This window comes from Saccoglossus kowalevskii, chromosome 8 (genome assembly GCF_978046115.1).
Source record: "Saccoglossus kowalevskii chromosome 8, keSacKowa6.1, whole genome shotgun sequence".
NCBI classification, from domain to species: Eukaryota; Metazoa; Hemichordata; class Enteropneusta; family Harrimaniidae; genus Saccoglossus; species Saccoglossus kowalevskii.
This window is the reverse complement of record NC_140648.1, coordinates 35,901,940-35,974,028: the sequence shown is the minus strand read 5'-3', so window position 1 is coordinate 35,974,028 and position 72,089 is coordinate 35,901,940. Positions and strand designations below refer to the sequence as shown.

At 35.8% G+C, this 72,089-nt stretch overlaps 4 protein-coding genes across 4 annotated transcripts in view; 1 reads left to right on the top strand and 3 right to left on the bottom strand.

Moving 5' to 3' along the window:
* LOC100377924 (small ribosomal subunit protein mS34-like) overlaps window positions 1-2,876 on the bottom strand; it is a 3,198-nt gene extending 322 nt beyond the window's left edge. The window contains exons 1-2 of the mRNA XM_002735218.4: window positions 2,556-2,876; window positions 642-684 (exon numbers count right to left, since the gene is read on the bottom strand). Of these exons, the coding sequence (XP_002735264.1) occupies window positions 642-684; window positions 2,556-2,789 (277 nt within the window). The 5' untranslated portion in view covers window positions 2,790-2,876. The remainder of the gene's footprint in view (window positions 1-641; window positions 685-2,555) is intronic.
* Window positions 2,877-22,498: 19,622 nt separating this feature from the next.
* On the bottom strand, window positions 22,499-24,598 carry LOC100366846 (ADP-ribosylation factor-like protein 4C). Its single transcript, XM_006811925.3, has one exon. The coding sequence runs from the start codon at window positions 24,141-24,143 to the stop codon at window positions 23,535-23,537; it is 609 nt and encodes a 202-aa protein (XP_006811988.1). The 5' UTR covers window positions 24,144-24,598; the 3' UTR covers window positions 22,499-23,534.
* Window positions 24,599-42,099: 17,501 nt separating this feature from the next.
* On the bottom strand, window positions 42,100-58,302 carry LOC102803727 (meiosis-specific with OB domain-containing protein-like). Its single transcript, XM_085503010.1, has 14 exons — window positions 58,218-58,302; window positions 56,429-56,624; window positions 56,204-56,261; window positions 54,802-54,933; window positions 54,285-54,360; window positions 53,757-53,949; window positions 53,513-53,613; window positions 51,103-51,155; window positions 50,542-50,637; window positions 49,275-49,373; window positions 48,521-48,677; window positions 47,835-48,024; window positions 46,442-46,528; window positions 42,100-42,325 (listed from the first exon to the last, which is right to left on the bottom strand). The coding sequence occupies exons 2-14, from the start codon at window positions 56,579-56,581 to the stop codon at window positions 42,230-42,232; spliced, it is 1,491 nt and encodes a 496-aa protein (XP_085359136.1). The 5' UTR covers window positions 56,582-56,624; window positions 58,218-58,302; the 3' UTR covers window positions 42,100-42,229.
* Window positions 58,303-58,578: 276 nt separating this feature from the next.
* Window positions 58,579-71,774, top strand: LOC102803853 (protein Njmu-R1-like). The gene is made up of 10 exons (XM_085503009.1): window positions 58,579-58,784; window positions 59,369-59,467; window positions 64,267-64,392; window positions 65,160-65,335; window positions 65,577-65,629; window positions 65,729-65,845; window positions 66,489-66,553; window positions 67,242-67,426; window positions 67,521-67,692; window positions 70,358-71,774. Exons 1-10 carry the CDS (start codon window positions 58,627-58,629, stop codon window positions 70,518-70,520), a joined length of 1,314 nt encoding a protein of 437 aa, XP_085359135.1. The 5' UTR covers window positions 58,579-58,626; the 3' UTR covers window positions 70,521-71,774.
* The last annotated feature ends 315 nt before the right edge of the window (window positions 71,775-72,089 follow it).

Sequence of the window (72,089 nt, the reverse complement as noted above, 5' to 3'; positions counted from 1 at the left end):
AAACTAAAAATAACATACAAATTAGTATGTAATTGCCAATGAATTATGAACGACACTGATGTGTGATATATTTAGCAGTTGCACATTAATGTAGTTTAGTATTTTATCAGATACAAAACCAACATTTTAATATGCAATAATCATAATCCCTACTATATTATTCATATTTCCTCTAAGATTACTCAAAATTAAATCATGTAGTCATTTTTTTTTATTTTGACATGTTTGATGCATATTGTATCATATTACAAGAATGAAAAAATGGATTAAAAATATGGGTTACCTTTGCTCAGTTCAATAAAATTGATCAATACAATATAGTGAAAATAGCATGTTTTGTCTGTTTTAGGGTATTCTACCATTCATTGCTATGGCGAGGATCCATCTCAAAATTTTGCTTGGTGACATATGGTTTTAAAAAAAAGATATACTGTCTTACAAGGTACTTTTCCATGTTCAAAATTATTGGAAAATAGACAATATTTTAGTGGGATTTTATTTTGTTCTATGAAAATGCTGCTAAATTGAAAATAGAACGATTCAGAAATATTTCCCGTAATAAGCACAAACTCAGACCATCAAATATTTCATTTGGACTGAAGATACCAATAAAGGTTTACAAATAATTTCAGCATGCATACCTCTCCAGGTCTTCACACCCCATATTTTTCCTCCATCAAGATCCTGAAAACAAAGAGATCAACATGTAATTCTGATTACTAAATACATTATCAACCTATACTAAGTGTGCAATGATATAGTTGATCTCAGTATATGTGCTACATTGAGTTGGTAATTTAGGTTAAGAAAATACTACCATCATATTTAGCACATTTCATACAATTCTTAATTGAGTTTTCAATAGTGGCATTCTCTTGGAACCCAGATATAATACACCCATTTTGAGGATGCAAAAACGCTATAGTGTGCCACAGTAATAGAAACCAGTTACTGAATGCAAACGCTCAAACATCGCTACATGTTGGCTGATATGATAAATCGCCGTACTGACCCCATGCACATTTTGCGATATCCCCATATTAACCTCATAAAACTCAGAATTTACAAGATTACATAAAAATAAGTAAAATCTTATCAGAAATCTCCCCAAACTCAAAGAAGTGCATTGGTGGGATGCCGTATTGATGCATTCGACAGAAATGTTATGTGGTTATACTGGTAAATGCAATTTGTTAAAAATTAGTATGACAATGTCTGACTTGATCTGTCTTGAAAAAGATTGAAAGAAAGCGGAAATTCAAATGCAAAATATATGTCAATTTATGAACATCCTTTAAGAAATTGTGAAACTTTAAATTATGGACTACTGTACATATCTGACATTGAACAATGGGTTTTGCATAATCCAAAGCATTTTGGGAATTCTACCAAATCAAAATACAAGAGTGCATCAGTTGCCAATAATATTGACTTTGTGCATGGCGAGAAGGTGACTGAGGACTCTTAATTATGAATATTGTGGTAATCTGATGTATTTGTACAGTGTCACAATTCAGTTTATTTTATATATTTAATCACAGTCCCTCTATCAGGGGAGAAACTGCGATTTAATTTTATGTATTGTTTTTTGTTACATACATATGATTTTATATTTATTTTAACTATCACCATTGTCGATGCTTTTCATGATCGCTTTACATCTGTGTTAACTGATTCTGATGTACAAGAATTACCCGTTGTGGTAGCCTGACAAGTTGGCATAGGCACCCTGGACTGCTGCGATCCCCATCCCCATCTGGTGCGGACAATCTTCCTGTCACAAGATTACTGTGCTATTTTCAATTTCAGAAGCGTATCAATTCAAATTAATTTATGTAAAGAGTGGATGCACAGAGTTGATTAGTGTGTAGCCTTGAGTACAGTCCTGTAGGTTGGCCTCCTTCCGCTGATCATTCAGCCCCTACAGTCCTGAGAAGTGGCATAGACCGAGGATTCGACACCCACCTACAAATTTATGGCGGAGAACCGTACTGCAGTTTTCATGATTGTAACCAGCTAAAACATTTATCGACCAATCTAGCGATCACAAATACCTTTTTTGTGGCCGAAAAATGAACCTACAGTACTGGAACGTTGGCGAAAGCAAGTTTTACGCAACGAAACAACGTTTTGTTTATGAATGCGTCAAGAACAAGATGGCGGCGTATATTTTCGGTTGATGTTGTAAAATGTCGATTTGATCGACCCTAGTGGGTAATCTAATGTAATTTCGCTTCCAGTTAAGGTATTTACAATAGTTAGATTTGACGACTTGCTTATTTTTTAACTGCAAAGCTGAATGCCTCTTAAACCATCTGATACATTCCTTCACAATAGTGTCGAATCCCCGCTCTATGCGACTTCTCAGGACTGTGGGGGCCAAATGATCAGCGGAAGGAGGCCAACCTACAGGACTGTACTCAGGGCTAATGAGTGTGAAACCCAACTCGAGATAATCCAACTCAGGACCAAAAATGACGCAAAACCACGGCTGCACACATTCATGTACACTAAAGTGTAGTAACATACAAATCTGCATCTTGCACGTCACTCACCTTTCTTGATGGGTCTATTTTAACGCGTGTAATCTGGAAGTAAGACGGTTCGTTCGGATACAGTAACGTCCACCTTTGTCGTGTTGCAATGCGGCCGATTCCAAACTTTGGACATTTCATGCAAACGTTGAATAAATTGTTGCCAGTAAAAAAGAATTTCTGGAAAATTTCATTCCTAGAAAACGGAGAAAAGTTTCCTACCAGGTGGTGTATGTTGGTAATTTTTCTGGGCATGATGGTATGTTTAAACGGCTAAAATGTTTGACGAATTTCACACGCTCGTGTTTCTAATGGGCGCCGCCATTTGTAATATTCCCAGTAGTTTGCGCCCCCAAACGTCGTGGACTATAAACTTTCGTGATGCAGGCTGCCGCCATCAGTGTTCAAACACAGTATAAAACCACAGTCCCTCTGTGATAAAAATGTACATTCCTGACAAACTAAATAAGCTGGCCGGGTAGATTTCACAGTCACGCTAAATGATGAAAAATAACGAAAAAGAAGGATCAACTTGGCCATTCTAGGAAGAGGGGTTCCAGTTTCCTGAGTGTTTTACATCGAAATTGTCAAGGTTAGACGCGTGAATACAATCAATGATAATGATGTCACACATAGTAGTCTTGTAGAACACATAGTCTCAGTAACTCAGAGACTCGACAGTCTCAGTAACTCAGAGACTCGACAGTCTCAGTAACTCAGACTCGACAGTCTCAGTAACTCAGAAACTCGACAGTCTCAGTAACTCAGAGACTCGACAGTCTCAGTAACTCAGACTCGACAGTCTCAGTAACTCAGAGACTCGATAGTCTCAGTAACTCAGAGATTCGACAGTTTCAGTAACTCAGAGACCCGGCAGTCTCAGTAACTCAGAGATTCTACAGTCTCAGTAACTCAGAGATTCGACAGTTTCAGTAACTCAGAGATTCGACAGTTTCAGTAACTCAGAGATTCGACAGTTTCAGTAACTCAGAGACTCGACAGTTTCAGTAACTCAGAGACTCGACAGTCTCAGTAACTCAGAAATTCGACAGTTTCAGTAACTCAGAGATTCGACAGTTTCAGTAACTCAGAGATTCGACAGTCTCAGTAACTCAGAGATTCGACAGTTTCAGTAACTCAGAGATTCGACAGTTTCAGTAACTCAGAGATTCGACAACTAAGGCACTCATTATGCTCCAACCCTATGTATGGTAAACATAATATTTCAATTACGTATTTTAGCTAACTTGCTATTTTAACCACCCTTTCGCTTATCCAAGATGTATATAATTTTTAAAAAGTCTATTTTAAAATAGGATGCATCTAGCTATTTCAAAGTTTGACGTAGTTCGATGACCGTTCTTTTTCATCTGTGTTTTGTGAACATGGAATTACACTTCGTGGTGAAAGTCAAACAAAATATTCTAAGTTGATACAATCGTAAGTACATGATCTAGAGTATTTATCAATTGATAAAGAATGGTTATGACAATAAATCGTATTTTGTCTCAACACTTACACACATTTGTTTCTCGAAGTATTTTTTTCAGTCAATATCGTGTGGTGTTTCAGTATGTTTTGCCGCTAGGAGGCGTTGTGGTGTTTCAGCATGTTTTGCCGCTAGGAGGCGTTGTGCTAACTATGTGGTCCAAAGAAAAGCATGGCCGAATAAATGAAATATTGGCGAGCGAAGATGAATAAACGAAACGCATGTAGTGAGAATGTATATATTTTATTTATTTCAGAAGAACGAAAGGTATTCAATGCATAAACGAAACGCATGTAGTGAGAATGTATATATTTTATTTATTTCAGAAGAACTGTTCATTGAGATGTTTTGTTATTATTTACAGATAAAGATACAATTTTACTTTTTTTTTAAACGAGGCAGTGACACAGAAATAGGGACGTCAAAACGAGGCAGTGACACAGAAATAGGGACGTCGACAATTGTTTTTTGGCAGATTATAACAACATTTATAAAAACAGCCCAAATAGAATGGACTATCCCTAACTTTAAAATTGGTATTTGTGTCGTGCCATAACGGACGAAGTGAACCATTTACGAGTGACAGGCGGTCGGTTCGTGACCGGGCAGTTATCGCCAGGTTGTTTTAACGAGTACGTGACAACTGCTGTACTAGCGAATGTAACACAGCTGTATTTTAGTAGAAGACTTCCAATTTGAAAATGAAAGTTATAAACCAACTTATCGACTTGTATGTATGACATATCACAAGTTATATATTTTGGTTACTACTTACGGATATATTATTGATTTGAAAATACGGTCAAAACCCAGGGGCTCAAGACAAGTTATAAACCCGCAAAAGGCACGGTTTAATTAGTCTTCTTTATAGTGCATGTACTCAACAACTTTTATTCGATATGTCTTTCACTTTAACAGCAATAAATGGTGTCGGTGGTCAACCGGGAACGAGGTCAACGGTGTGAATACACATGCAGTCATGTGTGTTGTGGTAATACGTGTCATTCATTCTACTGAAACGTGATTTGAATACATACAGCAATACTTGAAAGGACGTACAAATCTTGCCCAAGGGTATTTCTATTGAAATCATGACGTACGTTCCAATAGTGGGATCCAATGAGTTACGAGTAAGTTACAACAAAACACCTCGTACGGTATTGTTCGTTGTAGGAAGTTAAAAGTTCAAGGTATATTCGGCACGTACGACGAGCACTTTTCTGATCCTCACCTCGAGGGTCGAATACTAGTAGTTGTACATGTATTTACTCCAATCCGATGAAAATAAGATCATAGTTTGGGCTTTTTTATAATTATTTAATATAATTAATCTTTTTTTCTGGTAATCGCGAAAGCCCACTAAAATATGAGAATAAAAAAAATAACTTAGTCAGAATGGTATCTACTTCTATTGTACTAAATGTGGAAACTTGCTATTTATTTATTTATTTATTTATTTATTTATTTATTTATTTATTTATTTATTTATTTATTTATTTATTTATTTATTTATTTATTTGTTTATTTATTTATTTATTTATTTATTTATTTATTTATTTATTTATTTATTTATTTATTTATTTATTTATTTATTTATTTAGTTATTTAGTTTAGTTTATTTATGTTTATTAGTGTATTAATAGTTAAGGGTCACTAATTTAGAAACCATGCAGCCTATATGTGTTCGTGATTACGATGACGTCATTGATCACTGACTTGCTCAATAATAATGAGACAGCTGGATATATTTGCTTGATATGTTTAGGCGGGAAAGTGATTAATAATGATTAGTCTGTTGCATTCGGCAGCGGATGTGATATCGCCGGCGGCCGCTCTAAGAGTACATAGGCTGCAGATACTAGTAATAGTCTGCTACTGTTTATTAAACACTATCACATTTCTGCCAATACGGTTTACATATATGAATCCCTCATGGAGGGTTCGAAACTCCGTAATAACTCTGTGCTTTTTCTACAAACAGAAGCAGGCTATCGTTTTACCAATTATATAAGGGTTATAATTGAAGCGGTCTGATAGAAGACATCACTACATGACTGCACACGGTGTACCAGATTCGTTTCACTTTACGGTTAATGGCAATGTATATACCGCACCAATTCTGCCCCAGGCGATAACAGACAGACATCTATATATATATATTTATATCCGTCAGTAATGGAAAGTCTTTCAAAACGTCTCCATATTACTTTACGTACTTTATAACAACGATACAAATTAATTCTTGTTTACAACTAATATAAATGTTTTAATTATATTCGGAAAAGAGGGCCAATAAACGTGCGTTGTTATACTTGAATATTACCACTACACTACACTACACTACACTACACTACACTACACTACACTACACTACACTACACTACACTACACTACACTACACTACACTACACTAAATATATATATATATATATATATATATATATATATATATATATATATATATATATATATATATATATATATATATATATATATATATATATATATATATATATATATATCGCGATGCATCATGGGTTAACATCATGATGTCATTCAGGTCAAAGTAATCAAGGCAACCTACACAAAAAAGATTAGCTGGGACCATATGTTGTATTCGCTTTTTAGGGTCAAGTGTTAGTCAATCACAAATGCGAGTTATAGCTACCATGCGGGCTACGCTGATCTTATGAAATAACGTGCATTCCAATTGAACAATGTTAAAGTGGTCTTTATCTCAAAACGTAAACACAAGTAGAAAGCCTTGTTGCTAGTGTACCAGTACCAACACGCGTAAGCGAAATTTCAAGTCCCGGATAATATATATCTACAAGATATTTTCACTGTAAATATTCACATATACATAATGGTGGGTGGTCCTTATACACACGTGTGGCCCGTTCCCAAATATTACGTAAAACCAACAGTGAGATACAAATAATTCAAAATTGAAAATGTTTAAGATCTGAAAATGTCGACCTTAACTAGTAAGCAACAAATCCACGATAGTTATGCATGGACTGCAACGGCAACGTACATGCTAGTGTACACTAGAAAGGTAACTTCATTATTAGAGGTTTTAAAATAGGGGTGAGGCGCTAGCATTTTGTTTTAGTTTGGGGTCTTTATTTGTACGAAAACTTGGGATTGCGTTTCCATATTTTGATCGCATGTTATCCCCGTGGTGTAGATTTTGAGGTAAATCATAGGATGAAGTAATCATATGCACTGAAAATATTGCTTGCGGGTACAAACCAGACAAGCTAAGAGAGAGGACGACGCAGCTGTCGAATACATAAGTTATTGTTGATTACAGTTTTTCTTATGTTAATAAGAGCACACAAGAATGTGAATTGGTATGTTTTGTTGCATTTATTGTACATATACTTTGGTATGAGACACATCTCTAAATTAAGGACTGCAGGTACATTTGAGGCACCTCACGTGGACCAAATACTGTGTTCAAGTTGCACTTCTCCTTATTCAGCGATTGACATCAGGCCGTACAATTTATTAGGATGCGCAATTATTTTTAATGTTTCTTTAAATTTTCAACGATTTGTGTGTGACAATTTATAATAGATTCATACAAAAAAAGCTGTTTTGAACCCAAAGGGGATACTAAATGACACGACTATGTTCTTGCAGGACTACCATCGTATACCGTTATATTGTACAATACAATGCCCGGATGTGAACTTTGACATCTATGTTATGTTACCATTCGTGTTTGCATTTCAACGACAATTTAAAAACCAATTTCCGGAAACTTCGCTGGTTAGAATTCTAATTGAATGTTGTCACTTGATTGATTTCCCAATTAAAGCCAGACATAATGAACACCAATGATAACATAGCTCTGAAAGAGCGGCAATAAAGCGTCGTCTGTAGTAACAGCCTGAGGTGTACAGTGTGTGGATACAGCCCGACTACTATACATAATGTACGAAACACAAGTTATTTAGTGCTACTAGAAGCATAATACGTCAACCGAGGATTCATGTAGTAGTTCCCTCGCGATTAATGACACCAAAAGGGTACTTTTTGGAAGCATTGCCTACCCTGAACTGCACAATTTCCAATGACAACTGCTCACATATCGGGTAGTTGAGAAATCACCAATGACGGTAAATGTGTACTCCAAGGATGTTCCAGGATGTGTAAAATTTAGGGAACATGCTAGAAGTACGTTGTGGACAGGGACCGGCGGGAGGGAGTGTGGTAATGTGATAATTATATGTGCCTGAAGTAGGATTGCTACCCTAAAATCTAGTCAGTCCCTGTCATCCCCAAATGTACAAGCAACATGCGTTTTTATTGTAAGACTGTACAATCGTCAATTGTAGTCAATACTACGTCAGAAATTTAAATTTATTCAGCAGACACAAATTGCAGATTAATATAAACCGTAACCGTTTGGGGGTTACTAGTATCTTGTTCGTGTCCTCAACGGTTGTACGTAATGCCTGTTTTTCGGTGACCGTAACCGTAAAGTGAATTATAGCATAACCTCTTCGATCATAGTACGGTGTATTCACTGGGGGTTACTAGTATCTTGTTCGTGTCCCCAACAGTTGTACGTAATGCCTGTCTTACGGTGTATTCACTGGGGGTTACTAGTATCTTGTTCGTGTCCCCAACGGTTATACGTAATGCCTGTCTTACGGTGTATTCACTGGGGTTACTAGTATCTTGTTCGTGTCCCCAACGGTTGTACGTAATGCCTGTCTTACGGTGTATTCACTGGGGGTTACTAGTATCTTGTTCGTGTCCCCAGCAGTTGTACGTAATGCCTGTCTTACGGTGTATTCACTGGGGGTTACTAGTATCTTGTTCGTGTCCCCAGCAGTTGTACGTAATGCCTGTCTAATGGTGTATTCACTGGGGGTTACTAGTATCTTGTTCGTGTCCCCAGCAGTTGTACGTAATGCCTGTCTTACGGTGTATTCACTGGGGGTTACTAGTATCTTGTTCGTGTCCCCAGCAGTTGTACGTAATGCCTGTCTAATGGTGTATTCACTGGGGGTTACTAGTATCTTGTTCGTGTCCCCAGCAGTTGTACGTAATGCCTGTCTTACGATGTATTCACTGGGGGTTACTAGTATCTTGTTCGTGTCCCCAGCAGTTGTACGTAATGCCTGTCTAATGGTGTATTCACTGGGGGTTACTAGTATCTTGTTCGTGTCCCCAACAGTTGTACGTAATGCCTGTCTTACGGTGTATTCACTGGGGTTACTAGTATCTTGTTCGTGTCCCCAACGGTTGTACGTAATGCCTGTCTTACGGTGTATTCACTGGGGGTTACTAGTATCTTGTTCGTGTCCCCAACGGTTGTACGTAATGCCTGTCTTACGGTGTATTCACTGGGGGTTACTAGTATCTTGTTCGTGTCCCCAGCAGTTGTACGTAATGCCTGTCTTACGGTGTATTCACTGGGGGTTACTAGTATCTTGTTCGTGTCCCCAGCAGTTGTACGTAATGCCTGTCTAATGGTGTATTCACTGGGGGTTACTAGTATCTTGTTCGTGTCCCCAGCAGTTGTACGTAATGCCTGTCTTACGGTGTATTCACTGGGGGTTACTAGTATCTTGTTCGTGTCCCCAGCAGTTGTACGTAATGCCTGTCTAATGGTGTATTCACTGGGGGTTACTAGTATCTTGTTCGTGTCCCCAGCAGTTGTACGTAATGCCTGTCTTACGGTGTATTCACTGGGGGTTACTAGTATCTTGTTCGTGTCCCCAGCAGTTGTACGTAATGCCTGTCTAATGGTGTATTCCTTGGGGGTTACTAGTGTCTTGTTCGTGTCCCCAACAGTTGTACGTAATGCCTGTCTTACGGTGTATTCACTGGGGGTTACTAGTATCTTGTTCGTGTCCCCAGCAGTTGTACGTAATGCCTGTCTAATGGTGTATTCACTGGGGGTTACTAGTATCTTGTTCGTGTCCCCAGCAGTTGTACGTAATGCCTGTCTTACGGTGTATTCACTGGGGGTTACTAGTATCTTGTTCGTGTTCTCAACGGTTGTACGTAATGCCTGTCTTTCGGTGTATTCACTGGGGGTTACTAGTATCTTGTTCGTGTCCTCAACGGTTGTATGTAATGCCTGTCTTACGGTGTATTCCTTGGGGGTTACTAGTATCTTGTTCGTGTCCCCAACGGTTGTACGTAATGCCTGTCTTACGGTGTATTCCCTGAGGGTTACTAGTGTCTTGTTCGTGTCCCCAACGGTTGTACGTAATGCCCGTCTTACGGTGTATTCCCTGGGGGTTACTAGTATCTTGTTCGTGTCCCCAACAGTTGTACGTAATGCCTGTCTTACGGTGTATTCACTGGGGGTTACTAGTATCTTGTTCGTGTCCCCAACAGTTGTACGTAATGCCTGTCTTACGGTGTATTCCCTGGGGGTTACTAGTATCTTGTTCGTGTCCTCAACGGTTGTACGTAATGCCTGTCTTTCGGTGTATTCACTGGGGGTTACTAGTATCTTGTTCGTGTCCTCAACGGTTGTACGTAATGCCTGTCTTACGGTGTATTCCCTGGGGGTCACTAGTATCTTGTTCGTGTCCTCAACGGTTGTACGTAATGCCTGTCTTACGGTGTATTCCCTGGGGGTTACTAGTATCTTGTTCGTGTCCTCAACGGTTGTACGTAATGCCTGTCTTACGGTGTATTCACTGGGGTTACTAGTATCTTGTTCGTGTCCTCAACGGTTGTACGTAATGCTTGTCTTACGGTGTATTCCCTGTGGGTTACTAGTATCTTGTTCGTGTCCTCAACGGTTGTACGTAATGCCTGTCTTACGGTGTATTCACTGGGGTTACTAGTATCTTGTTCGTGTCCTCAACGGTTGTGCGTAATGCCTGTCTTACGGTGTATTCACTGGGGGTTACTAGTATCTTGTTCGTGTCCCCAACGGTTGTACGTAATGCCTGTCTTACGGTGTATTCACTGGGGGTTACTAGTATCTTGTTCGTGTCCCCAACGGTTGTACGTAATGCCTGTCTTACGGTGTATTCACTGGGGGTTACTAGTATCTTGTTCGTGTCCTTAACGGTTGTACATAATGCCTGTCTTACGGTGTATTCCCTGGGAGTTACTAGTATCTTGTTCGTGTCCCCAACAGTTGTACGTAATGCCTGTCTTACGGTGTATTCACTGGGGGTTACTAGTATCTTGTTCGTGTCCTCAACGGTTGTACGTAATCCCTGTCTTACGGTGTATTCACTGGGGGTTACTAGTATCTTGTTCGTGTCCCCAACGGTTGTACGTAATGCCTGTCTTACGGTGTATTCCCTGGGGGTTACTAGTATCTTGTTCGTGTCCTCAACGGTTGTATGTAATGCCTGTCTTACGGTGTATTCACTGGGGGTTACTAGTATCTTGTTCGTGTCCCCAACGGTTGTACGTAATGCCTGTCTTACGGTGTATTCCCTGGGGGTTACTAGTATCTTGTTCGTGTCCTCAACGGTTGTACGTAATCCCTGTCTTACGGTGTATTCACTGGGGGTTACTAGTATCTTGTTCGTGTCCCCAACGGTTGTACGTAATGCCTGTCTTACGGTGTATTCTCTGGGAGTTACTAGTATCTTGTTCGTGTCCCCAACGGTTGTACGTAATGCCTGTCTTACAGTGTATTCCCTGGGGGTTACTAGTATCTTGTTCGTGTCCTCAACGGTTGTACATAATGCCTGTCTTACAGTGTATTCCCTGGGAGTTACTAGTATCTTGTTCGTGTCCCCAACAGTTGTACGTAATGCCTGTCTTACAGTGTATTCCTTGGGGGTTACTAGTGTCTTGTTCGTGTCCCCAACAGTTGTACGTAATGCCTGTCTTACGGTGTATTCACTGGGGGTTACTAGTATCTTGTTCGTGTCCCCAGCAGTTGTACGTAATGCCTGTCTAATGGTGTATTCACTGGGGGTTACTAGTATCTTGTTCGTGTCCCCAGCAGTTGTACGTAATGCCTGTCTTATGGTGTATTCACTGGGGGTTACTAGTATCTTGTTCGTGTCCCCAACAGTTGTACGTAATGCCTGTCTTACGGTGTATTCACTTGGGGTTACTAGTATCTTGTTCGTGTCCCCAACAGTTGTACGTAATGCCTGTCTTACGGTGTATTCACTGGGGGTTACTAGTATCTTGTTCGTGTCCCCAGCAGTTGTACGTAATGCCTGTCTAATGGTGTATTCACTGGGGGTTACTAGTATCTTGTTCGTGTCCCCAACAGTTGTACGTAATGCCTGTCTTACGGTGTATTCCTTAGGGGTTACTAGTGTCTTGTTCATGTCCCCAACGGTTGTACGTAATGCCTGTCTTACGGTGTATTCCCTGAGGGTTACTAGTGTCTTGTTCGTGTCCCCAATGGTTGTACGTAATGCCCGTCTTACGGTGTATTCCCTGGGGGTTACTAGTATCTTGTTCGTGTCCCCAACAGTTGTACGTAATGCCTGTCTTATGGTGTATTCACTGGGGGTTACTAGTATCTTGTTCGTGTCCCCAACAGTTGTACGTAATGCCTGTCTTACGGTGTATTCACTGGGGGTTACTAGTATCTTGTTCGTGTTCTCAACGGTTGTACGTAATGCCTGTCTTTCGGTGTATTCACTGGGGGTTACTAGTATCTTGTTCGTGTCCTCAACGGTTGTATGTAATGCCTGTCTTACGGTGTATTCCTGGGGGTTACTAGTATCTTGTTCGTGTCCCCAACGGTTGTACGTAATGCCTGTCTTACGGTGTATTCACTGGGGTTACTAGTATCTTGTTCGTGTCCCCAACGGTTGTACGTAATGCCTGTCTTACGGTGTATTCCCTGAGGGTTACTAGTGTCTTGTTCGTGTCCCCAACGGTTGTACGTAATGCCCGTCTTACGGTGTATTCCCTGGGGGTTACTAGTATCTTGTTCGTGTCCCCAACAGTTGTACGTAATGCCTGTCTTACGGTGTATTCACTGGGGGTTACTAGTATCTTGTTCGTGTCCCCAACAGTTGTACGTAATGCCTGTCTTACGGTGTATTCACTGGGGGTTACTAGTATCTTGTTCGTGTCCTCAACGGTTGTACGTAATGCCTGTCTTTCTGTGTATTCACTGGGGGTTACTAGTATCTTGTTCGTGTCCTCAACGGTTGTACGTAATGCCTGTCTTACGGTGTATTCCCTGGGGGTCACTAGTATCTTGTTCGTGTCCTCAACGGTTGTACGTAATGCCTGTCTTACGGTGTATTCCCTGGGGGTTACTAGTATCTTGTTGGTGTCCTCAACGGTTGTACGTAATGCCTGTCTTACGGTGTATTCACTGGGGTTACTAGTATCTTGTTCGTGTCCTCAACGGTTGTACGTAATGCTTGTCTTACGGTGTATTCCCTGTGGGTTACTAGTATCTTGTTCGTGTCCTCAACGGTTGTACGTAATGCCTGCCTTACGGTGTATTCACTGGGGTTACTAGTATCTTGTTCGTGTCCTCAACGGTTGTGCGTAATGCCTGTCTTACGGTGTATTCACTGGGGGTTACTAGTATCTTGTTCGTGTCCCCAACGGTTGTACGTAATGCCTGTCTTACGGTGTAATCACTGGCGGTTACTATTATCTTGTTCGTGTCCCCAACGGTTGTACGTAATGCCTGTCTTACGGTGTATTCACTGGGGGTTACTAGTATCTTGTTCGTGTCCTTAACGGTTGTACATAATGCCTGTCTTACGGTGTATTCCCTGGGAGTTACTAGTATCTTGTTCGTGTCCCCAACAGTTGTACGTAATGCCTGTCTTACGGTGTATTCACTGGGGGTTACTAGTATCTTGTTCGTGTCCTCAACGGTTGTACGTAATCCCTGTCTTACGGTGTATTCACTGGGGGTTACTAGTATCTTGTTCGTGTCCCCAACGGTTGTACGTAATGCCTGTCTTACGGTGTATTCCCTGGGGGTTACTAGTATCTTGTTCGTGTCCTCAACGGTTGTACGTAATGCCTGTCTTACGGTGTATTCACTGGGGGTTACTAGTATCTTGTTCGTGTCCCCAACGGTTGTACGTAATGCCTGTCTTACGGTGTATTCCCTGGGGGTTACTAGTATCTTGTTCGTGTCCTCAACGGTTGTACGTAATCCCTGTCTTACGGTGTATTCACTGGGGGTTACTAGTATCTTGTTCGTGTCCCCAACGGTTGTACGTAATGCCTGTCTTACAGTGTATTCCCTGGGGGTTACTAGTATCTTGTTCGTGTCCTCAACGGTTGTACATAATGCCTGTCTTACGGTGTATTCCCTGGGAGTTACTAGTATCTTGTTCGTGTCCCCAACAGTTGTACATAATGCCTGTCTTACGGTGTATTCACTGGGGGTTACTAGTATCTTGTTCGTGTCCCCAACGGTTGTACGTAATGCCTGTCTTACGGTGTATTCCCTGGGGGTTACTAGTATCTTGTTCGTGTCCTCAACGGTTGTACGTAATCCCTGTCTTACGGTGTATTCACTGGGGGTTACTAGTATCTTGTTCGTGTCCCCAACAGTTGTACGTAATGCCTGTCTTACGGTGTATTCACTGGGGGTTACTAGTATCTTGTTCGTGTCCCCAACGGTTGTACGTAATGCCTGTCTTACAGTGTATTCCCTGGGGGTTACTAGTATCTTGTTCGTGTCCTCAACGGTTGTACGTAATGCCTGTCTTACGGTGTATTCACTGGGGGTTACTAGTATCTTGTTCGTGTCCCCAACGGTTGTACATAATGCCTGTTTTACGGTGTATTCCTTGGGGGTTACTAGTATCTTGTTCGTGTCCCCAACGGTTGTACGTAATGCCTGTCTTACGGTGTATTCCCTGGGGGTTACTAGTATCTTGTTCGTGTCCTCAACGGTTGTACGTAATGCCTGTCTTACGGTGTATTCACTGGGGGTTACTAGTATCTTGTTCGTGTCCCCAGCAGTTGTACGTAATGCCTGTCTAACGGTGTATTCCCTGGGGGTTACTAGTATCTTGTTCGTGTCCCCAACAGTTGTACGTAATGCCTGTCTTACGGTGTATTCACTGGGGGTTACTAGTATCTTGTTCGTGTCCCCAACAGTTGTACGTAATGCCCGTCTTTCGGTGTATTCCCTGGGGGTTACTAGTATCTTGTTCGTGTCCCCAACAGTTGTATGTAATGCCTGTCTTATGGTGTATTCACTGGGGGTTACTAGTATCTTGTTCGTGTCCCCAACAGTTGTACGTAATGCCTGTCTTACGGTGTATTCACTGGGGGTTACTAGTATCTTGTTCGTGTCCTCAACGGTTGTACGTAATCCCTGTCTTACGGTGTATTCACTGGGGGTTACTAGTATCTTGTTCGTGTCCCCAACAGTTGTACGTAATGCCTGTATTACGGTGTATTCACTGGGGGTTACTAGTATCTTGTTCGTGTCCTCAACGGTTGTACGTAATCCCTGTCTTACGGTGTATTCACTGGGGTTACTAGTATCTTGTTCGTGTCCTCAACGGTTGTATGTAATCCCTCTCTTACGGTGTATTCACTGGGGGTTACTAGTATCTTGCTCGTGTCCCCAACGGTTGTACGTAATGCCTGTCTTATGGTGTATTCACTGGGGGGTTACTAGTATCTTGTTCGTGTCCCCAACAGTTGTACGTAATGCCTGTCTTACGGTGTATTCACTGGGGGTTACTAGTATCTTGTTCGTGTCCTCAACGGTTGTACGTAATCCCTGTCTTATGGTGTATTCACTGGGGGTTACTAGTATCTTGTTCGTGTCCCCAACAGTTGTACTTAATGCCTGTCTTACGGTGTATTCACTGGGGGTTACTAGTATCTTGTTCGTGTCCTCAACGGTTGTACGTAATCCCTGTCTTACGGTGTATTTACTGGGGTTACTAGTATCTTGTTCGTGTCCTCAACGGTTTTACGTAATCCCTGTCTTACGGTGTATACACTGGGGGTTACTAGTATCTTGTTCGTGTCCCCAACGGTTGTACGTAATGCCTGTCTTACGGTGTATTCACTGGGGGTTACTAGTATTTTGTTCGTGTCCCCAACGGTTGTACGTAATGCTTGTTTTACGGTGTATTCCTTGGGGGTTACTAGTATCTTGTTCGTGTCCTCAACGGTTGTACGTAATGCCTATCTTACGGTGTATTCACTGGGGGTTACTAGTATCTTGTTCGTGTCCCCAACGGTTGTACGTAATGCCTGTCTTACGGTGTATTCACTGGGGGTTACTAGTATCTTGTTCGTGTCCCCAACGGTTGTACGTAATGCCTGTTTTACGGTGTATTCACTGGGGGTTACTAGTATCTTGTTCGTGTCCTCAACGGTTGTACGTAATGCCTGTCTTACGGTGTATTCACTGGGGGTTACTAGTATCTTGTTCGTGTCCCCAACGGTTGTACGTAATGCCTGTTTGACGGTGTATTCCTTGGGGGTTACTAGTATCTTGTTCGTGTCCTCAACGGTTGTACGTAATCCCTGTCTTACGGTGTATTCACTGGGGGTTACTAGTATCTTGTTCGTGTCCCCAGCAGTTGTACGTAATGCCTGTCTTACGGTGTATTCACTGGGGGTTACTAGTATATTGTTCGTGTCCCCAGCAGTTGTACGTAATGCCTGTCTTACGGTGTATTCACTGGGGGTTACTAGTATCTTGTTCGTGTCCTCAACGGTTGTACGTAATGCCTGTCTTACTGTGTATTCCCTGTGGGTTACTAGTATCTTGGCCATGCCCCCCCCCCCAAACGCATGACAATTCATATCATCTGGATTACGCATAGCTTCTCTTCGATTTTTGCTTCGTAATGTTAAGCGAAGCTTCCCCCCCCCCCCAAATACATTTTGCTGGATCCACCACTGTGTCTTACGTGTTTAGGGGCATGAGAAAGAACGTCACGTGACAGTATATATTGGTGTGCAGTGCAGTTTACCGGGACACAGTGTCATGGCGTGAACACATTTTGTCACTGGGTGAACACAATGCATCTGTTGAGGTACTGCCAATCTGGTTTATATTCCCGTAGCAACGTAATCTCATCTTGCTGGTACTGTGGAGATATGCACTGATGAAAAAACCTTACATCAAATTAGATTAAGTGGGTTGGCGTGACGACCTTTAAAAATCAAATCAACCAATCAGATAACAATGAAGTATTGAACTTGATTGAATTTGGTGGGTATGTATGTATTCTGTTTATTGCTTGTGGAATTTGTATGAACGTCAACAACTAGATGTAGTCCAAACTGGAGAATAAATCACCACATGTACTTAAAAATCACCAACAACCATTTATTTATTTATTTATTTATTTATTTATTTATTTATTTATTTATTTATTTATTTATTTATTTATTTATTTATTTATTTATTTATTTATTGATTGATTGATTGATTGATTGATTGATTGATTGATTGATTTAAAATGAGATACTATGAACATAACGTTCGCTAAATTGTGAGAGAGACCTGACCATCTTCATGGTACTCTATAGGTCACTAATAATACATGTAGTGGTACATAGCCATACGTATCATGTATGTCAGTGGTTCCATTGGATGACTGCTTTGATTAGTGCTAGTCATGTGTATCTAGTTGACTGCATTATCAATGCTATATTGCAGTATACATGAATGAAACTATGTGAGGCATGAACGAAAATGTCGGGACATTTTTAACGATCACTTTTAACACTTGCTTTACATATATGGTATAGTGGTATTGAGGGGGGGTGACAGTAGTGGCAATAGTAGTCCGGTGACAGTAGTGGAAATAGTAGTCCGGTGCCAGTAGTGGCAATAGTAGTCCGGTGACAGTAGTGGCAATAGTAGTTCGGTGACACAGAGTGACATGAACATGGTCAACAATATGATAGAATATAAATCAACTCGTTACAATCATAAAGCATGAATGCTAACAGTTACCGGTTACACTGTCATCACGTCTAAACGAATAGCGAAATTACTTTTTTAGGGATAGGTAATTAGAAACTCTGGGTAGGGAGATGTGACAGATATGGATTTCCTGTGCCAAGATTTGAACTGAAATCCATTCATCAAACGTGTGCGTGACTTGTCTCGTATGTATATAGACATGTTACGATAAAATTCCCTGTAGAATTTGTTTAGTCTCGATGCAGATTTTTCCTTCACAATTACCACCCCTGAATTTCTCATGGCAAAACCCTTAAAGCCGATAGGGGTCCTCAGTCTTGGCGAGTGCAGTATTGAATCATGGGATACTATTGTTCTTGCTCAAATAACTAGTCTGTCACTTGATTCCTGTCTTTTTTAATCCAGATAGTAAATAAACTGAACATTAGTCCAACAAACAACCTCACTTTTTAAAAACATTATTTGTTTGACTTAATAATGAAGTGTCGACTGATGCCGTAATCACACTATATGAAAAATGAAATATAGGATGAAAACAGATGAATGGCAACGGAAGAAATAAACTTTTTTAAAAAAAATAAGAGGATTATTTGACAAACATTAAAAATATTGAACTCTGGGAATTAATTAGTGAGCTTCGTCTAAGTAACCATTCACTGAGAATTGAAAAGGGGCCTGAAAATGAAAGGGTATGTCTTCTCTGTAATCATGGAGGTAGAAAAGAACTACCTCCATGCTGTAACACAAATTAGATCGAAGATGAACAACATTTCGTGATGTTTTGCCCTGTTTATGTCTAGCACAGAAACATTCTATTTACGGAAGCAAAGCATATATCCCAAAATTTCAGTAAAATAAACCACGACGACAAATTCAGATTGATCTTGAGCAATGAATCCCTGTCAATTCCTTTAGGTCAATTATTTGTGAATCTGTTTTGAATCTGGACAGCAACACTTCCTAGACATGGATGTCATCTAATGACCTTCAAAATTCTTGGATTTTCTGCCATTTTCATTTTTTTTTTAATTGTTTTTTTCTGTGCATGTGTATTTGCTTTGTCGTGTCACTTTTCGTGTTTTTTTGTGTATTGTATCCATCATCATCATCCATTCCAATTAAATATATCTATCTATATTCATGGCGCGCACCATCGCAAAGACTGACCTGAGACAACTTGAAAACTGAATCTTTTTCACACGTATTGGGACCCCATAAAAACAGAGGCAGGGCCGTTTTCATTTGAGAACTCCTAATACATGGAAAAGTTTGGTGTTTATAGATATATATCATTTCGAAATAATTTTTTAGTTAGGGTTGGCCATTATTTTAACCGTGATGAACTTGTAGAACCCGTGGCAGATGTTATAAAATATGAAATCTACATAACATGAAAGGAGTAGCGAGATTCACACTCAAATCTTATGCAGTTATTTACTCACTTGTTGGGTTTAACAAACATTAAACCAGTAAGGGCTTAACCTCTGAAATTTGGTGATGTTATTTTAGTGTCGAAAAGATGGAACAAAATTTAAAAAATCTTTTATACATTCAATAACGTAGAGCAAAACCAAAAAAAGACACTAAGATAATCCTGAAAATAAAAATCTATCTCAGACTAACAAATAATTAACCAAGTTGTACTACAATCTCTCAGTCACGTGTTTCTATTAGTCAATCCTTAGTATTTACAATCTCTATTCCTGGCGTATATCACGATAAATGTACTCAATCAAATATAAATGCCGTTGTCTCGCTTGATTTACAATGCTTATCAATGCAAGTTGGCACATACCCATTAATATGAATTAATTAAGAAATGTGCCAGTACGTGGATACCCTGGTATCTGTGACCATGGAGGTAATAACTTATTACCTCCATGCTGTGACTATACCAGCGTAAATACCCGTCCAGGGAAGGGTCACCTTTGACCGCGTGACGTATGGAAACGTCATGACGTACTCGTATTGATGAGATACCGGTATTAATTAATGGATCTTGAATGGTTTGATATTAAGTGCACAGCATGATATAGTCAGCTCGGACAGTGCTGCCTGATATTTCTGTCTTCAGTGATTAAAACTCGCCCATGAATGTATCACAAATCGGGCACAGTACTAGTAAGCTGAATCATTGGGCCATTGCATTGGAAGATTACGTTTTTTAGACAATGCTCCCAGATTGGGAACGTTAGGAAAAAAAGTTCCAGAGTTTTGAGGATTCGAAAAAACGCAAATTTTATTTTTATATTAGTTTACATCATTGTACACAGTACCATTGTTATTTATACCGCGCCGAATTTAAATTGCCTTTGGAAGATGGGAAACTATAAGATATTTAATAATGGCCGGTTATTATGTTGATATGAATGGTTGGTGGTGTTATCACAAGAGTGAGATGTTTATGCAAGATGACAGTTTACACATCATCTAATTGTGCCATAAATATCACCCAGTAAATTTAGACACATCACTACAGGACTTAATAGTGTAATAATACATGGGGAAAGTAAATAATAAATGTCTTTGATAACATCTATTCCAGGACTGGATCATTGTTCAGCCCGTCTTCAAATCATAGATTCACCTAAGATACTGATACTGTGTAATTAAGATCATTACTAGTATTATAATTACACTATTTGAATTTTTAATTAGTATTATTATATGAAAATTTTTTAAAAAAACTACTGAACTTACTACAATGTGGCATGACATAAATAATTATTTGTATGAAATGTACAATCTATCAAGCCATCTTAGATGCTGCACCCTTAACTAGAAGGGCTTCCAGGTGGGGTTTGCTCAAACACCCTGAAGTCTAAAAATGTTTTTTTATATAAATAGTGACTTTTTATTGTGTTTTTTTTTACAATGAGCAAAGTCTGTCCGTGTTGAGAGTGCAATGCATGACATGGATATTGGTGAATATGTAGGAATTACAGAGTCCAACTTGTATGTATGTGAGCAGATTGTCATATATACAAGTAATATTTAAGTAACAAGTATGTAAATATAATTTTTTGTTTCATGATTTAGATTTATCAAAAATTTAATAATACACAAAAACAATTTTTGTTGAAATAATATAACTATACATATGTGCTTTTATTACAGCATGCACAGTTGCATAAATCATTATTTCATCAAACAAATATTATTTTCAATATCAATATGCAATATGAAACAAATATTTAAATAAATACTTACTGATAAGTTATTCCTTTCAGTGCTTGGTTATATGTGGATAGTGTGTGTGTGAATAATACACCCTGAACAGTATGCACTAATCTGTTTCCATGGTAACTTAAATTTAACATTCACAGAGGAGGACAATGTCTACTTCTGTACTGAAATAAACAAGCAGCTGGCACATAAAAGAATAATTAACTTCTTTTGTTTGTTTTTACAGCTTGCCAGGACAAGACTGTTTCCAGTTTCAATAGATCAAAAAAAAAAACTTCAGTTTTCATGCCTGTTGAAGTGTTGGTAGATTTCACTTCCTAGGAGCAGAAAGCTATAGATAGAAGTCAAAGTGTCACAAAAGCTTTTTACAAAAAATCTTATTTTTTACAAAAAAAACAAGGACAATTTACTAACTTCATTCACCAACACTTCATGACAGCTGTGACAGAAACTTTGTATGTCACGATATAATGAATAATGATGTGAATGCGTAATCATCCATTCAGTTACAAAATGCAACAAGCCACATCACGTTATACCGGTCAATCAACTGACTGTAACACCTTCAGTTAATAGCAACAAGTGAAATTTAAAGAGGACCAATACAATGCCTCTTCATGTTGAACTGTGAAGGGGTTAGAAACCTAAAATATTATTATGACCCTCCCCCCCCCTCTCAGTCAGGCTGTTTAAAAATATATAATAATAATTGTATCTAGGCTATACCATGGTTTATAGTTCCATGGCTATACCAAACGAGTGCATTATTTTCACTATTTTTAGGTAAGAGACAGATTACCTTCTAAAAGGTGTGAATATTAATTGACACAGCATTGTGCCACACATCACACATTTTAGTACAAGTGTCGAAGGCTAATAAATTCCTGAAAACTAACGAGTTTTGAGGAAATGAAAACAGTTATAACTTTCAAATGAGTAATTTAATATGTTCCATTATTATTGATGGCAGCACTGCTGACAGTAATCCTTGATGGAGATATTAATAAACACAGTAATTCATACAGTTCTGAAAATTAATTGCTTTTCTTATTTTTCATGTGTATGTAGAACTTGAGTAATAAATCTATTAGTTAGTATGGATTAAACTAATACGCAATAACAGTGATTTTCTCTCAAAACTTATTTATAGAAAAAAAACTGCATTATTATTGAATATTTTTTTCTAGTCAGCTGTTGAGAGCTGTTGGCACTGTATGATGATTCACAGCACTAACATGTTTAGTATGGACCCCTGGTAAGTTATAACAATCCGCTCCAACAGATAACTAAAATAACATGTCAGCAAACACAGTGAAATCAACAAGACATGACAGTATTATATGTCTTCAATGAAATACTAATCTATTTATAGCAAAGACAGTTGAAAGTCACTTGTCTAGTCACTCGCTGTATAAAATAACAATTCAGCCATTATTCATGATAAATTATTTTATTGTACCTGTTTTTAATACACATATAATGTATTTAGATTTCTGTCGTGGCAGTGTATTGATCTGAGACATCAATTCATTGGTTAATAAATATATGAACTCTCCCCTAGCAAGAATTATGGGGAAAAAGTGGCAATATACAAGTCTGACAATTTGATACGACTAAGGCAAGATCTGTTCAGCTTTGTAGAGTTTTTAACACAAATAAATTTATAGGTTAGGTTAAAGTGTAATTATTTGTAATATTGACCTGCATGTAATGATAATGACCTGCATATAGCGATAATGACCTGCATATACTGATATTGACCTGCATATGGTTTATACAATGGGAATGTACCATTTTAAACTGTGAACAATTTTTGTGAGTATATAAGTGATAGACATGTATTAATTAATGGGTAAGATTCATGTATTTTCAGGAGTGGATCATTTGACAATTCAGAAGGGAAGCCTCAAAAAGTAAACTGCAGTACAATTTTATAAATAAAACTACTAGCAGACACTGTGTGGAATATAAAAGTGTGGGCAGCAAATCTTTTTCATGTTAGTCTAAAACAAAATATCCCTTCGGTCAATTTCGTCCAATTATTGAATGGTGCGTCCCTTAAAATGATCTCACATAAATTTCGGATGGTACATCTCTAAAATGTGTATGCTCGGCAGATGTGATGAACAGTAATTGTAAAAACAAAGAGTTGAATATACCAAGGCATTGCGGTGATAAAAATAGATATGACGAGTTTATCGAAAACAACAAAATCCTTCATTATAAACTTCATTATACATATGTGAACTTGCGAACAAAGGACTTGTGCATTGTTTGTTGTTAACATAAGACAAAATGATATATTGTTTACAAACAAATACACCCACGAATCAGTGTCGTCAAAAACTGAGAAATGTTTTTTTTTTTCAATAAAAAGCAGTGTCAATTAAAAAAATTATAAGGCAGTTCTCTGTGGAAAGACAGTTAGTAAATGACGGAGTTTTTTCTCATGTATGGCTTCTCATTGCTACCTTTTTTTCTTCTGGTGCTTTAATGACTTCTTCTTTTTAATGATCATTTCATAAAGAATATCAAGTCCTTCAAACAGGCCTTCTCCAGTGATAGCGCAGGCCGGTTGTAAATGCCATAATTGCATATGCCCGACTATGTCCGGTAATGCTAATCTCGCTTCGAGTTCGCTGACACTCAGCGCAGCTGGCAAATCCTGTTTATTCCCGATCACAAGCAACGGGGTTGCTTGATTATCCTGCATTTTGATGATCTTGGTGAGCTCGACTTTAGCCTCTTCCAGCTTGTCAACGTCCGAACTGTCAACTATAAACACAATCCCTTCGGCTCCCCGAGTGTACGATTTCCACAGCGGTCGTATTTTGTCCTGTCCTCCCACATCCCAGAATGTAAAGTTGGTCCCTTTGGCTTTACCTGACGACGGTTTGACCTTTTCTACGTTGAATCCAATGGTCGGAACACTATTAATAAATTCATTAAATTTCAGTCGATATAATGCTGTGGTTTTGCCGGAGTCATCGAGGCCAAGCATGACAATTTGCAATGACTGGAACGCCGGTATATGCTCCAACAATGACCGTCTTGTACGCGACGAACCGCTTCCCATGTTGTCGACGATATCGTGAATGTTTCTATCCTACGTTTCCCATGGCCTTGTAACGAAGCAGTTAAAAATATTGCACTGCACAGTCGAATAATTAACCTGCAGTTTGCGGACTGATCGCCATAACAACCTCGACGACACGCCAATCTTAAACGTTCTCACGAACGATCTAAGAAGGTAACTTGCTTGACCTAAATTCAATTGGAGTTTGCCGAATCAGTCGCCGTCGTCCGGGAAGGTAGTGGTCACAGAGCCTCGGGATTCAGAGTCGCCGGGGAATGCAAGCCAATCAATGCTCTATTTCCTTGATCGTGCAATTCCAAGGACTGTTGACGTCACTGCCAAGGTCTCGAATCATGTAAACACTTGTGATATCACTGCCAACTCTGTTATCACCCAAAAACAAAACAACTGATAGGCAATCAGACCGCGCAGTGCACAAAAATCCACAAGCTGGTGTCAAATGATGGCGTCGTATGTAAATCAGGTCGACGTTCCCAATATGGAAGTCAACTCATTATAATGTCGGACCCAACCAATCAGCATCGAGGGGAGTTTAGGTGTGGCCGCGGCACAGTGAGTCACTTTCCACCTGTTGTAGGCGTACGTAATCCCGTCCAGGGATACTGATGCTCACTAATAACAAAACTCAAATGTTGTTACTTTTATAGTAAATTACGATTTCACACATCTTACTTGTATACATATATAACGCATAAATGTTCACGCCTTGGAAAAAAAATAATAATGTCGAGAGGGCGGGTGGTATTATGTTCTGAAGAATAGGTTGGTCATATGTCACTTGTTCAGTCAGGTGAAAAGAAAACAATAGCGGGTCCCTTTTGTGCAAACTCACGGACATTGCATTGATGAAAGACAATCGCAAGAACACACACTACGTCTTGTAAAGTGAACGGGATGTACGTGAGAACGTTTCTCGTTGCACCCCGGAAAAAAAACGAAAGTTGGGTGGAGCAATTTCACAATTAATTGTGTAGTGAGCGTACGCGTTTCAAGTTGCGTGTATGGGTGTAAAACAAGAACAATAGCGTGGGCGATGTTAGTATGCATGTACTAAGTATTTAAAGAATGTCATGGCCTCTTTGTCTCAACTCAGTAGACTTGTGATATATTACCAGCTCCATAGTATACCCGTGTACCGCACAGGTCATAGTTACTAGTACTGTCGTAAAATATATCGATAGTAACGGTGTACTATTATTGTTTTCGGTGTAACGTCGTCTACCTCATACCTCATTCTATATTCTGTATTCACCATTGGCTGCAAATTGTCTTTATTGTTTATTCATATTTGTTTTTGATTTGTTTTATATTTTTAGAATAGTTTTTTTTTTCATTCTAGATTATAGTTTTTAAATTTCTTTCTGTAAGACCCTTTTTATCCTTTCCTAAGAATTTTATACGTCTAATAAAAAATATATATATTATCTACCATCTTTTTACCTCCATGCTCACACCAGCCTGCTCACACTAAGTGAAAATACTTTAAATGTGCGTTTTCACCCTGAACTGCAGTAGAACAATTGTCTCAAGTCGATCGGGTCACTGGAATAATAACACTGCGAGGAATAAAGTTTAAATGTTGTTACTTGTCGGGCTCAGGCTTCACGGATACGGATAACTAAAAGAAAAAAAAATCGCGTGTGTACATCAAGTTACGTTAAAGTGTCCCATTTCCTGCTTTGCTGACGTCACACTGTAGACAAGGTAATCTGACAATTGTCGTCTTGATGAGGAACGTCAGGGACAAACAGACACACCCGATGAGTGAATAACCACCGACATCGATGATATATCTAGTTTATAATATCAATAGCGATTAGCCAGACATGATATTGACGTCACGTTCCGCCGACAGACATGTAAATCAATCGCAATCAAGAATGTCAGATTCAAACCGCGCTCAATCGATACACAATACGTTATCAGACTACAGAATCAATATAACCTGAATAAACATTAATTATAGACCACGTGACGTATCTCAGTTTATACATGGAGGTTTATACAACTCAGTTGAATCACATGGTTATGGTACGCATATCACGTAACCATAGCTACAGCGTATGTGTACATTATATTGTTGGTGAGAACCAAATCAAAGACGTTGTTATATCTTCTAAAGGAAATTTTATCAAATATTCACTATTTGCTAGTAATCGCCAAGTACAAATGCAGTGTGTGTCATGGATACACACACAAACACACACACACACAGCAGGTAGTTATGATATCATACTTACCCATAATTCTTTGCTCGAGCCTGAGAATAAAGATGGTTGGCAACATAAAACTAATAAAAAGTTCAATATCTAGAGAATGAAAAGCAATATAAAAAAACTGTAAATCGCATTATATTTTTCAAGTTGCCCGGATATCGCTTTTAATTTACAACTGTGTTATTTCAGTATGACATTGTTACCATTGGAAAATACACTACCAACATTTCCTATCGCCGAGTCTATAGCCGCTAGACAAACAATCAAATCGATAAAAAAATTAAATAAAATATTTCCTCTGACCCAAACTTTCATGAAAATAATAAATAACAGCGAATAGAAAATAATAATTTGGCATGACATCCCGCCCAGCTCGTAAGGAAACATCTTTTACACTGCAAAGTCCATAGCTATTTTTATGGTTGCACTTCACATTCAGTTCTATAGGAACAGTCAAGCTATACTGTTTTGTCTATGTCAGTAATACATGTACTAATTTGTTATAACCGCACTCATACGTACGTGTAACCACATTGAGGAAGTTCCGCACCTACTAGTATATACTAATCATCGACTGCATTTGTCAATCCCGCCTATAGAGGGAGTCACAAAAGATACATGTAATATTGGACAACCAGCTGAGGTGAGACACGGACTGCAAATCGAGTCTAGTTTATGGCGTGGGATAATATTAGTCCTGGACGTTTATTTATTTTGTATATTTCCGCCAATCAATGTAATACTCAGCAGTGCAAAAACAAACAAGGATACGTCAGTTATAGAGCACAGCAGTACAACATGCCCTCAGTTGTACATTCAAACCAAACGCAAACCAATTTAACTATCTAAGTTGGTTAATGGTAATTGTCTGTGTAGTCGATGCTCGACACAGACACGTAAATGAACACTTCAAATCTGAAACGCCAATCTTGTTTTGAATACGAACCTATCGTGCATACAATAACATGCTGTCCTATGGTGTTAGCAATCATGAATAATACTTATTTTTGGAACAATTTTTACCCCGGAACGTCGCGATTGTATTACAATCTGTTTTCTATTGAATATCACACTACAAATGTTGAGTGGTATTCAATTTAGTGAAAACCGTTCGGGTTTGAAATGACATATTCATCAGTAAGCGAGATCGTTGTTTTCAGTGTTGCCCGTGTTAGTCACGGTCTCAGTACCGATGTTCATTTCGTACGTAACTAATATACCTTTGATACGAATGGTCGCCGGGATCTGGTTGTACAATTTAGTGTTTGACTTAACACATATATTTTGTATTTTGTATTTTTTATTTTATTTTATTTTATTTTATTTTATTTTATTTTATTTTATTTTATTTTATTTTATTTTATTTTATTTTATTTTATTTTATTTTATTTTATTTCATCTTTATTTTCTCTCAAAGATAACACATTTTGTGAGTTTTTGACCAACTTAGACAGTTATGTTCAATTTAAATCAATTTTGTAATGAACAATTTCTAGATCCATAGCTACTCCAACAACTAAAGATATATTTCCGTTGACAGTTGTTATATATTGCTGAATTTTGACCAATTTTCAAATCAAAATTTTGGACCTAACATAAGATGCAAAATCCACCCAACCGCGGATAGTATCTTACTGTAATTCAATTCCATGTCGACCCTGTTCTAAGAAACACTGCCCTCTATAGTTTATTTTCAGTGTTTGGTCGAATAGAGTGTAGTAGAATCGAATAAAAAAAATAAGTGTTTTATTGTCGTCCTATAGAAAATCTCTCATTCCAAGTTGAACTTTAAACTTAAAACAAAAGTATTGAACTTAATTCCAAAAATAAGAAGAACACATTTTTAAGCATAAAGCCAGGTTTAAAACGACTATGAATTGACTAAGTAAGGAATTGTTGAATACTAACAGTAAATTTGATGTTTGTTGACGTCGTTATTAATTTAAATTGCTAATTTGTGTATATTATCTAATAGTTTTGGTGTATTTTTTCGATAATTTGGTTCTTAATGTTTCTTTGCTGTGTGAACAATTTTCACTCTATCAGATGATGTATGTTAATCATTTACTTGATTGAACATCCACATGGCCACATGTACATTAAGTGCGGTAATTAGTTTTCGCCGTGTTATCTACATCGATGTGGTGGCAATTAACAGTTAATTGAACTTCGAGTTACGGGCAATATACTTAATATTAGATTGTTGTTTTTTTGTCTAACGTTCACATTTATTAACTCTAACTTTAATCAACAATCAAATATCTAGTAACGGACAACCTAGGTTGTTGTTGTTGTTGTTGTTGTTGTTGTTGTTGTTGTTGTTGTTGTTGTTGTTGTTGTTGTTGTTTTATAAACATCCACACACCGCATTCATTTTTGACCATACTGTAAGCATTTTATTCAACCTTTGGATTACTAGTATTGGCATTTGCCTATAATTGTTTGAAAACAGAGCTTAGTCAATTATTTTCTATTCGACGCTCAATGCATGCTAACGTCACAGCGTGTGTGATTTTACCAGTGTGAACTGGGTGTAAAACAGAGCAGTATTTTATCTTCTCTTTTTTACAGTGTCCCGCCACAGTCCCACTGTGGTCCAGCATTATAACACCATGAACAAAACACAACTCATTCACTGCCAAGTCAGTAAGCTACGCACAACCCTAGAGATAACACTTAATTGACCAACAAACACCGTTCTGTACATTTGCAGTAATCGTGGAATATGTTAACATATATTCTATATTACATATTTCCATCATTATAGCATACTTTTTAGTAACAAAATATAAAATAATACAGATTGTCATGGGTATTCTCTAGTTAACTAAATAAATTTAGTGGTCTGAGTCTGCGCACAAACTCAAAAATGACAAGTGGCTAGGTCACTTTACAATCGCCTTCCACCGACAATTCAGCATGATAAACTTCTACAGTATATACCACATATAATGCATATACATACATATATACTGAGAAATAATTTTAAACTCATAGTTGCTGTTGACATAGGAAGTAAAGTAAGCAAATAACACCGAATAAACGGCAAGGTAAAGACTATGTCTAATTATAGTAAATACGTATTGCGTGCGTGACTCGAACCAGCGCTCGCGTACGGCACCAAATCGCCTAGCTTCACGCCACTACACGTCTTCCCCTCGGCCACCGGGCATCCCAAAAAAAGGATGTTTAATAACCGAGCTTATTACGTGCAGAGAACATGAAACCCGTCCACGCGATACGCGCCACACAGCGTGGCCAGAATGCGGCAAAGGCCTTCAGATCTGGCTGTAGTATGATGGTGAAAGTAATGGTACAGCATTGTAACAGTGAATAAGTACTGAGAAATAATTTTAAACTCATAGTTGCTGTCGACATAGGAAGTAAAGTAAGCAAATAACACCGAATAAACGGCAAGGTAAAGACTATGTCTAATTATAGTAAATACGTACTGCGTGCGTGACTCGAACCAGCGCTCGCATACGGCACCAAATCGCCGTGTAGACGCCAAATCACCGTGAAGACGTGTAGTGGCGTGAAGCTAGGCGATATGGGTGAGGCTTTGTTTATATCAGGGCGTTGGTAGTGATAATATCACAACTCTATTCCAACAACTGTGCCATGATATGAACGTATAGAAGCTGCAGTTGGGTATAGAACTTTATCCACAGTTAGATGTATATCGTCCATTTAAATTGATGTTTGGTTAAAGCGTTCATTTATCTGTTGTTGAAAATGCATTGACCCAAATTATTGCTATACTATTAAAACTTTTAATAAATTCATACAACTCTCACAATTTAACAACCCATCAATTTTGCGCAAAGTAACAAAGTATAGCTTCTTTGACATGAATACACGGTCAGAGTTGAACTCCATTTGCAGCAGTTTGGGTTAATGTTGCTGAGTTGTTTACATGATTTCTTTGTATATCAAGTTTCACTTCCATAGTAGACTCTTCATTTCATTGTGTATTATTTACTTTTTCTGATATCAATAGGTCACCAAGCATAAATAAACGGACAATAAAAACGTTATAACTTGACGTGACTGAGCCCTTTTGCGTGCGGTGAGTGGAGGGAGCCACCCACCGAAGCTGCTCGTTTTATAGATAATAGTTTTCCCCTGTATCGCGTTTGAGGGCAGTATACAGTGCAGACATCTCGATGTGGCAGAGAAGTGTGTTTCACGCTGCTCGCTTGTAAAATTTTGCTAGTATCGATAAATAGTAAATACGACAATATGAATGGAAAGAAACATCTATGTACGTTCCGTGCTGTCGACATGAAAATGTCATCAGTTATTATTATCCGAACAATGCAGTTTATCGTCCACTCCGGATTTGTCGTTCAGCCCCTCTCCATCTCTCTCTTCCTCCCTCAACTAATAAGTGGAGGAAGTAAGCTGGAACATTTTACTTTGGAAGTTCGAGCTGCTGTTTGTTGTCCGAAAACTAGCACATGACGTAGCCGTACTCGGGGTCCGCTCTTTGATCAAGATATCTGTCCTTGAATGATTTTTAGCTCAATGTCAAAGCTGGATTTACGACGGAGAAAACTGTTCTCCCGGCAAGAATTTTACCGGCGCCAAGTTTACGCTAACACGGATAGCACCGCCCCCGGTGACTGTAACAAAATCAGGTTTCTTATATATCCAGTGTCGTAACACTACGGGCGTTGTCTTTAGAAAAGTGGCGTACGTGCGCCAAAATAAAAGAAGGGATACCCTTGCATATAATGCCACATCTCTCCCTTCAAGTTTTAATTTATTCACAAGGTGATTTTGGGGGGATCATTTCTCGTCAGAACTAGTATAATTGTTATGGTCAGTAGATCACGTAAACATATACGAGTGTCCTGGGGTACTTTAAATGTATGTGTATGCATTTGATACCTACCGGCAAAGACTAAAAGCTGCCCAATTGAATGAGTTGTTTGGGGATTAGGTTCTTAATGTGATGTTCCTACATACTGGTACATCTTACTTGGTCTTGTACGGATGCTCTAACATGGAGCATCAGAGACAATTTCGGGCTTACTATAACCAATTTGAGACCAATATGGAACAAGACAAACCCCTTAAAACCTCGTACATTTCAGTTTCTAATAAAAAAAAAAAAAAATTCTCCCAAATATTCATACTTCGCATTACACTTTCATGGTCGTTAAAGTGCGGCAGTCGTCGTGCCGCGTCCTGTTCGATATGGGACTCGTAGCGACGTATACAACGCGGGTAATATACATTGTTTATTTACATGAAATTCGGAAACGCGCTGCGCGACGACCACCGCGCTTTAACCCTTCCTTACTTAGTAGTAAGAGTACTAAAGAATAAAATGGCACTGGACCTAAACATGGTCGTGTGCATGCAAGGGGTCTGCAACCTTATCAAACTTCGCCCCAATGTGGTAAATTTAACACATGTTACGTACACCAACTGTTACTCAATCCGACTTGGTTCTGTTTTAAACTGACACACACCACACTGATTCGAGTTTTAGATTGTGGTCATTCAGCCTTGTTCCATTTATAGCGGGAGGGTCGTCACCTGCGCACGCGCGGGAATTGAGTCCCAAGCGACGATAACAACACACGCTAAAAACGCAAAGGCTTATAGGTAGACGCGTGTTTGTAAACAATGACACGATATGCGCAGGTGACGACTCCCCCGCTTTAAGAACCAAATATTGTATAATGTTTTCAGCTTCATGCTTACAGCAGCATGCGAATATTCTAAACAAATCGCATAAGATAAACAAATCATAACAAAGCATATTATTATAAAATTGCTGGTCCATTTTGAGGCAAACAGGTGACTATCCGGATTCATAGTATTCAGAGAGGGCAGACCCCCATATACCAGTACAATCAGCACATACTGCATCTGAGAATAACGCATGACGACCTTTTTTTCAAGACAGTAACTCGGAAAATATAAATACAAAATATAGTATAAAAATCAGGACGGTATGTGGGAGAGGAGGGGTATATGGGACAGGAGCTGTACACTTCGTGACCTTGTACATGCTGCGCAAATTATGTCCACATTCGGTTGGATGCTAGAATTTAAATGTCGCTGCGATAATTACGCACAAATCAGAAGCCGTGTACAGGCACTGCCGACGCGTCGATTCACACCATATTCGAATGAGTACGTGGGCGTCGATAGAAACAAGTTTTTTCAAGACATTTTCACTGGAGTTTACATTTTCGTTGATTGATACGATTCATGTGGAGGTGTATGTGACAAGGAGAAACAATACAAGGTATATTTATATTTATTTTCACCTACAGGTATATTAATCATTTTGAAATTGAAGGACTTTATTGTCAGAACAACTCATTACTACATGAACTACATTCAACAATATATATGAACGATCCAATTGAACTGCCGAGGGATAAACATTAACTGGGTTTAGTTTTGGTGACTGTTGACATACACAACTTAATGCATAGCGGAAGATCACGTCAAAGTGGCATCGATTGAAACGCCATCTGACAACGAGCTGCCATTATAGTTGTTGACTAGTTGCCCCATAACGACGCACTTTGTTCATTTTCGAAAACTAAATTATAGCAAAATGCAGCCTATACAATATTGATTGATAAAGCAATGATATAGAAAAAAAGCTACCGGACAACTTATCTTAACGACGCATACATCGGCGCAAACTCGTATAAACCAAAGAGGCGTAGTTATAGTTAAACGACGCACTGATAAAACCGTTTAAAGGCCAATACAAAACTAAGTGGTTTAGACAAAAGTATTAAGAATACAGCCGAGATCAATAGACTACGCGCACCATTAAGTAGCGGTTAGACGTGATTGATTGACTGGCCAACTCTTTTGTTAGGAATCCCCGATGACGTGTTGATATCTGCTTAGTAGTGGACCAATTCAATTCTACTACGACCCATCCAACGAACAGAATCCATATGCGAGATAGTTAATTCTTTGACGCTGTATTCCACAACTATGATCGGAAATACCTTGACCATTGCATCGTAAATTATATAACAAAAGGCTGTGACATTAATACAAGGTGATCAACAGGTGGGTTGATCATCGGCTTCCTAAATATCTGATCCAACATTCGACTGGCTGACACTCTCGATATTTCAACTTCAACACTGTTTCCAAGGTCGGGAACACAAAAGGGTGTTGGTGTTTACAACTGTGATTAAGATTCTACTGTGTCACGGACTTTACGTTGGGAGAAAATCCGTTCTATAAAGCAAACCACGTTGACTGAAATCAACAAAGGACGGGATCTGGTGTTATACACTGTGTCGTGGTTACATTGATGTGCATACAGAATAATACAAACATTGGCAAGAAGGACGATTACGTTGCCTAGGGGGCTACACTGCTTTCCCAATACAAATCATTGAACCATCCTCGTCTAACTGTGATCAGTAAGGTAAGAGTTCAAACAGAGAAACATTTCATTCACTTTCGGACTTCGGGAAAAGATCGAACTGTTGTACTTCACTCGGAATATATGGTATGGAGTGCACAATCATTGAGTGAGGTTGATAGAATTGAAGAAAAGACCTTGAGTCTGAGACATCAATGCCAACTGTTCGCTACGTGTCACGGAGAGGCCACAAACTGTCGTGTTTGTGTGACATAATTGTTTAGTTAAGTGCAAACAAGAATGTGAAGAAGAAATGCCCACTAGAACTGAGGCGATTAACGGTACATCCGTCGATATGTCTGGCATTTCATGCGTCAGCGGGGAGGACATTTTCCGCAACAACGCACGTAACTACAACCAAGTTTCCACCTCAATGGAGGAGAAAAGAAAGGAGGTCCCTACAAACAGTACCCAGCAAACGGCAACTCTGCATCCTCTGTATAGTATGACTGACGGCTTTGCTACACATCGATTTCCTTCACGGAGACAGTCAAACCGAGACGAGATAGTTAACCAGGATGATATCATTCAGCGAGTTTCACGGTCCCAGAGCGCTCGTCGTAGTAGGACGATGCCAGACATTTTCCGGCGTGGATCAGTTCCCGGATCAGAGTCACCAACTAGACTGTTCAACATGAGCACACGGAACGTGAGAACATGTCAGCCGAGACGACGTTCTATGAGGCCGATAACCGCGCTGGGTTTCAGCGAAAAGGCAACATTGAATGCAAACACGTACCCAGGACGCCCTGATTCACGTTCTGCTGCACCTTCTTCTGTTCAACTAGACCCAGATATACCAATAACCAGCAACTGGGCTCAGACTGGCATAAAAAATCTTAATGAAGATAAAGTACAAGATTTGTACAGAAGATATTTAGGACGCGAGTATAGAGTTCAGACAGCTACAGATGAAACGAGTGAAAAGAGGGAAGATGAAGATGAAGATGAAGAGAATGAACGAGAACAAAATACAAATAATAACATAGGGGAATGGACAGTTTCACCAAAACTTGACTTGGGCAATAACATCACTGAGGTGGCTGCAGACACTTCCGATGTCAATGTTGGTGACAAAGACAACCAAGACAAAGAGAAAGGACCAGACGTAGAAGGCTCGCTTAAAAAACAACTTCCCACTAGGCGCCCGAGTATAGAATTTTCTCTGAATCAAGTCTCAACTTTGGAAAAAGCTAGAAAATCAATGATTAAATTCAGAAAATCTAAGCTACAGGAGGAGTCGAGGCCCAGTATAGAAGTAGAAACCCCAAATGGAACTATTCACTTTCCCCACACACCTAGAAGACGGCAACCGAAGGCACCAACTCTGAAAGTTGCTTGCAGTGTAGAATTCGAAACCGCATTCAAAGGACTGAACGTGTCGTAGTGTTTGGCGCCAAACTGTGCGCGGTTTGTGTCGTGAATTCCTGTCTATTTTACTTGGACGACAACGCAATGGCAAAGAGCAACCTTCTTTCAACTTTGAACAATTAACAATAATGTTGTAAGTGAAAACGTGGCACTCCCCGCACATAATGGTGCCATGTTGTGATTACTGAGAACGTTGAAATGGTGGAAATATTTATGAATTACAAACACTGTGTGTAACGGCCACTCGACATGTTCAAATATCAATGAATTTGGAAATATGCACGCTATACCGGACTTATTCGCAATATGTAATTTGTCTGTGTATGCAGATGGACTCTTTTCTAACTGTTCATACTTACTACAATCAGTAGTAGATTTAGTTCAGTTGATTCTCATATAATGTTGTTTCCTTTTAAACTAATTCCCATGTTTATCAAATAATTGTAATGTAGACGTTTATATAAATATATGTTTATACTATTGGTGTATACCGCACTCCGTTTACGAAGCCAAACACGCGACAGTGGTTAGGTAATTTCACTTACGCATAAATATTGCAGGGAAAGAACAATTTTTACCACTTTTCACAACAATAACAACCAAAAACAGCATATTATTTTCAAACTTTTGATCAAGTCCTATAGCAGTGGGAAATGTTGTATATTTGTGCCCAAAATTAACAAAGTCTAGACAATATTTCGAGAAATACGTAAAAGTTTTGGCGGGAAAACTGAAGACTTAGAAATCTGGCCTGTGAATGTTGAAAAGCCATACTAATATTTAAATGGAGTAACCATTGGCAACAAAAGCTGTAACCAGTTTTCACATAATGACCGCAATGGGACAAATTAAATCATTGGAAGCAAATATTATTGCCACTTTTCCCTTTTTCCAGATTTTAAACTTTTCGTACAAACTTTGAACTATCAAATGAGCCAAACAAATGTGACATGTTCAGGAGACATTCCTATTTGTATTTGTTGTTATGACAACACAGATGTTAAATTTTTCCTTTGCTGTATTTTTTTCATAAGCCTTATATTCATTTCGCGAACCCTGCTGACGTCACACAAAATAAAGTATACACGAAAATTGAGAGTTTTTTACAGCTATACTACACATTAATTTCTTGGTTCCTTGTACAATTTAGAAAAAAATAGTCTCACACTTTTTTTACATATTAAACAGCGATTCAACATATATTAGTATTATAAAGTTTGTGTTCGCGTTATTTTTTTCAGTCGCGACCTTTTGACTTTTCGGTGTATTGTGAAAGTAAAAAGTATAATAAACAAACAGACAAATGTGGCCTTCCCCGTTTGGAAATTGTAAATTAGCCTACGTAATTGTGACATGGTTCGCGTTGGTGTGAGATGCAGAGAGAGAAATACGTGTCATTATTATTCCAAGTTTATTTTAAAATAAGCCTATTAATACACATCACAATACAATGGTGTTTGCAGTGTGGATAAATAAACCACAATACAGGTTATACAGGGGCAGCTAATGTGTATGTCCAGCACATACTATACGCAATTATCCACGATTCTAGTCACATCTCACCATTTGACTCGGTAAATGTTATTCACAATTGCCCACTTTTATTTCATCACCGTTTTTTTCGAAAAAAAATCACTACCCCAGGTGTTTTTATGAACAAAAGTTGATTGTTGTAGTTATACCAAAGTTTCCAGACAATTGTCGGCGTAACCCAGTCCTACTAAATGTTTACCGACAATAATCAACCTTTTCAAGAGAAATTTTCGCAATTAAATCTATTTTTAATATTATTGATACTGCATGTTGATGAACGGAATATATTACCATAAACATAAAAAGGATGTCCTTAGCACAAAACTACACTAACAATTGACTACGCATGCGTATTAATTACTGCTTTCGATGAAACACCGATATTTATGTATAATAGTAATCACTACACTTGTGATTGTTTGTTTTTTAAATTTTTGCCGAATTCGATGCATCGTGCTTTCAAAAGCAACAATATTAAAAAAAACATACTGTTTTCGTCTATTTTAACCTGTACAAAGATAATGTAGTACATAAGTACACACATGACATAGAAAGCAATTACTTAGACTAAACAGTAATGTATATAGATAACTGAGAAAGGCATTCACTAACCGTAACAAAAAGTATGTTCATAAACTGAATTCAAACACAGTTTATAACGTTCTAGTTGTCCAATCAATGCAACACTGAGTCAGAACATGTAAACAACGACTTGACAACTTTCGAAAATTGGGTGATGATCTTTCCTTGCCTTGTTGTCATCGTTTAGAAGTTACGCCCTTATCCACTATACCTCACTCCGAAAAGACACTGGGCTGCTTTTTACGGCAAGCTCGTCGACAATAGTATATATTCATTCGACACTTTCATTACTTTACCAATGATAATAATACCGTATTACAATATATGGGGTTTAAAATAAAGATAAAATAAATCACATTCTATAATATTATGGCACCTGATATTGGTACTGTTACCTTTCCTGAGAACATATCACGACAAGATAAAGATAAGTAGATATTGTTGATTTATAATGTTAAAAGTTCCATATATTGGCGGGTCAATGCCAAAATAATTCGGTCATTATTACCTAACATTGAATGTTTGAAATTTAGACAGCCTTGACTTAATCGACTGAATCGTATGAAATTCGTCTTAGCAAACGATGTTATATGCGTCGTACGGTTCCTTATCGAGCACGACCACGGCACCGGAATGAACATGCAAAATCATACTTACAATATTGTGCATTCAGCGCCATTACGACTTATATCTACTTTTCTACTACTCGTGCAACGATGATATGTAAACTACACAACTTTGCAATGACCATTTCTATATTTACTGGCACTGTTCATAAAGTACCGAATAGCGAAACATCCACGAGATGTCTTATTGTATCCGGAAAGAAACTCAAACTTTTGAAAAACGCACGTTTCCCAACCAGAAGTAAATGGTTAATTTGTTCCACAGAATTATACAATATTCGTGAAGTAAGGTAAATGTAGACTGGTAAACTGCACACATCTTACAATGGCAATAGTAGATCATGATCTAAAGATACCAGAGAGTCAGGAAGACATACAGGATACAGTTGAATTATAATTACGGGTATTGAAGCGTATTTTTGGTGATTTGCACTTTTCAGTGATGCGTTTGTAGTTGTATCACCATATTCGACTTTGCAGCTTTCTAGGTTTGTTTAGCTGTATCATTTTGAATGGTGAACCGTCCAATTAAACCCGTGATAAATCCGCTAATTGACTTTTGTTCTGGGAAATATTACTTTCCATGATTTTTTAGCCAATTACAGAGGAAGCGGTACGAAATTTTGCATGGGGGGGGGGTCTGTTCACCATCCCTTAGGCCTCGTAGGCGCAAGTGGTTGCAATTGGTTTATATTTTGTTCGGCTACCTATAGTGTATAAATCATTTGAAATTGATTTCACATGCACTCCGCCCTGTACTCACTAAAACTATGTCTTACTACATGTGGTGAACACAGTCAAGTGTAAGAGTATACCGAACAATTGACTAAACCAAGCTGCAGTAATGCCATTGTCCTTATTAGAGCTGGCATGGCAACGAATACGTTCGGTACATTTGTTCGATTCAAACGATACGCGACAGACGAATGTCGAAATAGAAGCAACTACGTACCTATATGTAGATAAGAGTATCACCAATGAATAGAGGTTTTTAAATTTGTTTACTTATACAGGTAAATCATTTGGAATGGCAGTGATAAATACTATGTAGTAATTACTACAGATAGGTAGCTAGCGTGCATATGCATTAATGTATCGGGCATAACAGATTAGTTGCCATGCTAACCAAAAGTTGATCAAGAAGAAAACATCAGTGTTGCCATGTAAATACCAGATTGCTAAGGTGGGTATATGTATGAATAGTTGATACAGCTACATGAAAAAAATGCCTTGGAACTCATTTGTTAATGCATACGAAAAACAAACCAATGGTTATGAATAGTATAATTCATTACATAATAGAACAAACTACATTAGTTATATATATCCCAGGCAGAGTTGTTTTTTACTGATTTTTTCTAAATATACTATGAAGTAGTTACAGTAGTTAAGTGTGTTTGGTCATTGTTCACGTCATGGGACAAGTGCCCTGAATCTTTTCAGCCAACATTCAATTCACAACGTTATTTGCAAATAAGTTTTTTTTTTTGAATCCCTGGCTCGTGTTTAAGTCCAGCAAGGATGATTACTGTCACATGTGTGTCAATCAAACTACCAGACAAGGTGACACTTCAGTTCACTTTCATGTATTTTCAAAAGAACTTGAATTATTTAGTAATTGGTGATGGTTTTGTGAATTTTGCATTGTGACTGTATTCACAATTGTGTTCAACTTGGACATACAATGAACTCTATAGGATGGGTATACCCTTAGCAATAGCTGTCAATCTATTGACAGGGAATGCATGTAACACAACACTTTGCCACAAGCCTTAGGCTAGGTTATAACAATTTACAATGCATTTAACATGGAAATTAAGTTCCACAGTTTCTATTACCACACAATAAATAATGCCATGATGATAAAACCAGCGGTTATTAAAACTGCTTGGGAGTCTGTGCTGTATGCTGATTACCTTTTATATGTATTTAAACTTTGTAACATTGAAGCATAATGCATTACCATGGATACATGGCTATGAGCCAACTCATTAATTAAAAACAAGAAAGCCAGTCTAACATAACACTGGCATAAAATACATGCGAGCTATGTTCATGAATGATTTCGCAATATTTGGCAGCATATTGAAACAAGGGTGTGTTTGAAATATTCCCGCGATTGTGATACCTTTCAAAAGTTCGGCACCTTTAAAGATCTTTACTTCTGATATGGTGATAATTTGTCATGTCTGGTACAAGTGTTGTTGCTCTGTGCAGTGACCCGACTCGCATTCTTTACAATTCTTTTTTATAATCCACAGTCCTTCAGTACTCCAGTGTGATTCCAACTGTATGAGCAGAGCTTTTGAATCTTGAAGTACACCAATCTCTAAGTTTGATGTATTCCAAGTGAATGTTCTCAATAACATGTGCTTATTTTCACAACATGTCACTGCATAACCAGGCAAACTATTTGTATGATGAATAAACTAAGCTTTGAGTAATGACATGGTCTACTGCGCATACAAATGAATAAGATTAGATGAGCTGAATTCGCTTGTGTAACAGGAGTGGAATGGAGCACAATGAAGGGATTACGAGAAACTTTGCAATACTGCAATAGATAAGCCATAATAGATATATTGTAGTCTCTGTATGAAGTGGGTCATCAAGATAGATTAACAGTCAACAGTTATGAGACAATATGTAGACAATATACATTCTCTGGTATTTACAAAAATATATAAATAGTAAAAGCTCCTCGTGAAAAGTACTTACAATAATAATTCAGTGTATAGTCATTCTTTGTTATGGACGAACAGGAAGGTATTTACGATTTTATTCAGCAAAGAAAGACATAATCCTTTGATGTAATGAGAGGAAATCCTGTGTGACATATTGAAATATGCTGTAAAGGTTTTACTATTCATGTGAATGAGTGCGAGACGCAATAAGGCCGAGGTGGGACCATGAAATAATCAGTGTCGTAGTTCAATGAACCCACCCAGGAAGACATTTTATATACTTCTTTCAAGTCCCTAAGAAATGTACTATACACATGTGCACCAGGAGTACTTTATCATTAGTATGGTAATTTAGTTTAATGGTTTTAGCACTTAGTCAGTCGCTTGAAGTGTTTTGTAAACTATAAATTCTGTTCATCTATAAACATAACATTATTAGTGACTAAATGGACATATCACCGTAACTAACCACTAACCATGAATGAGCTAGTACAGTGATATATTTTTGAAAATCTATGTTTTTAGCTGTAATGAAAATATTTTATACAACACACTTAATATTTTGACAGTTTTAAATTTGTTAAATGTATTAGTATCTTTAAATGGGGGGTGTAACAGCACAAGTTTTTATATCTCTTAAACACAAATAACATTACTGCAGCAAGTCCTTAGCAAGCAGTAAATGCACAATGACCATCAATTCACACAATAGAAAATAATTCATAAAATATGACATACTGTAAAATTTCAATCAGAAATTTATTTTCAGTGAAAATAAATCTAGCGAATATGCCTTTTTCTTCTCTATTTCATATTAAACTCATCAAAAATCGGTGAAAATAAACTCCATACATAACACCCAAAAAGTCTTTTCAGCAAAAATTAATTCTAGCTAAAATAAATTATTTTACAGTATTCCAGATAAGGTTTGTATGCAATGATTATCAACAAAATCAACCCAAATTGTCAAGCTGGAGGAAATCTCATTTTGAGAAAAATTTTATTTATTTGTCACTTGAATTAAATACTGACAATAAAAACAAGTTAAAAGTTAGGTTTTAAAAGGAGATAATATTAACTAACTCCTCTTTGACAGCGAATATTTCAACAATAAAATGTAACACTTCAAAGATATTACACCAACAGTGGGCAATTAAATTATGGAAAACATGCAAATGTAACAAAAATCATTATTATAATAATTTTCTGAATGGTTGAACTGAGATGTGACATTGAAATTTGCATAGAATGAGGACTGCAAAGAGGTAATCAGTAACAGAGCCTTAACTAAGCACAATTTGGTTGTATTATTAGTAGAGCAAATAACGTTTATAAACCAATTTTGTATGTAATTATTAATAAATTTATATTTATATTAATAAATATGTAATAAGTTATATATTGTGTGTAACTATACTTTATAAAAATCACATTCCACATAAATAGCAATAATGATGATGCTATTTAAATATAATCACATATTTACATTTCAGATTGATTTTCAAAAGTAAATAAACTTTGAACTTGTCTACAAACAATGTGCAGAAAGACATAAATAAACGAATACACAACAACACAATACAGATGACACATTACTTATTTAATTTACAATGGTAGGATGCTAAGAATGTCTTTATTGAATATACTTGACAGCCTCATAAGGGTCAGCCAGGTTGCATGACAGAATTCGCAGTATAGGTTTTTGATTGTCAAAATGTGGTTGGAAAATCTGTAAATAAAGAAGACAATTGACAATGAATTTACTCATCTATTGGTAAATACCAATGATTTTAATGCAATGCAATTATAATGATCCTATTGAAAACTACACATAGGAATCAATCTCTGGAAAGCCTAACCTAGTCAAGCCTATTGCACCCAACCCTAATCAAAACTTGTAGTTTAAAGTCATGCCTCTCAAAAAATCTGCCCTAATTAAGTCACCCTTTGGCAAGAGCCTTGGGCATTATACAAGTATTCTTAATCCATAAATGCAGGCCTTGTATGAAAACTGCCTCAATAGTCACTCAAAATGATTTGTGTTATATATAGCACTGATGAGGTCAGAAAACAGTCATGACTGCTGGCATCAGCAGTTCAAGTAATTAAAGCAACACAATAATTGTTTTGATTTTAAAAAATGTCAGTGTTGTTTATGTGAACTAAAATCCACCTTGCGTGAACATTAGAAGGATTAACTAATTCATCTCCTGTCAAGATAATTAACTTCATATGTTTGAATTGTGTAGCTATGTATTTTATTACTGACAATAGAAGCTACAGCAGATTGTATATCATACAATGACAAACCCAGGTTATTATGTCAAATGAGAAACCGGTGTTGATTAAAAAAACCTATCCAGGCTATGTCAAGCGTATTTTAATACATTGGCTTAAATATTTTAAGAATATGAATGAGAAATGTAATCCTTTCTAGCAAACAAAAACATAAGGCTGGTCCAACTGCCCTAATGTGAGGCTAACATTTGTTGAGCACCATATCTATACTCTTTTAATTGTCACTTAGCAACCAGTGATGGCTATGTCAAGTTTACATGACAGGGTATATACAAATAATCACAACAATGGCTGCTTAACAATTACCCATGGCAGTCATTTGACTGAATGATCGAATTATCCCATAGATAGCGAAAAAGAATGGTATAAAAATGTTTGGTCTAAATGTTTTTAAGCCCCAAACAACATAACATAAACCACATTCATATAGTCAGTAAAAGAAGAAAATCTACATTGACAACAGAAAAAAATAAAAGGTTATAAATACTTAAGCAATTAATAAAATATCAAAGGCCTATGTCATTTTCCATGCAATAAATAGACTTTCATGATTCGAAATTCAATCAAAAACTAATGACAAATGTAGAATTAATACAAAACAGATAATGAGATTAAGTAGATCATCTAGACTGCCCTAAATACACCCAATAATTTTATGCTTAAATAAAAAAAACAGTACCGACAGTGATGTGTGCAAATTGCACAACATTTGACAATGCACAATATCTTAAACAACTTTTAGTAAAGCAGTTTCATATCACATTTGTTTGCCTACCCAAGAGATAATTGTTAAATTTTAAGTCACAAACGGTGACTCAATGGCTTTTGTAAATGAATAGAGCTGCTAAACTCCATTTGACAGAATTCACAAAATCATCAACCATATTTATGTTTAACCCATAATTCAGAGTACCTGTAGGAGATCACAATATATGTTGAATTTTCATGCAGTTTAGATTGTTAATAAACCTGTATATAGTTGATAAACTGTTGGCCGGTTCAAACATGTTTATTATATTTATATTAGTATGCCAAAAATAGTCAAAAGTTGTTGGCTGTTTAACGCAATTGAGTTGTAGACAAAAACAAATGAAAAAAGGAACACGAAATAAACTGTCAGCACTATGTTGCACAATATTTAGCAACTGACATATGATAGATACTCTTCTTGAAAGAAATTGCATGTGAATTTAGAAGTTTCTTATCTTTTTAATTATTGAGTGCAACTTATGCTTGGGTAACTTTTTCAATTGAGAATACAGTATGTTGAAGCAATTGTTAAACATACCGGTATTATCTACAAATCAAAGAGTAATCCAGTCAACAAACATTACTGTACTGTAAACTACAGAACACCTGATAAATCAAAGAAAGCTTAAGAAAGAACTCCTGTGTGCTGACAGTTTTGAAGGCATATTAATAATTAAATAAGATTTGCTATTTGAGATGCACAACATGAAAACAATATAATTCACATTATTGAAGTTTATAATACTTACTGAAAATAAATTTGATTGTAATCTGTTCAAGTTCAAATTTAAATCTGATTTTTTGAGATATCAAAATTGACAAATAATAATTAGATAATCAGTATGCAAGTTTTAAACATTAACCTAATCACGTCAGGATTACCCCTGAACATATATAAACCAAATTTTATTGAAATGTGATAATTATGATATTATGAAATTAGGCAATTAGAATGCTTGAATTTCAATCCCAAACTAATCAGGTCTTTAGCATTGTTCCCGGGCACTTACATACCAAGTCTTATTGGAATACAATATATGGTTTTTGAGATATACATGTAGGTAGAAAATTGGGTAATTATTTTGCAAATTAAAAAATTATAGAAATAAGGTAATTAATAAGCACGGATTTTAACCCAAGGATAATCAGATTTGTGCAATGTCATAGAGCATTTATGTATCAAGTTACAGGTAGTAAATTCGAATTTGACTAATCGTAATGCAAATTAGATAATTAATATGCATGGATTTGAACCAAAATCAAATTAAATCTGTGCATTAGTCCAAACATCTATGTACCAAATTTAATCAAAATCCAATGATTTATATATCGGTGGAACAGACATACACTCTTTAACTGCAAAGACTTCGCTCTTGGGGTCAAAAACATTAAACAACAAAATATGCATACAGATCATGAATATACACATTCAATAGGAATTGATCAAGTGGTTGAACTGCAAAAGACATACATGCCTTGAACGTGGATTACAGGTTTGCTCTTAATAAATTATATGACCTCTAAGGCAACACTATTATTTGAATGGCCATGTATGCACTTCAAAGTACTAATTACACAGTTTACATGTATGTGTTAGATTAATTGAAATATATTTATTGTCAAGTACAATGATTTTCATGCAACATTGATTCCACAATCCTTCAGGAAGAAGTGCCTATAATTGAGTTGAAAGAATAAAATTACAATCATATATTGTATACACTAAACTATAAAGTGTCGTAAAGTAAAACAAAGTCAAAGAGGGCACAACATGAAAATATATAGTGCATTCAATTGTAGACACAAGGGCACAGTTTATGTTTATATATACTAAGCATATACTAAAATTTCAGGACATAATAATAATAATAATAATAATAACTTTATTGCATCCTTAGAAATACAATGTTTCTATCAGTTAATAGCAATAAAGATTAGTTGTGATAACTACTACTACAAAAAGAAAGTTAGTTGTTAAAAAAGATAAAGCAAGTGTGGACATATGTGCTAGAAAAAACTACACTAATCAATCCTGCTTATCATACTGATTACAACACACAGAATAAATTTCATTTAGCAATTTATACCTTTTTAAACTTTAGATATATTTTTCACAAAATGGTTGATCAAGGCATATTACATACATGTACCAGGTGTTTTTTAAAACTTTTTAGACGGTTTAATTAATTCTGGCATTATGGAAGCATGGACTAGGCAGCCTGTGTGAATACCATACTATAGAGTCATATAGTGTACAAACAATGTACACAGAATGAAATAGAAGATGAACTGCACTTTGTTATGATATGCTCACAATATAAAGTAATACGCCAACAAATCATACAAGACATTACATTTCCACAAGAAACACAAGATGATCTCCAGAAATTTAATTTCTTGATGACTTCAAAAGATGATAAATAATAATAAAAATGATTGGCAACTATATTCATAACTCATTTCAATCAAGAAATGAAAATGCCATTTGATATGTAACACTTGCTTTAATCTTTATTGCTATTAACTGATAGAAACATTGTATTACGAATGATGCAATAAAGTTATTATTATTATTATAGTATTTTTTATTGTGATATGGCATAGATTATTGAACTTTCTATTACAATGGTAAGTAGCTTCAGGAATAAAATCTGTCCTATTTTACACACTCCTGAGGTCAAAGAAAGTTGAAAGAAATAAATCATCTAAATGGCACTGCAAATCAGTACATGTCATGGTCAGGTTAGCACATAATTCAAAGATAAAACCTAGCTCTGACCATGACAAGGAAACTAACCTTGAAATATATTTTACACCTTTCAAGCAAAAACTTCCACTTCAGTTGAGTCCTAATGTCATCATTCAAATTACAGAACTCTTCAACCTGAAAAATTCAACACAAAGGTATTTGTGGGAATGATTTCCAAAGAATTTTATACTTGGGCCAAATTTATTACATTCAATGTTTAGCTTCTCTCAACAGTACAAAAGTATACATACTCTCATGCAATGACTTATGTTTTTATATTTGTCTATAGTTCTTGATAGCTAATTGTTCACAGACCTTCATCAAATGCAGTGGAGAAACATGCACATACATAGAGGTATAATTTGTAAGAAATCAGACCACAGTCCCTCCACTGTGATCAGACAAATGTTAATAATGGCAGTGAAAGTCAATGTGATATACTGAGGGGTATATAGATTTAAAAAATGAACCATCGCATTATAACACATTGTTGTGTAATGAATGGGTAAACTAAGTGAAAAACAACCTTGTATGCAATCTTCATCAAGACAATTCCTTAGATTGATTGTTGATTATCAGCAGTTTACCAACAGTTTGTAAGATTTCTCATGAAATTCATTTGATCAAATGTATGAGAAGGGGGATAACATAGAACTACATTAGTCTGGCCTTCTTGAACATCATGCAAACAGTCAAACAATCAGTTTGTTGTTACCTAAGAGAGGGCACTGAAATTTCACATATTTTTATGCTTACATTCTTTCACCCAGGTACTTCAAATATGCCTGTGTTAAAGGTATTTCATCAGACTCATTGAATTTCAAGCTCCTTTCTTATTAATAGATTTTATGTGTTGACAATTTGAAATATCACAAAAGTTGTTGCTGAATAATGATAATGAACATATTTATCAGAAATCGTTTACACAAACACAATATAAAGGGGATCCAATTAGATTTGCTACATTGCCCTTTTTTTAAAAGATTTAGCCTTCTGGAATAAAATGTTGATAGCTTCTCATGTGAAACTGTGTCATACCGAGTTTATTCAGGTTGTCTGCCATAGAACAATGTCTTTTGTTATACATGTAATTCATTTTCACCTAACAGACAAATACTAGAATTGTGAAAAAGCTAATAGAACAAACCGAAGCATGGATCTCATGAAACAGTAATGCAATAAATTGAGAAGTTTAATCAAATTTGAACTTCATTAAACTGTGTATTAAAGTTTGTGATATTTGTGCAAAAAACAATGGAAATTGTCAGTTTTCGTCAAACAAATCAGTCAGCTCAACTTAGAGATAATGCTCTACACACAAATGTAGGGTTTATGCCATTTTTCAACTAAATAAAAGATTTCACTTACCAGGGGTATATTCTACAAATATTAATCTAAACCCAAACCAAACCCATAAAGGTCATTGAAGTCTATCACTTACTGGATAGCCAAACATCATTTCAGCAACACTGCCACTTAATCTACAATTGTGATATGTTCCAGTATGGTCAGAAACTGAGAGTAGAACATCATATGACATCAGTGTAGTCACATCACCAGTAACAGATGCAGGACATTCACGGTTTTTACAACCACCAGTTGCTCTATCAATCCGAAATTTACACTGTGAACTAGCAATAGAAATGAACAAAGATTTATTATTCAGTTTTTCCATACAGAAAACTTTTCCCAATTCTATCAAAGTACCATTCATCTTTCTACAATCATCAAATGTTTCTTACTTAAATATACTGTTGATAGTTTGACAATGTGTGAGCTGGTCTGCATGTTGTTAAATAATATTTTGCACAGCATTTTACTGAAAGAAAAAACATTTTCCAACAGTACATGTCACCTGACTGGTTTTGTCTAATACACAAGTATTAAAAAAGGTTTGAATCATTACTAATGTATTAGTTAGTATGTTGATATAGAGTGTGCGCATAGAACACACTGCAAAGTAATTTGGTTAGTATAGTTTTTATCTTTCGAGGATGGGGGGGGGGTAGTTCTTCATATACCAATGAACTCACATTTGTAAAAATATATATGTATCTCTTTTGAAAGCTTTTACTATCAGTACCAGTAATCTGACAGTATATATTACCATACAAATGTATAAATTACCATTTCACTGATACAGCAGTACTGATGCCAGCGTCAATATTCATGGATGATATTAATGCATAGATTATGCCATATTCTGGAGCTATGTTGAATTCTGATTTGGTAGCAAACTTATTTTTAACTTGTTGAATAGTATATACATCAGTTATATTTGCCACTAGAGTAGAAAAAAAAAATATAATGCACAATGTAAGAAGATAGTTCATATTCAAACTCATTAAATTAAGTAACACTTCAACTTTAAGAAAAAAACAAAAACATTTTTTTTAAATACAAGTCATCATCATTTCAGCTTCAACAATCTCATTCACTTAATGTATAAAGTATAAATCTGTTTCTATATAATTGGTAGAATCCCCAATGCACATCACTCGTGGCTACACTAGCTGCAGTCAAAGTAATTGCTTGTTGCACTGGAAATAATAATAATGTACATGTAAGTAATAAGGGGAGAACAATTGGTGGAGTGAACACATAATGGTTGTATTTATGCAAATTTGGTTGTTTCTGCATGCTATCAAATTATTATTATTGGTCAAAGGTCAAAAATGGTGTAGTGTATAAACAGAGTTTTTTTCGAGAGTCAAATCGAGCAAAATTTTGCTGTATTGAAGGTACAGCATGCAGTTTGAGTCAGTTTGGATAATTGTTCTATCATTCTGCAAATTTTTACATTTTCACTTGTTTACAGTATAAGAAAACAACAATTAACTCAATTGAGTCTATCCTATGTAAGTCTAATTAAAACACTTACACTCAGGGTCCTTTCCAGCTGATGATCCTTCATTCAAGTTTTCTTCTTCAAAATTGTAAGTTTTTCCATAGGTATATAAAGAATGAGCTTCTCTAGTATCTATTATACAAAACAAAAAAATATACGCCTTGCTCTGTAAGAGGGGTGAAGCCAAAGTAGCATTTGATATATGCACATGAGAGTTGTTAGGCACAGACCCAACACTGTACAAACACAAAATTTCAGAATTTATGCCCTCATGCTTTTCTACGCTGTGTAATTTGTATGTAATTTTCCCTCAACAGTTTGGCCTTTCAGACAATACCTTCAATATACCGGTACAATGCATTTGAACTTAAATTCCAGTACTTTGTGAATAACTTCATAATATTATTATACATTAAATACTCTAATCTAGAGTTTCAGAATACAATAAGTTCTGGGATTTGCATCCAATAACTATGCAAACTAGGAGTTCAATAACATTGGATTCTGAATGGATCCAAATATAGATGATTCAAACTCTAAAATTTGCTGACATGACTGCTCAAATACATGTCTTCTAGCTTGTATGAAGCATAAGTAAGTGGATTAGGGTCTCAGTGTGTGATAAAGTATGAAACAGTACTGAGATATTGTGTTTCAGTAGTTGTGGCATTCTGCAAACTCTGGCTCTATTAAAGGGCGGTACAGACAAAGATGGCGACTTTGACTGTTGCACAGATCAACGAGTACAAACTGAGACGTTACCAAGCATTAATAAAGTATTTTTTTCGGTGATTAGAAGGTATCAAACAAGTCACTGGTGGTAATTAGGGCAAGTATGGTCCAGGGCAAAACTTGTACTCACGATTTCATTAGAAAAGCACATTGGATTGTCGAAAAATCAATCAACACAAATATTGCACATGCACGGCGCAACAACAACTACCCTTCAAAAGATGTATAATAATAAGGTTATTAACAAAATACCAGAATTCATGCCTTGTAGATCATTGCCCTCAATGATACATGTATCAAACAATACCTTCACTGTATGATGTACTAGAACATACATTTCTGTAATTCTTTATTAACCTCATATTATTACATATGTACCACAGTTTACTTTATTGTACCTCTGAAAGTATTAATATTTCTATCGATATGCAATTGAGTAGAAATCGCATACTTGTGATCCTCTGATCATGAAAATACAGCTGCAGGATATACCTCAACACTCATAAAAACATCTTAAAAACCCCACCCCCCATATAGAACTATAGATCATGAAAACACTTTAAACTACCTGGATTTACTGTGAAGATAGTTTTTGAATCTACAGTGGCTATCATAGTTTTCCTGAAATCATCAAAAGATACTCTAACATCAGCAGCAAATATCACTGTCAAAGATACAATATCAGTGTGATGTCACTATTCAGAAATATGAATTGGTTTATCAAACAGAGCCATATGACCATATTTTGGCTTCATGTTAAGTTACTACATGATGATACAGTATTACTCAAACATATTCCATGACTTGCTTTATGTTTTATCATTAAATTTGTTAATGAACAAACATACAAGCTCAATTCTATGTGATGAGGAAATTATATAATAAACTAAGCATATACTAATTAATAGAAATAAAATAAGTAACTTCAATTAACAAACGCTTGAAAACATCAAAATCTGTGTGTTGTAGCTGAGAATTTCAAAAGCATACACATTCAAGGGTTACTCTGTTTTGGATGTCTATTTTACACTTCTCATTGATCCTATCGAGAATTTTTTTTTCATATCAAAATCCTCATTAATTGTCATTACTAATAGCTGAATTTTGCTTATAGATTTCAAATTATTACCTGTATCTTTGACATTCCATGTTTGGGCATATTCAATATTTTCTTCATCCCAACTTAGAACAAAAAAAAAAGTAATAGTTAAAAACAAACGAGTTCATTACAGTGTGAAAGCGGGTGCTATTCTACCAAAAGAATGATTATAATAAAACTGTTTTAAATTTCCATCATTAAATCTCAGTGTTTAATATTATTACCCACTGTTAACATGAAAGGATTTCCATTTATTTCTACATCAAGTTATTTGACAACTTACTATGAAATTAACAGATAATATAATAACACCATCATGCGTTATGTGTCAACTTTACTAGCTTCACCCCTGACATTAAGATGCTCACCACCAACAATAGAATAACTAAGGAGATTCAAAATGGGTTTTGGCTTTTCATTCCCCCTCTCTAGAAAGATGGTAGTAACACCTTGCAAAAGTGAATGATACTATGCCACAATTAAATTTTACCATGGTAATTTGAAAAAGTAAAGTAAATGTCCAAAAAGTTTAATATTTGCTAATGGATGTTAGACCAGATGTGAAGTAATTATTTTTATTTTTTAACTCCAAGAACAACAAGTCACAGTCCCCGTAAAATTTTTAAAAGTACTCTTTGTGCTTGTCATATTAATGTGGAGAGAGCGTGTCCTTGAAACTTGAGTCCAAAGTGGCGTATACAACAGATTGTTTATTTACATCAAATTCAAACATGTGTTGCGTGACGACCCCTTCCTGTTTAAGACATAGCAAAGAAAAACATAAATCATAAGTGAAAGCATGTCCAAGTTATCACATTTTAAATAAACAAGATGGCCACCAGTCGGCCATATTTCATCAAATTGCAAATTGAATTGTCATGTACATGTATCCATTTATGACATATCAATGAAAATGATACATGGGTGACAGAGATATAGTAATATGGCCAAAAATAAAAACAGCCGTTAATCGGCCATCTTTGATCTGATTATGAAACAAAGTGACATGTATGATGTATGTGCCAAATGATGTGTGTCAAAATGTTACATAAATCTTGGAAATATAGTAGTAAGGCCAAAAAGTCAGATGGCTGTCAATCGGCCATCCTTGATCCGATTTTGAAACAAATTGTCATGAACATGTATGCTAACATGTATAAAGTATGTGGCAAATTTGAATGAAAACTGACAAAGCATGTCCACTATGTATACCATGTGGTATACATTTAAAAAAAAAAGATGCCTGCCAGTCAGGCATTTTGAATCGAATCGCTAAACCACTGCATGTACATATGTCCCACATAAAGTACTTGGCACATGCAAAGAATGGACAGAATCGGACTGACAGATTCTGAAATATGATTCTGGACATACAGATGGATGGAGACCGAATTATAAGTCTCTGTTTTTGGACTTCGTCCGAACGGAGACTAAATATCAAGCCATTAAGTGAATATAAACAAGTTTTTCTTAAGTTTAAAGTTTCATTGTTGGCAAAATTTTGTTTGAAAATAGTGCCTTGCCATCGCCAAGCATTTCTGGTGGTTCAGATGTGATCAAGTTTTTAGGTTCTTATGGTGTCATCAAATCACATTGAATCACATGCAGGATTCTTTGTACTCTGAGATGTAAGCAAAAGTTTTGAGTAGTTTCTTGTATAGTCATTAGGGCCCTCTCTTTCTAATTTTTATAGGCAGGTTGTTTTACTCAGCTAAACCACTGCATGTACATATGTCCCACATAAAATACTTGGCACATGCAAAGAATGGACAGAATCGGACTGACAGATTCTGAAATATGATTCTGGACATACAGATGGATGGAGACCGAATTATAAGTCTCTGTTTTTGGACAAGCCATTAAGTGAATATAAACAAGTTTTTCTTAAGTTTAAAGTTTCATTGTTGGCAAAATTTTGTTTGAAAATAGTGCCTTGCCATCGCCAAGCATTTCTGGTGGTTCAGATGTGATCAAGTTTTTAGGTTCTTATGGTGTCATCAAATCACATTGAATCACATGCAGGATTCTTTGTACTCTGAGATGTAAGCAAAAGTTTTGAGTAGTTTCTTGTATGGTCATTAGGGCCCTCTCTTTCTAATTTTTATAGGCAGGTTGTTTTACTCATGTTACCACTGCAAGCTTAGAACTTCAAACATTATATACTTCCTAGGTTAGTTGTGCTCTGTATGATCCTGAAGCAGAATCCCAACAGCTTCTAATCAGTATAACTTTCAAACACCGCAACTTTCAGATTTGATTTTTGATAAAGATACTCAAAATTGAAAGGGCTTTCAAATTAGGTTTTGCCAACAATAAAACTTTAATATAAAATATCTAAAAAAAATAGAAAGCAGAAAAAATATACAACTAAAAAATATATATACATGTACTTGTTATAAGAATTATCCAATAAATATATTATAGGGAACAAGATACTCACAACATAAGTGTAAACAATGGACATGTTTCATCAAGCAGTTTTATTTCACATCTTTTTGTTTGTCTTCCTGTTTTGGTCACCAAATCCTTAGGTATTCCCATCTAAACACAACATAGTTAGAAAAAATCTAGATTTATTATCCTTATTGAGTTATGTGACAATTATAGCGATACTGTGACATTATTATTTCTGATTTGTGATTCAATCTCCTTACAAAATAATATCTATGAATCGATTTAAATACCTCTCTCACTAAAGCTAAAAGGTTGATATGTTGTCCATGTAAATTCTGTCCATTAGTAATAACATCAGCAAGTGTATAGTAATCATTGCTTTCTTTGACTGGTATATGTTGAATTGAGTTAAAATTAGCAAAATCCCACCCACTGTAGTGGACAACTGTTGAACGAGTTTCACTGATATTTATTTCTACACCTCTGTAAGAAAAAGTAATTATTTACTACAATTAATAAAGCTAACATGGACAGTGTGATTTTACTGTGCCCTTGCAAGTGGATTAACAGATACAGTAGTTAGCATCAGAAAGAAACAGTAATTTATGACAACAACATATAAGTATAATGTATAAAGTTATTTTAAATGTCAACGTTGAGGGCGCAAACCAAAACAACATGAATTTCCATCCCGTGTGTGAGGGCTTTATTACACAAAGTTATGGTTCATAATGCTGTGCAGCAATGTATTTTACATGATGGAAACTAATCGTATTTTATCATTTCAATCAAGATACAAAGGTTAGTAATAAACTTACAAAGGAGTCCATGGCCCATATTTGTCAGCTAGTTCACCAGGGGGCTTGCTCTGAACATGAGGATTCTGAACTTCAACTGAAACCAGAAACATAGGTTCTATTTAATAGTTATTTATAATTTCACACAAAGTGATACATAACAGAGATTTACATATTTATACTGTAGCAGCATATGTAATTTAAATGATAGAAGTTTGTCTATGGTCAAAATACATCTGTACTTTAATTGCCCAATATAAAATACATGTAATTTTTTGAGTTCATTTACCGCTTTATTAGAGATATGCTTCTAATAAATTATATGTTATATATATTTTTAATAAGATTATCATTATTATATATTAATTGCCTTGCCTTGTCTGTCGCTGTATATAAACATCGCGTACATTAACTACTCAGTTATAAAATTGTATACAAATCTGAACCTTAACAGCTATAGTCTGCATTTAGAAGACTTTTTTTGCCTGGTAAGGTTAATATCATTACAATTAAACAAAAATAAATAAGATAAACTTACTAATGTCACCAATTTTAAATGTATTACTTAATTCTCTAATGTGTCTTTCATTACCCCAACATGTTGCATTTATAAATTCAGTAGGAGTATCTCTAAGTGTAAAGCTCATCAAGAAATTTTCAGTTCCAATATCTGAAATATAAAGATGAAGTTAAGTATACATATTTAATTCTTTGAATAGGCATGTCATGAAGCACAGTTAAATTGAAACTGGTTTGATAGATTCGCCTACTATGATTAAAAAATAACATGCATATATATAATTAACTTGTTTCAATTTAACTTTCAGTTAAATTCCATTTTATTTTCCCATAATAAGGAAATAACATTCATAAAAGTGAATAAGGTGAATCTTATATTGTGTGAAGTTTCAGCAAAGTATATAAATATTTGGCTGCACATGTTCCAATTTGCCATTTGAAATGCTGGATGAAATTTTAAAAAAACAAGCTATATCATGCTTTGAATTCCAGTTTAATACTTCAATAACATATAGTATAATTATCACAACCTTGCCCAATGAAATTCTACATATTAAATAATGAATAATTGTTCAAGATGGATACAAACTACCGACAATAATGCAATCGCCACATAGTAAGATTTTTTCTTTGCATGGAAATTGAGAATAATAGTATTTAAACAATGCAACAAACTAAATTTTGTGTAGAAAATACTGCCCACACCTTTGGCGGGAACAGTTCTGACACAATGAGGTCACCATAATAACTATTATTATACATCTGTAACTGTAACGCCATAAGTTTCAGCATGCCATAATTTTGTGGTATTTTATAGGGTATTTTCATCCTACCAATGCAAATTCCAAATAAGTGTCCTCTAATAATGAAAAAACAAACATGGCAGCCCCAGAGTTTGACCAGACCCCATACAAAGAAGTTTGCTCAATCTGTTCTAAACTTTTTGTATTTTGGCATTCATATGATTTCAACTATTACCAGAATCTTTATTTGTTCTTAAAGGCCACCGGCCCATTTCACAATATACATGGAAAAATAAATACATAACTAATTCTTTCCTTAGGTCAAAAGTCACCTCATGTTAATACATTCTTGTCTCAGAATTTGTGCTTTATGTACAAACATTGCTAGTTTCCCATGATGTATCCTTGGGAGGAAAAGAAGTATAATATTAAGGTTATTAAAAGGGAAACCAAAAAGTATGCACTCAAACAGCACACAGTCGCATCGTCCTCTGCGGCACGTCAGTCGATACTCCCGCTGTACTATCTTCCTGCATACTTTTCAGTATCCTTGTAATAACCTCATATTAATATTCATGTTCCTAAATTAATACTACATGTAATAGATACATATACAATATAACATGATGTATAAATATATATTTAATCATAATTTACAATAAAATTCTATTCACTTACTTTTTTTGCTTGGAAAAGATCTCACACTTTGCTTAGTTATTACAACACCAACCAAGACCTGGAACAAATTCAAGAAATATACAAATAATAAACAGGTCAGGTGAAATATTAGATGCCAGTACCGGGGGTACATTCATCCTAATGCATAGGACTTGTCCTGCTTACTTAAACTACACTAATGCACTATACACTGCCACTTTTTATGATTAAATTATTTTTAATTACCGTATTAGGCATTCCTGGTGAAAGTTCTCTGAGCATAGTCCTTCGAACTGTGGCATTATTTCCTTGATTTGCATTCCTTCCAGTAATAGTAGTACCATCAGGCCATGTGTTCTGTGTCCCAAACTGATTCTCATATCCTCCTGACCAGGACATGATGTTATCTTACTGCTTTAAATCATTTGGATAAATACAATACCTGTAAGATAAACAATGAATGAATTTACACTATGTAAACAATATATATACCGTTACAGTAAATTTTTATAAATGTTTCTCGTATATGCTATTTTTACATGGCTGAGCAACTGTTCCTCCCACCACAGAAGATTATCTCCAATGCTTTTACACCGTTGAGGACCAAATAAGAGCTGAGAGTTCAATTCAGTTCGATTAGAGCCGAAAAGAACAGTGCCCTCAAATACTTAGTATGAAAACAACATGGCTGTAAAAGATTTTGGTGTCGTGCTTGTGTTGTTGTTTCTTTATATGGCACAATGCTGTTGAGCTGGGAGAAATAAGAAACAGTCATGAGTCTGAGACAATGCACTGATGTTATGATTTAGGTATCTCGAATAAACAGGATACACGGCATACACTAAATGTGTTACAGCCTACTAGTATTCTTTAAAAAGTTTCTTTAATTTCCATTGTATCTGTTCAGTCATCTTTTCAAGTTTTTGTCACATAATTTCATACGCCATTTTTCTGTTTCCCATTGAGCTATCAATCTAAAGCTGTATTTCTTTACTCTGCCAAATAGATATTAGGGTACGTACCTCTTTTTCAAGCCAGAAATTATGTGAAATTACAAACAATGTTGTCTGCGCTATAATTGAAATAAGATGTTACTTGAAGAAGAGGATTGGGGGGTGATTTCGGCTCCGATAGCTGGGCCCGACGCATATACAAGGTTGGAGCCATGTCTGGGCTCAATCCTATCGGAGTTCAAACCTGAGGGTTTATTGGAGCCAAACTTGGCTCAAGCCAAAGCTTATACATGGCCATTCTTGCTGGCTCTAGCCATTGGGCTGTGATAAAATGTTGTGTAAGCATAGCAAATAATTAGAATTTAAAGTGTGGTCATACTCATACTCGCAACAAAGGCATTCCCTTCACCTTTTTTTCATAATTATAAATTTCAATAGCTGTTGAATTAAATCAGCCAATCAACGAGCACATTATAGCATCATTTAAAAATGTTAAAATTGGTATTTAATCGGCCAATAGAAACTTCTTGTTTCAGTTTGAATTGTCAAATATATAAATATTTATAAAAATGAATGCAATATGCCTTTGTTGCGCCAATAGTATAAGAAGTAATATAAAAACAAATATTGCCAAACCAATTCATTATGAGAAGGTTCAAAGAAAACCATCACAACTTCTCTAATCTTGTCTGAAAATTGCGGAATTGATTTGTTTGTAGTTTTAATATAGTCACTATTGACGTTTTAGTACCAGTTCTCAGTAAAATTTAAGAAAAACGTTTAGTATGGTTTCTTCAAATTCTTGCTTCTTCTGACATGCCAGTTTTCATCGAACTCACTAACAAACTTACAAAAAAGCAAAAAAAAAAAGGAAACATTGTACATTCATACAGCCTACATGAGCATAAAACACTTCTGATATAGCTTTTGATAAATGATAACATTTGTACGAAAAAGACAGATTGGGGGATTGTTGCTAAAAGAAAGTCACAGTTTTCATGAAACATTCCTAAACTTCTAAACTCATATAAAATGCATCGTAAGTAAATAATACATGACAAACAAATTTACATAACACATACCTAACCTTGCTCATGTGTGCACAGTTTTTAAAGACAGAGACCTTTAAAAATGTCGGCACCTGAAATGCGTAAAGTTACAGCAGACGACAATATTTACATTTCTTCGCTTACGTCAATGGAAGGTCACATCAGCCTAGCCTAAGATGATACAATTACAGATTAAATACAAGAATATATATTTCATTTAATCTGACAATTAGGTAAATATTACATATAAATTAATTTAACTCTATCCTAGATGAAAAAATCTCGCAGCTACTTAAGATCTGTGGCTAAAGAGATACTCGAATGTAAATAGATAGTGAACGAGGATAAAAGATTTGGCGACTGCAAGTTTTGTGACGTCGCATCCGATTGGTCGGTTTTTGTGCGTAGTGACCTCAGTGTTCTGTACGTTTTTGATACCATCATGGCCGACATCGACATGGAAGAAATAGACTCACCGATTGTTGACATTCCTGTAAAAGAATCGGTCAGCAGTATTGACGACTCTCCAATCACAGAGACTTTAGAAGAAATACAAAAAGACTACAGATTTTTTGCATTGTATACTTATCACGCAAATAGGTGAATACGAATGTGTTATTTATCATCGTTATTCGACGTATTCAATCCGCTGTCAGTCAAACTTTTTTGATATTTTGAATGAAAAACGTGAAAAATCACACCAGCAACAAGATGAGGGATATATATTATACGGCAGAGTAACAACAAGAGATTGTTCAACTGCAGTGCAGCCATTATTACAATAAAAACATTGGTGATGATGGATTTTATCAAACTACTGCAGAATTGGCTGTATGTTCGTTGATAGCAATGATATCTTTTCCTGCTGTATATCTCTCACTTGTACTTGCATCAACATAATTTCTAAGTATGCCAGGGATAAACTGACAATACAACAAAATAATAATTTGACCTTGTGAATTATAAAAATAGATTTCATTGAAATTGTGCTAAACAGCTTGAAGATATTTGAAAAATTTGCATAATTTTTGTGTAAAACTGTTGTCTTCTGAACCATGAAACTGCTATCTCTTGTTGTTCATAAATAATCTAAATATATAAATTTGTTGATGCTTCTATACACTGATATTTCTAATAATCATGAAGTTACAGTAATGTTACATATGTCAATGTTTGTTTTACAGACCTAGTAATGCATTGAGTTCTACACCAGATGATGATGGTAAAGGGGATTCAGTTGCTGACTTTCTCCAGAAAGAAGCCATTGTAAATAGTGACTTGAGGTAAGTTTATCTGTTTGAAGTTTACTCTGTGTAGTTGTCCTATTACAATTTGTTGGTGGGACAGGTGTATATTATTTTTGCATTGTGATTTATTACCAAACGCTTCAGCGTGGTATTAAGATTTTGTTTTCAGGCTTGGGTGGTACCAAGGTGGAAAATGATTGCACATATGGGGGGTAATTCCTGGAATTGCAATAGAGAGGGGTCAGGCCGAAATACATATATATAGTGTTTCCATGTTTCGTCTGATATTTCTGTGGTATTCTGCTGCTGTAAATAATGCAAGATTTGTTCCGAAATTCAGTGTGTTGTGTGCACTCCAGGGTTATTCGTTTTTTGCTCAAAACACCCCTATTTTTTAATGGCAGAGTCGAATAGTTTCACTCCCACTGGGAAATCTGCATTGTTACTTGAATGAGAGCTAACTAAACACATTTTCCAGACCGGCGAAAGTGTATGCAACAGCCAATTTTAACAGCCTGTCACGTGATTTTAGTCTGAATGTCAACATCAAAAGAGGCTAATCCATTTACGCAGGTATAACTGGGAATAGAATATGTGAGGGATTGTATCAACAGAGATGTGTATAATGAAAAGTAACATCTATTCTTCTTTTGCATCGCTGAGCATTTCTGTTTTAGTATACTGGTTTGAAAATGTTGATTTGCATGATTTGCAATGTGTTTTTTTACTGAAACTCCCCTATTGATCGAATCCCGGGTTTGAAAGAGAACGGCACACCACGTGATTCGTTTGAATACAATGGTGAAGGCACGCAAGCATGACTTACGTTGTCAGCAGTAGTCGCTGAGCTTCACGCTAAAACTTCACTTGTGATGTTGCTTGTTAGCCGTGGATTGAATTAATCTTGATTACCGGTTAAAATGTTGCTTATTTGGCGTTGGTGATCTTTATTTGGAACTGGGTAACGTCGCCAGCAGAAACCTTCTGGGATTTTGATGTTGATGGTTGCGCCTCCATGGCAATCTCTAATTTTACTGCGGGTGGATCTTCCAAGAGCCCTTCGGGGTTTATAAAACTCATTCAACATACATAAAGTTCTCTCAATCGTAGTAATCCATGTGATGTACACCTAATATGCCAAACATGTTGCTGAACGATTTTGCCAATGAAAACAAGCCGGTTGGCGATCCACTTCACTAAAAAAAAACTAGCAATATGTTTTCGGCTGTTGCCATGGTAGGACATGAACGTGAAGCTAACGTCGGTTTATAACTAAAACCGGGCACCGTATACAAAGTTCGCAAAAAAACATTCAGTCCTTAGAAGTCATTTTATTTTATTGCTAGGACGTATGCTGTTGTTAGGGATTGGTCAGTTACTTCGGCCTGGGGGTGGATCAGTAGGGGGGTTACCCTGTTTTTGATTTTGCGAATGGGGGGGGGGGTCACCCTGTTTTCCACAATTCACACACGCGCTTATGCATATATTTTTTTTAAATTTTATTTCAGAACAATAGATTAAAAAGTTAATCGTACAAATGTGTTCTTAATAATAACTATTACCCATATTGCCAATAAATTTGTTGATGCAAAAAATGTTATAGGCTAAATATTTTGGGGTTGAAGTTGACAAATAACTAACAGATTATGCAATGCGGCAGAGCCCCATGCAATTATACAGTTAAGTTGTGAACACATCCCAAGTCCATGTGATATCAGATTATTTTATTTAAAGTCTGAAGTCACCATTGTATAAGATATTTACTGGATTTATCCAATTGTAGCTGGAGACGGAAAAACACAGCAATTAGTACAAAGAGCAGTGACAGTTTTTGTTCAGCAAATCAAAAAAGTTAAATGGATTCATGTATATAAATAAATAGTTTTTTTGTTTTTTTTTAACTTTTAAATATGCATATTTTGCTCTGTAAAATACCAAAATCCAACACAAATTTATACAAAAATCAAAGTGTCCTTTGTTTTCATAAGCACAGACTGTGCTTCAGGTGTAAAGCTTTCCTGGTCTATAAGATATGAAAGATATATTAAATCCAAATTAGTTTTCAAATCGCCTAGATTCAAATCCTCTTTTCCTATCTTATAAGGGCGTTTATCAAGTTAGTACTCCACAGCTTTGTTTTTATTTACTATCTTTAGCAGCATAGATTTCCCTACTTCCTGCAGCCTTTTCTGTAGTTGTTTGTTGGCTGTATGCTTCCCCTCCCCTCCTAAGGTGACTGGTCTATTAAATGCAAACACTAAAAATTACGGCAAACCACGATATTTTCAATGCACATCATACATTTTGTAATCATGTCAGAGCCAAAAATGTTAATGTTTCTTTGTTTTTCGGGGGGGGGGGGGGGGGTCAGCATGTTTTAAAATGTAATGTTAGGGGGTCGCCCACTTTTTTTTGTTGATAGTGGTGGGTCAACTGAGATTTACAGCTGACAAAATGGAATCTGCCGACCCCCCCCCCCCAAGCCAGAGTAACTGAACAATCCCTTAAATTTATTATTTCCAACCGATAGTATTTTCTAGATTGCAGGCAGCATTTCAGTTCATTCAAAGTTCAAAGTTGCGTCGGGATTACGTTGATACAGTGTAACAATGTCGGCGTCGGTGATCTCTTACCGGTGTGCAACGTAGCCAAAATAAAAGGCATGAATACAAGACTAGTGGGAGGTAATAAATTTGGGATCGAAAGTATTCAAAAAACAGTTTTTGGCTGTTGCCATGGTAGCTGTGGACCAGGATTGTTTTGCCAATTAGTGACGGTACGACCTGCCTGTCAATTATAAACAAAATTAGCCAAGCCAAAAACAATCTCAGTAAATTGTTGCCCACACTCAAGCGGATTAGAATGAGCTACGTCCATGCTTTTTAATCATAGAAATGTAGGGTGTGATACATTTGGCGTGAAGGTATTAACAAATTCAGTTGTTGGCTGTTTCCATGGAAACGGTGGTCAGAATTTGTTTTCAGATTTTACCAATAGTAACTTTGTGCCTACAATCAAGCTGAGCAAAATGAGCTATGTCTGAGGTGTTGTATCCAAAATTTGTAGGAGATACATTTCCTGATAACTAGGGTGAAGGTGTGACCTACCTGCTAAGTTTGAGCGAAATCGGCCAACCCAAACAAATCACAGAAGAATTAATACGTGAAAACACTAGAAATCACACACACACACAGATACACAAAATTAAAGTGATTTTAAGGGCAATCCAAGTGGAACGAATCGCCAATACCATGTTCATTTGCATATTGACCGTGAAAATACCAAAAACATCATTGCATGGGTGATATGCAAATTAGTTTTAGTCCAAATAAGTTACTGCTTAGAAGTACCATTACTGTTGTTCAAATTTCATTTCACTCGGCAAATATATTCATGTACCCAAACGTAAAGTATCGTACTTCTAAATATTGTTTATTTCTGCTATGTTTCGAAAAACGCTACTCTTGAACGGACTACTTTATTCGCTCTCAGACCTCATTTGCATATGGGGTGTGGAAGTACCGATTTTGATTTCAGGGACGAATCAAAATAAACTGCAGTATATATGTAATAATGTGGAATACTTCCTTTCACTGTGAACATTTTTCCGCTAAAATAAATTCCAGTGAAAATGCCATTTCCCTCATACTCTATTGAGACTTGACACGGCACAGTGTAAATTTGATTCACACCGTATGCTCGAAAACTTTTCATCGAAAATAAATTAAGTGAAATTCTGTGTGATTTCATGAGAGTTGAAAATGAAAAAATTATATGACACCCAACCCTACCACTCCATACACAATGTAACCACACCTCAAAAACATCATTTCACCAGTTTATTCTATTTGAATACAGGAGAAATTTAAATAAACAAATTATATGACAACAAACTTAATTATAATTTCAACCTCTAGTTCAGCACTGATTAAATAAACTACCTCGTCTTTATGCCAACTTGAAGTTATTCAATGCCTACACCAGTGACTTCAAAATCTATGTTTCAATTCCAGGAATTTCATTTGTTATTAATTGTATGGGAGTGCCAGTCTTTTATTTTCTATTGTAATGTCAATTTCTTGTGATTACTCGGAAAATGAAGCTGTAACCACAGACCACAGTGCTGCAACTAAATCCTGGTATAAGCACCGGTTAGGCAGTCTTGAACTATGCATGTGAAGCCAGCTGAGAGGTATATCCAATCCTATAGATTTCTCATAGTTTGGTAACTATTTGCTGCAAATGCAAAAAAAAATCAATATAAAAATATTACCCACACAGCATTCTACAGGTTACTTGTATTACATAGAATCTGTTTATGAGTTTAGGATCTAAACAAAAACCAATACGTATATATTATTTATTTTCGTTATAAAGATAAACGAGAATGGGTTTATGTGGGAGTTTGTTTTACAATAAAATTATGATATATATATATATATGTATGAACTCAATTTGAAGGAGTGCAACTTTAAAGTATACCTGTACCCAGAGGCACCTTCAAATTATCATTTTTATACAAAAATTAATAACTTTTTTGAAAATTTTGACTGGGTTAATTGGAACTGAATTCATATAATGTTAATAAAATTTTTATATATATGTGACATTTACAAACAATTCATATTATTCCAAGCCATGCCATTTGAGGAGCGTAATCAAATTGCAAATTATATAATTTGATCTAATTTTAAAAAAATGGGGGTATTGATTGAGTTTCTGAAATTCATTGTCTCACATGATGATTCAAGCTAATCACAATTGGTAGCATGAGTTGTTAAATATATCTACTGTATTTCAATAGCGATTGTTCTTTCACCATTATGTCATTTCAGTATATCTGTTATAGCAACTGACTTGCCAGCAGAAAATGAAACCTCACTTCGCAGTGCAATAGCTAAGAGACTGTCCAAAGGAACTGTGTATGGAGGAAGTGGTAATGTAGCATCTATTGAAATAGGGTAGGCAAACAAAGCAATAAAAATTATCTGTATCTCTGTACTAAATTGCTTTATTTTTGTGAGAGAAAAATTTTCAGGTCAGGGGAAAACCGTGAAATTTTATAGTAGTGAATATTTCATTGAGATCTTTAAGAGTGACTATTGCAAAATTATGTCTCGGTGTAAGTTATTGAATTTCAAATATTGACGAAACTAAAAATTGAAAATTTACAGTATATTATTATATATCTAGAACCAAAAAATAGAATTTGATATTGTATAAAATTTATTTTCCCAAAATGTATCTGCATTCACTCAAACATTGCAACTTTCCCTGATTTTGGATAAACTACATCACCAACATAGATACATTCAAAATTATTGACACTGACCCTTTCCTTGGTTTAAATCAAATGTAAGAGTGCTTGTAGCACATTTAACGCATTAGCACAGCAAAAAAAAAAAAAAAAAAACGTTTTTTGTGTTACATTTGCCACTCTAGGCTATTATCCATCATTAAATTATTGCTACAATCAGGAAAAATATGTATAATTAAAAGCTTATCATAAGTACATGTATACTGTAAAATGTGCAACGTGTAGGTCAATACGGTCACTGTACTGCCTTCATGTATACATTGCAGTATACTTATCATAACCTCGTATTCTCAAATAGTTTGGAAACCAAATCATCTTTAAAAAAACTAATTTAAAATGAATTATGTTACTGAGGAATTGTTTGATGTACCATAAATAAATAATGTTGAATAATAATCATTTGTTTATTAGATTATCTGGTGATTCATCATATTGTTACTATTGTTTATTACGACAAGCTGGTGAAGATAAATTAACAATAGAGGGAGCTTCTAATAATTTGATAACAGAAGGAGCTGCCAGTGTTACATCCAGGGAATACGTAGTGTGTTTTGTCACAAATCAAGATATTATATTGGATCTATATCCTTTATTATTTACAAAAAAATCATTGGTCAACAAGATGTCACTTCAGAGATGTTCTGGTTCGATAACTCATTTGAACTGTGTCTGAAGTTGGTAAGGAAAGGAGTATTCAAATAGTATTGGTAAAGTACTAGTATTACTAACCTGTGATGACTGACAGTTCAATATTTTTCTTGTAGTTACCGGTAGTAATTAATACTCCATATTAGTTGTCATTGTTTTTCTTAACGATATTTACATATCGACCAGAACTTGATATTTTCAGTCATGGTTTGCTGCCATTGATCGACACAGATGTAAGTCTGTTTAACATCATTTTGTACTACCAGTATAGTCATTGTGATGGAGTAATGCAATGTAACAGTAAACATGGTTTTCTTTCTTTATTCTGATAGTTGACAGAAATCAGTAAAATGCACAGTTATCTTGTAGATTGGTATACATCATCTATGGAGTTCCTATGTCGGAGTGTGCAAAAACTACAAAATAATGTCGCTTACGTAATACATGCTGTAAGTACACGGTTCACTCATACATGTACAGGGCGGTCACAAGGCAATGTTAAAATTAAAATAAATGTGACTAATATTTTAAAATTAGTATATGGGGTAGCCATCTTAACTTAAATTTGCAAACCTGTGCAGTACATTTAATTTATTTAAATTAATTTGAACATTACCATGCGTTAAAACAAGTATTTTGATCTAAGGGAGTCATATTCCGCCATGATCAGGCCCCTGAAATTCAATCTTGAATGCAGTGTAGTGCATTTCAACATGTTGTACAACAAAGCTTAAACTGTTTGATTACAATTCATTATTTCTGAGCATGTCATTTTTATAGCCATTCCGCATAAGACTGTCTATTAATGTGCATCATTCATGTCAATAGTCACTCTGTTCCGCACAATACCTAGAATGTTAGACATAATTCCACTTTTATTATGAATGTATTATGAGATGTATATGTATGATGCATATCGTATTTTCAATTTAATTTGTCCCTAAGCCAGTAAAAAGTTTGTTTGCATTTTATAAGCCCCCCTAAGTTTCTGATAATGTATCATTTACTGTCAGTAAGTTGTACTTATATTATGGCTGTTGTGTTATGTGAAATTACAAATATTGAAATGTTTTCATTTTTTTTTAAATTCAGGCTATGATGAATTTCAAGATTGATATTCATGGGGAGAATCAGTCACTAAAGGAGGATATTGAAAAGTGAGTAATCAGTAATAGTTGACATATCAGTACTGTTCATAATATTTACAGGTTATTTTCAATAGCTTGTGGTATTGTGAGACGCATAGCAGGGGAATAAATAACAATACTGCATGATGTAAGACAGTAAGACCATGCATTACCTCATTATCATATGTGCAGCAGCATCAGCAAAAAATCACAAAACTGACCTCAAGAAAGTGGATGATTGAGAGAAATTAGACGGCCAAAACCTGCCAAAAATTTTGACCATACCCATTATTTTTGTGGAATATGCAAATTTTGATGTGAGGATTACTGTTGCAATTTGATTTGCCAAATTTGAATAGATCTTAGCTGGCAAATATTGAATATTCTGACATTTCTGGCAAAGTATCTAAATGAATCCTTACATTAAAGTTGTAATAAATTATGAATGCATGCATAACTAAAATGTAATGGCCCAAAACTGCTGCCATAGATGTCATCTCGCTGACTCAAGAATTCTACTTTTATGAAAAGTCAAGCACAAGTTTTATGACAATTTTACAGCAAGTGTCAGAAGTATTGGGGCAGCCAATATAATAAACCAACCACAAAATTCACCATTTCTCATATGTGTAGATGCTCAGATTTTACAGTTACAGTATTTATCAACTTTGTGACACTTATTGATATTGTTGACTGATGTGTTCATGTATATTTCTAGGTTTTCCAATTGTTGTAGTCTAGCTGGTCTGCTTCAGCATAGTGACATATCGGAGACGCAGTTATCACCGGATACACCAATAGACACATCCCTTGTTGAAATATCTCGTAAACCACATAAAGAAAAGTCCCTGGGTAAATTGAGCATAGTTGTAACACCGGATAAAGTCACCTTTGATTGCACAGGTAGGAAGTGATACAGATTGTCACTGTATTATTCCTCATAGGACTAAGTACATGTATTATGTGTAATTAACCAAGACTATGTAATACATTTCAGAATGTAACATATTCTGTCGTGACTGGGCACAGGCTTTGTGTAATGGAGATGACCATAACCCTGTATATCTGAGGCAAATCATTGAAAACTACAAACTGAAAGCCATCCAAGATATGAACACATTACAGAGGTTAATAAGACAGGCAGAAAATGATCATTATGCTTTATATAGGTAAGTTTTTTAATCTCCTTTGGAACAATAATAATTTTGGTTTGGTTCATTTGTGCATGTGTCAGTTCATCATTCAATGGAGTTCTCAGACATGCTTTGATCAATATCATTCAAACTTAACACAAAGACATGTATAATAACTTACATAGGCACACTGATTTTGTTGATCAAATATGGCTCATTGGTGGTCATAGGTGCATGTAATTTGTTTCAAACTGGTAGAAGTTTTGTTTTTATTTTTGTCCATGCCAATTACTCACTAATATACCACCTGATTTATTTGAAAGTTCGTACACAAGTAACACTGTAGATTGTGTTTGTTTTGTGATTTGTTTAAATTGGTTAACAATAAATTTTTAGCTCCGCTGTCGACTTTGTCGAGCGGAGCTTATCATATGAGTGATTGTCCGTCGTCGTCCGTCGTCCGTGTCAATGTTTTACTTTTTCGACTTCTTCTTGAAAACTACAAGCCTAAATGCTTTGATACTTGGTGTATATGTACCTTGGGTAGACCTCTCTTAGGTTTGTTCATTTCATGTTGATATCTTTAATTCTCTAATTTTGGTGAATATTTTTGTCATTTTTGGTAAAAACTGATATTTTCGACTTCTTGTTAAAAACCGCAAGTGCAATTGCTTTGATATTACATTTATAGGTACTACATGTGGACCTCTCTCAGATTTGTTAATTTTGTAATGATATCTTTAATTCTTTAATTTTGGTGAATATTTTTGTCATTTTTGGTAAAAACTGATATTTTCGACTTCTTGTTAAAAACCGCAAGTCCAATTGCTTTGATACTACATTTATAGGTACTACATGTGGACCTCTCTCAGATTTGTTCATTTCGTGATGATATCTTCAATTCTCTCATTTTGGTGAATATTTTTGTCATTTTTGGTAAAAACTGATATTTTCGACTTCTTGTTAAAAACCGCAAGTGCAATTGCTTTGATATTACATATATAGGTACTACATGTGGACCTCTCTCAGATTTGTTCATTTTGTAATGATATCTTTAATTCTCTAATTTTGGTGAATATTCTTGTCATTTTTGGTAAAAACTGATATTTTCGACTTCTTGTTAAAAACCGCAAGTGCAAATGCTTTGATATTACATATATAGGTACTACATGTGGACCTCTCTCAGATTTGTTAATTTTGTAATGATATCTTTAATTCTTTAATTTTGGTGAATATTTTTGTCATTTTTGGTAAAAACTGATATTTTCGACTTCTTGTTAAAAACCGCAAGTCCAATTGCTTTGATACTACATATATAGGTACTACATGTGGACCTCTCTCAGATTTGTTCATTTCGTGATGATATCTTCAATTCTCTAATTTTGGTGAATATTTTTGTCATTTTTGGTAAAAACTGATATTTTCGACTTCTTGTTAAAAACCGCAAGTGCAATTGCTTTGATATTACATATATAGGTACTACATGTGGACCTCTCTCAGATTTGTTCATTTTGTAATGATATCTTTAATTCTCTAATTTTGGTGAATATTTTTGTCATTTTTGGTAAAAACTGATATTTTCGACTTCTTGTTAAAAACTGCAAGTGCAAATGCTTTGATATTACATATATAGGTACTACATGTGGACCTCTCTCAGATTTGTTCATTTTGTAATGATATCTTCAATTCTCTCATTTTGGTGAATATTTTTGTCATTTTTGGTAAAAACTGATATTTTCGACTTCTTGTTAAAAACCGCAAGTGCAATTGCTTTGATATTACATATATAGGTACTACATGTGGACCTCTCTCAGATTTGTTCATTTTGTAATGATATCTTTAATTCTCTAATTTTGGTGAATATTCTTGTCATTTTTGGTAAAAACTGATATTTTCGACTTCTTGTTAAAAACCGCAAGTGCAATTGCTTTGATACTACATATATAGGTACTACATGTGGACCTCTCTCAGATTTGTTTATTTCGTGATGATATCTTCAATTCTCTAATTTTGGTGAATATTTTTGTCATTTTTGGTAAAAAGTGATATTTTTGACTTCTTGTTAAAAACCGCAAGTCCGATTGCTTTGATATTACATATATAGGTACTACATGTGGACCTCTCTCAGATTTGTTCATTTTGTGATGATATCTTCAATTCTCTAATTTTGGTGAATATTTTTGTAATTTTTGGTAAAAAGTGATATTTTCGACTTCTTGTTAAAAACTGTAAGTCCGATTGCTTTGATACTATTCATATTGTTCATTTTCTAATGATGTCTTAAGTTCTTTAATTGAAATGTGCATTGCTAACAGCGGAGCTATCTCAGCCGATAGGCTGCTTGTTTAAAATCCAAAAATTTATGCATTCCTGAAAGATGGACAGTGTGAATTTTTATATCATGATCATGCATAGTGTGTTACATGTGCATGGAGTTACATGGAGTCGTTTAGTAGACCTGTATATCTACATCTGATTTGTACTGAATATTGAGATTGAATACCAGGGGCTATGCAATTTTAATGCTTATTCTTTAAATATTGTTAAAAAAATATTAAAAATTTAATTTGATAATAACTAATTTCTCCATCAGTTTGAATGGCCACTTATTTCCAAATATGCATTGTCAGATGCTCAGTGGGTACAAAACATGAAAACATGTCCTGAAATCGCTTAAATATTCAACGTTGTTATTTCTTAGATCTTTCATGTTTTTAAAACACTGCGGCAATGGAGATATTTTATTAGAGACTGCCAAGATAGAAGACCATATCATGACGTCATACGATGCACAGAATGTACTCAAAGCTTTAGAAGAATTCATAGAGGAAAGTGGTGGATTCACGGAAAATAAAAATACCTAACTCGGCATTATAATGAAGAAGAACAAATTGGAAAAGGTGAAAGTGGAGCATGTCAGCGATATCCATATATAGGACTACAAGATGAAATTGATGGAATTACTGAAGATGAACATACCGATATACTCACCTATGTATGCGGTGTACTAAAAAGATTTTATAGGTGAAATGTTGGGCAGTTGAGACTTAGGTTAGAAGTATTAACCTTTCTATTACTCAAGCTAGAAGACAGTAAACCCAAATTGTTTGTCAGTGGAGGTAGTGAGTTGGGAGGAGAGGTTGATATTGTAGGTGGGGTTGGTGTAAGAAGTGGTGTAATGTAGGTGGAGGAGAAACAATGCTTAAGTATACATTGGTTACTTATTCAAATCATTCTAGTAACTATATTTCAAAATTAATTTCTTGTAATGAATCAGATTTTATTGTATTACTGAATCATCATTACCACTGATATAGCCTTGTTTGACACAATTTATATCGGCACAGTAATTGTGCAGTACGTGTTTTTGAACTAATAAACAATGTATGTTACGCATGTTGTATACATTTCATGGTACTCCATGACGCAATGCTGAGACTGTGTCACTTCAATTGTCTTCTGCTCACAAGACAGGATACATATTGTAACAGTGCACATTATCTCCATCTATTTTGACACAACTTGTGTCATATATCATACAATAGTGGAAATATTTTACACCCGTAATTTGAATGTCCCAAGCACGAGTTCATAGACGTGGGCACTATATAAAAGTATTTATATGACTCTTTGTAGCTCCAATGATATAATAAACTACCAGTCAAGTCTGATGGACACTAGGAAAGTGTGCTCAGCTTACTCATACCATTCATAATACCATGGATGTAAGACAGATTACGTCCATGATAATACTATATTAGATATAAGTAAACATGCTTAACGCATTGATATTTTTCCCCTTCATGTTTGCTATCTAGGGAGGCCTTCAGCATGTGATGTTATCATTCCCTGATTTATCAGCTCCTAACTTTTTCAGATTTAAATGTTTAGATGTGATTCTGGTAGTTCAGAATTAAATCATGTTGACAATTTTGATCACCTATCTTTAAAGAGATTTCAGTTAATTGTTGAAATCCATGTTCTATGTAAATAGGATTTAATGAGTTATTTATAAAATTGTACATTACTATGTATACTATCGAGAGAAAGCTGTTGGTGTATTACTCACTTATTGGACAGCGTTATTTAAATAAAGGTGAATTGGAAATAAAAACAAAGCTATCATGTGATGAATTGTATGAAGAGGAGCAATGAAGTAATAACACAGGTGTCAATATCAAAGAGATAGAGTTGATGAGAAAATATACAAAGGTAATGTTTTATAAAGATCAAACAATTACCATTCAGAATTTACCTCATTTCTGCTAACTAGTACAGATTACATATACCCATAATGCAACAATTATATTTTTCATAATCTGGGAGGGAGATGGCATTCCAGGGGTGCAAAAATATAATCGATTGGTATTAGTTTCCAAGGTAAACCCCCTGCTCACATTAATGCATCAGTATACATGTATTAGATTTGATAT

Excerpts from the sequence above, each read along its gene's own strand:
- LOC100366846 (XM_006811925.3), bottom strand. The coding sequence starts at position 24,143 with ATGGGAAGCGGTTCGTCGCGTACAAGACGGTCATTGTTGGAGCATATA.
- LOC102803727 (XM_085503010.1), bottom strand. The coding sequence starts at position 56,581 with ATGTCCTGGTCAGGAGGATATGAGAATCAGTTTGGGACACAGAACACA. Across the intron at positions 53,614-53,756 it reads TTTTAGCTTTAGTGAGAGAG|ATGGGAATACCTAAGGATTT; the intron begins GTATTTAAATCG and ends TGTTGTGTTTAG. Across the intron at positions 46,529-47,834 it reads AAATGATGTTTGGCTATCCA|GTTGAAGAGTTCTGTAATTT; the intron begins GTAAGTGATAGA and ends TGAATTTTTCAG.
- LOC102803853 (XM_085503009.1), top strand. The coding sequence starts at position 58,627 with ATGGCCGACATCGACATGGAAGAAATAGACTCACCGATTGTTGACATT. Across the intron at positions 58,785-59,368 it reads TATACTTATCACGCAAATAG|ACCTAGTAATGCATTGAGTT; the intron begins GTGAATACGAAT and ends TTTGTTTTACAG. Across the intron at positions 65,630-65,728 it reads TGCCATTGATCGACACAGAT|TTGACAGAAATCAGTAAAAT; the intron begins GTAAGTCTGTTT and ends TTATTCTGATAG.